The 71,466-nt window shown below is 42.2% G+C and overlaps 5 protein-coding genes and 3 pseudogenes across 7 annotated transcripts in view; 1 reads left to right on the top strand and 7 right to left on the bottom strand.

Annotated features, from left to right (window-relative positions):
• Positions 1-3,330, bottom strand: part of LOC123463551 — an 11,800-nt pseudogene extending 8,470 nt beyond the window's left edge.
• Positions 3,331-7,449: 4,119 nt separating this feature from the next.
• LOC123463550 lies at positions 7,450-7,821 on the bottom strand (annotated as a pseudogene).
• Positions 7,822-15,807: 7,986 nt separating this feature from the next.
• Positions 15,808-16,198, bottom strand: LOC101601311 (annotated as a pseudogene).
• A 3,782-nt stretch (positions 16,199-19,980) lies between these two features.
• Positions 19,981-20,514, bottom strand: LOC123463407 (keratin-associated protein 9-1-like). 2 transcript variants are annotated; one of them, XM_045158540.1, is made up of 2 exons: positions 20,269-20,514; positions 19,981-20,235 (listed from the first exon to the last, which is right to left on the bottom strand). In XM_045158540.1, the coding sequence occupies exons 1-2, from the start codon at positions 20,512-20,514 to the stop codon at positions 19,981-19,983; spliced, it is 501 nt and encodes a 166-aa protein (XP_045014475.1). The 2 variants fall into 2 exon arrangements, with proteins under 2 accessions (XP_045014475.1, XP_045014474.1); XM_045158539.1 differs by having other exon boundaries at positions 19,981-20,514.
• A 7,982-nt stretch (positions 20,515-28,496) lies between these two features.
• On the bottom strand, positions 28,497-29,009 carry LOC101606266 (keratin-associated protein 9-1-like). The gene has a single exon (XM_012948087.2). The coding sequence runs from the start codon at positions 29,007-29,009 to the stop codon at positions 28,497-28,499; it is 513 nt and encodes a 170-aa protein (XP_012803541.2).
• A 5,349-nt stretch (positions 29,010-34,358) lies between these two features.
• Positions 34,359-34,766, bottom strand: LOC123463408 (keratin-associated protein 9-2-like). The gene has a single exon (XM_045158541.1). It carries the CDS (start codon positions 34,764-34,766, stop codon positions 34,359-34,361), a length of 408 nt encoding a protein of 135 aa, XP_045014476.1.
• Positions 34,767-41,485: 6,719 nt separating this feature from the next.
• On the bottom strand, positions 41,486-42,019 carry LOC123463406 (keratin-associated protein 9-3-like). The gene has a single exon (XM_045158538.1). The coding sequence runs from the start codon at positions 42,017-42,019 to the stop codon at positions 41,486-41,488; it is 534 nt and encodes a 177-aa protein (XP_045014473.1).
• Positions 42,020-66,799: 24,780 nt separating this feature from the next.
• Positions 66,800-71,466, top strand: part of LOC101600220 (keratin-associated protein 4-3-like) — a 7,665-nt gene continuing 2,998 nt past the window's right edge. Inside the window, exon 1 of one of the 2 annotated variants that reach the window (XM_045158634.1) lies at positions 66,800-67,020. In XM_045158634.1, coding sequence (XP_045014569.1) covers positions 66,800-67,020 — 221 coding nt within the window. Of the gene's footprint in view, positions 67,376-71,466 lie in introns of those variants that run through there. The other variant, XM_045158635.1, reaches the window with a different exon arrangement.

Below are 71,466 nucleotides of genomic sequence, written 5' to 3'. Positions count from 1 at the left end.
CACATTTAAAGGATGAGTGTCCAGCACAGCTAAGGGACCCAGGCCACTGGAGGCTAAAGTGAGGCTGATCTGTCCAGCATGGCTAAGGGCCCAAGGTGGTTGCAGCAGGCCTGGAGCCCATGAATCTTGCCTTGAGCCTGGAAGGAGTGGGGCCATTCCCTCCCTTTGCCTGGGGCATCTGAACATCATGATAAGACTTAGGTTTGGTTTCCCTGTGGCCATGTGACCTTATATCACTCATATGGAAGGTCCATATATGTGAATGAGGAATCAGCCAGTAGTCTTCACACAGCCAATCGCCCTGTGACCTGTACCCTGTACCTTTTCTCACCACACATAAAACCTTATAAACCCATTCCCCCAACAAATTAATGAGCTGTCCTCTGAAACAGTCTTCTGAGTATTTCTTCCTGTTGCACTCACAGCCACTCAAGACCCTGTTCCACAGTTGCTGGGACACACCATGGGAAACTGATGCTCAGGGGGCCCAAGCTGGCCAGGAACCACAGATGAGCATGGTTTTAGGATTAAGAGGGGAAAGAGGAGGGCTTCCAACAATGAGTAGGAATATTTCCTCTTAAGAATTTCAGAAAGTGGCTCATGTCAACCCTGCATGTGAATATCACTTTCCTTTAATTTTTGTACGTGTTGATTTGTGTCTGGGTGGGAAGCAGTCTAGCCCAATGTGACACTGTTAGGCAGGACTTTTCCTGGGGTGTATATTACAATGGGATGATGATGAATGCTCAGGCGATGAGCAGGTCAGCATTGTGTCCTTTGGGGATTAAGCTTTTCCCCTGGTTCCATTCTGTACTGTTATCTTCTATGTTTTAGAAGCAGTTTAAATTTCAGAATATGTATGGTTACATGAAAAGTAAAATAAGAATTAAATTTTCAGAAAGATGTCCAAGAAATTTTACAGGTTTTATAAATAAATTCCATGATCAATTCATCACAACATGATCATTTCCTTACCATTATTAATCAGTAAAGATTCATAAATTGACTGCCTTTTTAAACAATAATATCATCCAACTCATTTGCCAAGGGAAACTGATCACTTTGACTGGCATGACAGGTAAGATCAAGACTGACTCTGAAATGCTGTGTCACAAAGGAATCAAATTAGAAGGTTGCTACTGTCAGATACCACACTGGGTCCTTTCCTTCTCCAGAAGTCCTGGAACTGATAACAAAACCAAGATTCCATTGTGTTGTGAAGAAATATTTATTCTTGGCCATAGAATAAGGAAAATGGAGATGTGATTGGCAGACCAGCTTTTCATGCAAAGAAATGAAGAAGGTTCTTTGAGAGTAAGAGGACAAAGGGAAACATTTTAGATAACGAATAGGAATGGTTTTGGAATCCTCAGGCAGGGAGTAGGGTCCACCCAGGGTTGGTGCAGGCATGTTCTATGATGACTGTATTAGTCAGGGTTCTCTAGAGGAACAGAATTACTAGAATGAATTATTTTATAAAGGGAATTTATTGGATTAGCTTACAGTAGTCCAACAGCAGTTGCAGGCCTGAGAATCACCGAACCTGGTAGCTGCTCAGTCCACGTGGCCAGATGCCTCAGCAGTCCCGACCCGGCACTGCAGATGGTGCCGGAAAGCCTGGAGGCCTCCTGAGGAGCTGCTGGGTTTCGATCCACGTGGGTCTTCAGTTGATGTTGGTCTTTAGTCCGTACTGGTCTTCAATCCACGCTAGAAGGTAGGGAGCAGCTCCGGCAGCCAAGTGGAAGGAAGGAAGGAAAAGAGGGAACTCTTCTACCCAGAGCTTCCTTATATCAAGTCCCTCTCTGAGTGGGGCCGCCCACTCTGGGGGAAGGGCTCACCCTGGGAGAAAGACCTCCTCCTTTAGTAGATCCTTCCTAGAAGCAGCCTGCGGATTACTAAACAGATCAAGTTGACAACACCTTAACTATCACAATGACGTTCTCGGCAGGAACTTGACTAGGGTAATGCACTGCAGTGACATGGTATCGAGCCCAGGGTGGCGCAGCAGGCCAGCGTGGCGACGTGCAGGGGAGAAGCCTGGTCTGCGAGGTCCTTTTCTGCATCCTTGTCCCCAGAAACAGACAAAGCACTGCTTGTCTGGCTGGGCGTGTCTCATCCTGAAATAAAACTTTATTTACCAAAATGGAGATTTCTCAGGGATTGAGAGTGTGTTTATCTTGTAACACAAAGTAACTTTAATAAGTCAGAGATATATATCACCATTGGTACTGCATGCTCAGGTGCCCTAAGACAAAAAAAAAATTCAGAGTTCAGATTATCAATTAAAAGCAGAAATTTTAGGAAAAAAAAGCTTAAAGTTTAAAAAAACGGCCTTAGTGTTGAGTACTTTTCAATTTAAATATAAATTTTGAGGCTACTGTCTGTTAGTAGTTCCATAGAAGCATAGAAAGATAAAGGAAACGTAAAACAGTCACAATTTCGTATATGATTCCCCCATCTGTTTATAGCAAACTGCAATTTTCCTATCAGCATGCTGCATCCAGGGTCCTGAGATGCCCTGTGCTTGCAGCCCCCCTGGCTCTGCAAGGCAGGGAAGCTAACAAAGAGCCGTTCTGTTTTCTAAGTTCCAGGGAGCGTTTTGGTCCTCCCTCTGGGTTATAAGGCAACTTTGCTTCTTGTCATTTTTCAACTTTTTAAGAGTAGGAGAGGGGATATGATGGAGAGTGGAGTTTCAAAGGGGAAAGTGGGTGGAGGGAGAGAATGACCATGGGGTATTGTTTACAATCATGGAAGTTGCTAATAAAAATTAATTTAAAAAAAAAAGGTAAAAGAGGAGAGGCGAGGATGGATGAAAATCCAGAGAAATGCGGTATGGCTGGATTTGAAGGTATAGTCAGGGGCCCTAATTCAAGTGAGTCAGGGATGTGTGAAGCTAGAAATGGCAAGTCAATACTTCACTGTGGATCTTATTATGAAATGTCAAAGTCTTCATTTTGCTCCTCTGAATCACTGTTGAGAGTGCTGGTTTCCAGCAAAAAAGCATATTTGTGATCATCATGTGGCAAATCAGGTGTGACAGAAGTCTGGCTGCATACATGTCGCTCATTGAAGCGCTGGTCAGCAGCAGCAAGGCTGGTAGCAACTGGGTTCGCGGGTGTGTTGAATGCAGGTGGTCTTACATCAGGTGGTGTCACAGCCAGTTGGCCGGCTGCAAGGCTGGCAGCAGGTGGTCACACAGATGTGTTTGCAGCAGGTGGTCCTACAACAGGGCGTTTTGCAGCAAGATGGCTGGCAGCAGGGCCGACAGCAGCTGGGCTGGCAGCAGGGTGTGCAGCTGTGGCCGGTTGCCCAGATGGGCTTAATGCTCATGGTCTTGCCACAGGTGGTTTCACAGTAAGTCAGTTGGCAGCCAGGATGGCTGTACCAACAAGCACAGCTCATTTGACCACAGCAGCTGGACTCACAGCAGTTGCGCTGGCGGCAGGATGTGCAGCAGCAGCTGGGCACACAGATGTTTTTCCAGAAGGTGGATTTACTGCAGGAAGTCTGACATCAAGGGGAGCAGCACGAATCATTCATGCTGTTGGGTATGAACTGTGGGTTCCTGTTTACAGGTGAATTGTTTTTTTTTTACAGTATGATGAGATCTTACAGACCCCAAGCCTTGCATAAGTTAGTTCTCCAACACTTCCATATTGAATTTTTTTTTATCAAGGAAGAAATTGTTCCCTAGTGTTATGAATTTATAAAAGCTTTTAATTAGTTGATTTAAGAGTAACTCATGAGAACTTTTCAAACACATGTTTTTAAAGGGAGGGGCCTCGCAATCAGCTTGGTCCCGGCGTCCTCTGGTTACGTGCACCTCTGCTGTCCTGGGAGGGATGCAGTAGTTCCTCATGTACTGATCTGATCCTTTGTCTGCACTGGGATTAGGACGCGTCTCTGGACAGCAGCATGAAGCTGCCACGTTCACAGTGTGACCTGACTGCACGCTTCCCTGTCTTTTATCCAATAAAGCCTGACTCCAGACTAACCCAGGCACCCAGCTCTCTATCAGCTCTTTCAGAGGCTTATGGTTAAAAGCCACATGGGATGAAGAGATATACAATGTAGATAACTGGCCTCCTAGTCCATCACAGTATAGACCTGAGAAGACTGGATTATATTTCCTGGTAATATCATGATTGTGAAATTCATCAATGTAACTATCTGTCATTTGTCCACCTTCATTGCCCTATAATCTCCCACTGAATGAATTTGACACAGTTTATTTGTTGATTTTCCTCTAGAAAAATATAGCATATTTGTAGTTTGGGACAATAAAAAGTAATGCTTGTACAAATGTTTTTGCATAGAACCTTTGGCTGGTATTTGTACACATGTCTATTGTTTGTATAATTGTGAAGACTTAATCATAAAATTCCCTTTTGAAACAAACACTTATTCATTTTTTTGTAGAAGCCTTTCCCATCTTTCAATAGATGCTGCACACAAATATTATTTTTATTGTCTTATATTTTCTCAATTAAAAGTTTACCTTTGGGCTGGAGAGATGGCTTAGTTGTTAAGGTGCTTTGCCTAGGAAGCTATGCACCTGGGATCAATTAACCAGTATCCACATAAGCCAAACGCACATGGTGGTGCATTTGTCTGGAGTTTGTTTGCAGTGGCTGGAGGCCCTGGTGCACCTATTCTCTCTCTCTATCTCCCTCTTCCTTTCTCTCTTTCCTGCTTTCTACCTAAAAATATAAGTAAAATATTTTAAAAGTTTACCTTTAGTGATTATGCTATACATAAAAATCATTTTATTATTGCATAATGATTATAAAATAATGTATTTGATTGCTAATTTCTTAACATATATATAATATAATATATATTATAATATATAATATATATATAAATATATATAACATACACACACACACATATATATATTATAATATATATATATTATACATTGATCATATTCTCCTCCCATGACCTGGTATTATGCCCCCTTCACACTTTTGTCTGAAGCCCTCCCTCCAATGAATCCTTTATTTACTTTGATGTCATACGTTTTTTCCCTTCTGATTTCCACATATAAGAGAAAGTAATGGTTTTCTTCCCAAATCTGGCTTATTTCACTTAATGATAATCTTTATTTTCATCCATTTACATAGCTCCAAATGATTTTGTTTACCATCATTGATAAACATTCCCTGTTGTCTGTATATAACACATTGTATTTATTCAGTAAATCCATGACTGTGCCCTGAGGTTGATTTTATACATTAGCTGTGAGCTGTATGGGAATAGGTGTTTTTCTATTGTCTGCTGCCTTTGATTCCTTGGGGTACATTCTTAGAGAAGTATTGCTGGATCATGTGATTATTTTATTTTTTCTTCGAGGAACCCAAATCTGATTACCATAGGTGCTATATTAATTTATTTTGTCATCAGTAGAATCTAAGGGTTGCTTACCCCATACAGCCTCAGTATTTGCTATTTGTTTCTTTGACAAGCAGTGTGACCTGGGTGAAATGGAATTTCATTGCAGTTTTGAATTGCATTTCCTTCATTGCTAAGGATGCAGAACAATTTTTTACATGTGATTGGGTATTTGTAGCTCTGGTTTTGTAATGTATTTATGTGATTGGCTCATTTGTGGATTAGATTACTTTTCCTTTGTTGTTAATTTTTTAAAGTTATTTATAATTCTGTATATGAACCTTCTATTGAATGAGTAGTTGGCCATGATATTCTCCTGTGTTGCAGGGTGTCTGTACCCGGGTCATTGCTTTCTTACTTGATGTTGCAGTCAGGTTCACATTGCTGGCAGAAATCACCTGACCAAGAGCAGCCTCACCTTTGTGAGTCTGGCTTACAGGGGATCTGGAGAGTCAAACATGGGTCCGTAGGCTTCACAGGCAAGCGCCTTCCCTGCTGAGCCATCTCTCCAGCCTGACATCCTCGGTATGATGATGTCTACTTGCATCTACTTTTCAGCATTTGATGTAGTAGAAATTAAAATTTTTGTATAGATATTAGCACTGTCATGGTTATGCTAGCCTTATTAATGGTACATAAGACTTGGGAAAAATTTAACTGTTCAATAAGGAATAAACAAAAAGCAATGGAAAATATGACAGAAGAATCATTTCTATGTTCTGGATCATGCCTGTAAGCATCAGTTTCAGAAAAGTAAAGAGCAAAAGGTTGGTTTACTGAAGCTCAGGTCAGACGAAGTGGGAAGTTGGTAATCACTAGGAAAATATTTAAACATTGTATGTGTGTGTGTCTGTGTGTGTGTGTGTGTGTGTGTGTGTGTGTGTGTGTTTGTGTATGTATTGCATTCCAGGCCCTCATGCTGCTGCAAACACACCAATTGCTTGACTTTTTTTTTTTTTTTTGCATCAGGCTTATGTAGGCTATAGAATTGAACCCAGACTCACAAGCTTTGCAAACAAGAGCCTTTAACCACTGAGACATCTCCTCTGCCCCAACTATTTACTACCTGGCTCTTTAAAAATTGTTTATGTATTTGCCCACGTTCATGTGTGGTGCATTGCATCAAGATCTCTTGCTACTGCTGAGGAATGCCCATCTGGCTTCATGTGGGAGATTGGGGAATTAAACCCCAGACCTGAAAGCAAACGTTTAATGGTGTACCCATGTCCCCAGCTCACTGAGCACTAACTTCTGTTACTCCGTGTTAGAAAGCCTTCCAGAGATCTGTTGGGCAACTTTTCACCTAGTATGTGTGACAGGATGACATCATATTATTCATCTGAAAATCTACTGCGCTTGTAGATTTCATAAAGTGACTTAGCAGAATACAATAATAGACAAACAATATGGATTGAATAATGGTACAGACTTTATTAAGAATTTAACATTGCTGGCATCTAGGGAGACAATTCAAAGATGAACAGGGAGAAGAACATGGCATGCAAGAATCCAGAGCACACTTCAGAAGAAAACATGGTTATAAAGATGACTATGGCCTAAAGATATGGGATTGTTCTTTTTGAAGTAGGGTCGCACTCTAGCCCAGGCTGACCTGGCTTTCACTCTGTAGTCCCCAAGTGGCCTCAAACATAGAGCAATCCTCCTACCTCTGTTTCCTGAATGATGGGATTAAAGGCATGCCCCACAATGCCCAATTACCATGGAATTTGTAATGAAAATATTTTCTTAAGTTACTTGGTAGAAGAAATAGAGATCGTGCCTCCATATCTGAACTGCAGTCAGACCTCCACATCAACATCTGTGAGGATGGGCAGAAATCTACCGTACTTGGAGAAGGGGGTTGGGTGGGGGATGACCTCTGAACTTCCTCAAAACAACTAACATTTCTAATTTGAACTGAACATTATCAGATTTTTTTTTTTTTTTTTGTGATAGCCCAGAGGTTTGCAGCAGAGGTAAGGTGAGAGTTTGTGCTGCAAGCCAGGTGAGACAGAGGTATGCCTATACAGATGTTGTTCATCTGTGGGGATTTGGTCAGCAGGGCATGCTAAGGCAGATGGTCACACAGGTGGGTTTCCAGCTGGTGGTTTGGCAGCAGGTGGTCTCACAGCAAGTTGGTGGGCAGCAGAGCTGGTAGAAGCAGGGTTGGCATCAGGGTGTTCAGCAGCAGCAGGTCCCACACGTTGGTTTACAGCAAGTGGTCTTGCAGCAGGTGGTCTGACAGCAAGTTGGTTGGCAACAGGGCTGGCAGCAGGGTGTGCAGCAGCAACTTGGGGCACAGCAAGGCTGGCAGCAGGGTGGGCAGCAGCAGCTGGTCCCACAGGAGGGCTTCCAGCACGTGGTGTTGCAGCAGGTGGTCCTGCAGCAGGTGGGCTGGCAGCAAGGGGAGCAGCAGCAGTCGCTCATGGTGTCAGATGGGGAGGATGGGTTCCTGCTCACAGGAGAGTTTTCCTGAATGTGATGGATGACTTCTTTGCATCTGGGCCTTTTATACACCAGTCCTCAAGGGTTGGACCAATCAGTAGGACCTGTTCTTTTTGTTTACATCATTTGCTGTGTGTTTGTTTTGTGTTTGCTGTGTGTTTATCAAGGAAGAAGTCATTACTCAATGGTATGCATCTTTGGAAAGTGTTACTGTGTGTCTTATTTGGAGGCAATTTACTTGAACTGTTTCAATTTAAAGCAACGTTTTATGCCATCAGCTTTTTGAAGGTGGGGTAGATCTCCTGCCCTGTGGAGGGCCATGTTGTTTATTTCTTCAAATTTTTTTTTTCCCCTGTGTCAGTGTGGAATTGTCTCTGGAGAGGGGCACCATTGTGTCCTATTTACAGAGATGGAATTAATGCCTATTTTTGTTGTTGTTGTTTGTTTATGTACCAGCAAATCCTGATCCTAGGTTGGTCCAGGCATTGGTCGCTGGCTAAGTTCCTATACCTGTGCATGTCAGGAGAACCAAGACCCTTCAGATGCAGGTGTCTGGCACGATGGATCCAGAGCAGAGCAGAGCAGAGCTGGGGCAGGTGGGCAGAGGCAGAAGCAGGACATTAGAGTCCAAAGCATCAATGGGTGTGTGGATGACCACTGATCCTCGTTTCCCTGTACTGAGGGCCTCCCCGGGAGGAATATGTTGTACTTTCTACCATGAAATTGTGGGACGTTCAGAAAAAGCAGGGTGAGCAGTTGACTCCAGTGTTCACTTGGGTAGCAGCAGAGTCAGTGGTTATACCAATAACATTTCCCTGTATTCCCTTCTGTCTGTCTGTCTTTATTTTTATCCCCATCTCTTTTTTTGCATTTTTGCCTCCACAACTGCACTGTTGCTTGGTACCTTTTTATTCAGTGGAAGTATAAGATTAGTTGAGATATATCTGATTTTCCTCTGAGGATTAAGATATGTGTCTTTTGGGTCTATTATTCAGATTAAAACCTGAAAGTTATTAATTTCACATTTGAGTGAATATCACAAAGTCAGCATTTCCACAACATTAATAGTAAAGAAATGGAAATGAATGTCATTCCCTACAATCATATTCTCTTACTCATTCCCAAAGCGTGCTCACTACTGTCTTCCTGGATTAATCTCTGAACTCTGACATCATTTTAGTGTCCTGGGCATTTTTGCAAATGGAAATTAGAATTGGCTTCTGTGCTCATATGAAGATTGAGAGACTTTTCAATGTAGTTATCTAAATGAGATATTGTCATGACTGTGTAATCCTCTACTGAATTACTCGGACAATATTTATTTGTTGAATTTCTTTTAGGAAAACAGATTGGTTGGAATTTGGGAGTAGTAAAATGATGCTGGTGTGCATAGTTTTTGTTTTCAGTATTTCTGTTGGCTACTCACCAAAGTCTAAAATTTCTCATGAAATTCCTTTGTCATGCTGGGCATGGTGGCTCAAGCCTCTAATCTCAGCCCTTGATAGGAAGAGGCAGGAGGATTGCTGTGAGTTTGAGGCCAGCCTGAGAATACATAATGAATTACAGGTCAACCTGGGATAGAGCAAGACCCTACCTCAAAATAAAAATCCCTTGTCAAATATTTACCTCTTGTTTACAGATGTCTTGTCCATCTTTTGTTAGATTTGTTCTTGGATTTTATTTTTTAGGGAATTAGTTACATTCATATTGTATATTTAATATTTATTATTGTCTCAAATAATATTTATTATATATGGTATATATATTCATTATATTGTATTTATTTTTTAATGTAAAATAGTGGTTTATTATTTATTAATTTTGTTGGTTTTCTGAGATAGGGTCTTGCTCTAGCTCAGGCTGACCTGAAATTCACTATGTAGTTTCAGGGTGGCCTCAAAGTCATGGCAATCCTCTCACCTGTGCCTCCCTTGTGCTGGGATCAAAAGCATGCACCAACACACCTGGCTAAAACTTTATTCATTTTATTTTATTTATTTGAGAGTGACAGACAGAGAAAGAGAGAGAGAGACAGATAATTCATACCAGGGCATCCAGCCCTGCAAATGAACTCCAGATGCATGTGCTACCTTGTGTATGTGGCTTACATGGGTACTGGGGAATTGAACCTTGATCCGAATCCTTAGGTTTCACAGGCAAGCACGTAATTACTAGACTATCTCTAAGCTCCTAAAACTTTATTTTTATTTATCCTGAAATATGCAAAAGGATTAATCTGTCCCAGAACATATTAATTTTTGAGATGATGCATTTTATTAGACATTTTCATACCTGCACATGGCACACGCTCCTTCCACTGTCCTCTCTTATGTCCCTGGTGGCCTTCTCTGGATTCATTTCCTCTTCCTGGAAGTCACACTCCTTCTTTCATGTGGCTCCCCCTAACCTTCTCCAGAATCCACAGATGAAAGAAGACAGACAGTTCTTGTTCATCTTATATAAATCTGACTTATTTCCCTTAACATGATCATCTCTGGTTTCATTCATCTTCCTGTAAATGGTATGATTCCATTCTTCTTTATGGCTGAATAATTCCATCTTGTTAATATACAGTGCAGTTTATTGATATATTCCTTCATTGATTGGGCATGTAGGCTGATTCCATAATTGCCTATTGTGAATAAAGCTGTGATAAACCTGGGTGTGCAGTGTCTCTAGTCCGTGCTCTTTGGATCCTTTGGGGTGTACACTGAGAAGTGGTATGGCTGGATCATGTCGGAGGTTCTCATTTTAAGATTTTGAACCTCTGAACTGATTTCTACAGGGGCTTTGATCATTTTCATTCCCATCAACAGTATCTATGAGGTCCTTTCCCCCATATCCTTATCAACATCGGTTACTATTTGTTTCCTTGATGACAAAAATTCTGACTGGGTTGAGGTAGAATTTCAAGGTAGTTTTGATTGGCAATTCCAGATGACTAAAATTTTTTGTATGTAATTTTTGGCTATCCATGACTGTTTTTAAAGCAGAAACTTTGTATGTACAGATTAGGTGTTTGTACCATTCCCCTCCTCCCTGCCCCCATTCCACTGACCGCCGTCCTCATGGGGTTGCTGGTTTTCACCGTGGAGCTGGGGGATGAGTCATGAGAGCAGCAGTCATTGTGCAGGGGTGGATCAATGCTCTGGATGCGCCCTCACCCCCGGTGGCTCTTACAGTCTTTCTGTCCCATTTCTACAATGTTCTCTAAACCTTGACAGGTGTGGCATAGGTTACTTTAATGTTAAGCTCTCAGAAACTTCTGGAGCTTTGCTTTGAGACATTTTCAGTGTCCTCAGTGTCTGTAGCCATCTGCCTGGCACAGGTTGTCACACTCGCCTTGAGAGCAGCACTCTTGCCTAACTCGCCAGTTCCTCTGTGTATGTCACCTGGACCCTGGCCCGTCATTGAGGGTGGTTCATCTCATGACAGAGAGTCAGCTTTCTTTTCTTGTCATGTTGAGATGAGAAGTTTAAAGGGTATAAACTTAGTTAATTAAGAGAGATTTCTGATGGATGTTACCTCTCTTTTGAACAAAGACTAGTGGAAGCTTCTTACTGGAGTCCATGGCTCGTCTTCAGAGGATTTTGACTTGGTTGCAGTACCACCTATGAGTTCTCCACTGATTGGGTCTCTTAGCTCATTAGATAGCCATTGGTTACCTGCCTGGGCTGGGTGCCAGTATTGCACAGGTGTGTATATCTTGTCCTGCTGGTTGATTTTGGTTTTGGAAAAGCCTTCAAATCATTTGTCTACTTACTGATAGGTTAATTTTTCATTATAACTTTTAACAATTCTTTAAATATTCTTGGATACTGGTCTGCTAAATGAATAACTGGCAAAGATTTTCTTGCATTCTGCAGATTGTCTCTTTACTTTCATCTGTTTCCTTAGCTCCAATGCAGCTATTTAATGTGGTGAAATATAATTTGTCCTTTCTGACTATTTCCTGAGCTGTTGAGATCTGAGATTCTATTTAGAAATTATTGCCTGTGTCTATGTCTTAATTTGCATTTCTATAGAAATTTCAGTTTAATTTTGGGGGGGGGGGCTTTCTGAGGTCGGGTCTCATTCTCAGGTGACCCGGAATGTGCTGTGTAGTCTCACAGTGGCCTTGAACACATGTCAGCAGTCTTCCCACCTCTGCTTCCCAAGTGCTGGAATTGAAGGTGCACGCCACCACACCTGGCTTTAAAGTTTCATTTCTTTATAAAACTACTTTTATTCATTTATTTGAGAGAGAGAGGGGGGAGGGAGAGAGAGAGAAAATGAGGTAGAGACAGCATCAGGGCCTCCTTCCACCGTAAATGAACTCTAGACATATGCGTAACTTTGTGCATCTGCCTTTACATAGGTACTGGGCCATCAACCAAGGTCTTCGGACCTCATAAGTAAGTGTCCTTAGCCATTGAGCAATCTCCCCAGCCCAAGTTTCAGTTTTTATATTAAATTCTTTGATACATTCTAGTTTGATATTTGTACCACTGAGCATTCTCTCCAGCCCCCTTCCTCTGTTTTGACGTCACATTCTTTTCGTCCTCTTCTGTCCTGTATGTCAAAATGTTGAGGGTCTTTGAACAGTGCCGGTCTTGAGGGGTAACAATAGCCACTGTTGGGTCACAAATATACCAGTCAGTTCAGGTTGAGAAAACAGTGCCCCCAATTCCTCCTTCCCATCCCTTGGATCTTATGTTCTTAACACCTTCTTGCCCTCTTCTGCAATATTCCCTGAGCTTTGGAGGGAGTGACAGAGATACTTCATTAGTGTTGAGCTTTAGACAGCCTCTTGTTTTCAGTTTTAAGGAGGTTTGAGTCTCCGCAGAGTGTTCTGCAGTCTCAATAGAGAGCTTCCCAGCGCTCATTCCTTCTGCTGCCTCCTCTGCAATGTTCCCTGATCCCTGATGGGTGGGTTAGAGATGTCTTGTTTAAATTACAGAATATTCATATACTGATGTTATCATAAAAGAGAAGTACCAAATGAAAGTTTATACTCACAATTTGGATCTTATTTTGACTGTTATACTTAAGTACCAAAGAACAGAAAATCAAGACAATCAGAATGTCTGGAAAATGTAACAATAACAAAAAATCAGAAGGAGCATAAACAACTTATGCAAAGGTAAGCTCGGGAGTTTTTTTGTTTTTTTTTTAGCAAATGAATAGAAGAGTATGTATTTGCTATTTCTCAGAGAATGTGCCTACAATCTTGGTCTCTGATCTCTTTCTTCAATAGCTTCCAGAGACAGCAATATCTCTAAAGGGAAGTGGTTATGATACTACATTTCATGTGTGTCATTAAGAGAAAAATGGTTAATATGTGCTTTTATAAAAATCAGGTTGTCAGGTCACCCTCCTATGTCCTTTGTGTGCTAATAATAAGATACAAACTTTATTTCTTCTTTGCCATTCAGATTTTTCTCCCGAAGAACAGATTGTGAGTTAGCTGAACGGGAATCTAGTCGGCCCGCCCGGCTGTCATCGTCCTGGTCCCATTATTTGGCTGTCCCTTCCAGTTCACCAGACGACACTGGAGCAGTGAAAAGGATTTCTGTACCAGGAAGAATAAATGAGCCGCCTTATCACCTTCAGCAGGGAAATGTAAATTAGATTCACACTAATGGTCATTTCTACTCTAGGAAGAGTCTAAATGCTCACCTAACTATTCTGTGTAACTTAGAAATGGGGCAGAATAAAATGATATGATCAACACACTTGTGTGGCATAGGAAAGCCACTTTGGGCAGCATTTCAAATTCTTTCATTCCTTTAAATTTTAATATAAGTTCCCTCTGTTCTTAACCACCAATGTAATTTAATTTGTTTCTTTAATCTATTTGTTTCTTGAGTGCTCTGTGATCTACTCCCCTGCCTTTTCATTATATAGAATATACTTTACTAATTACAGTCTCATGGTAATGGGAGAATATGAAAGAGATTAGTCAAATCTATATTTTATAGATAAAAGTAGAACCAATTACTATCAAGTCCTATCAAGTCCATTTTAGAGAACACAATGTGTTCAAACGTTGGGTTAGTGGATTAAAGCTTTTAAAGTACCTTTAGCCTTATCTTACCTTTCTTTTTTTCTATAATTTTTTTGTTTAATTTTTATTAATTAGTTTTGCATTCAGTAAATACAGTCAGTCATTATTAGGCTCATCTGTGACCTGCCCCCTCGCCTTGGCCCCTCTTTGTTGAGGTATGTGGGTCATGCATTGTGGAGTTAGCCCACAGTTATGGGTAAGATAAATGTCTCTGCATATCATGACCCAACATGTGGCTCTGACATTCTTTCCGCCCCCTTTTCTGTAAAATTTCCCTGAGACATGTTGGGTTCATTTTTGGTTTGCTTCAGTGATGAGGTGTTGGGGGCCTCTGGGGCTCTGGCTCTCTGATTTTGTATCTGGTTCATCAGGAAAACAGCACCCTTGCTTGTTTTGCCAATTTTCCTTAGTTTCAGCCGGGGCCTTTTTGAGGTATGATGGGGTAGCTCTCTCCTTAGGGTCTACATCTATCTAAAAAAGAGAAGCAGATTCTCCAATGGAGAGTAAGTTAGCACCAGGACAAATGAGATAACCCTTCCTTTTTATATAGAGAATTTAATAGGTGTAGGTCCTCTTGTAGCCCATGATTGATGGTCACTTGATAATGGAGAGTGGGCTTATGTTTGGATATGGTTCTGACTTGTTTCCCAGCTCCAGCTATGGGTCCCGTACCACTGGGGGAATCAGTTAGCCAAATCAAGAGCAATTGGTTCCCCGCCATGGCTGTGTGCCACTATTGCACTTGTGTGGTTATTTGCTGCTAAGTAAGTTAGACCATGAGTTGCTTGGACAGATATTGGTCATTTTCCCCTAGTTGCCCATGTAGCACCTTTTGGCACTAGAGGTGCTGACTGTCTGGGGACTGACTCTCTTCCAACTTCCAGCCATGCCATTCCATTTTACGTGTCAACCACACAAGGTGTCTTCCGCAGTAGGGTCTTACCACTAACCTTTGGTGGGTCATCAAGTACTCTGACAAAAATCTGTCTTTTAAGAAACCTTGTAGGTCTCTCAGATCAAAAGCTCATTGTGGGTGATAGCCACATGCTAGTACTGGGAGTTACAGGTCAGTGTCCACTAAGAGAAGGAGGAAAAAGATAACTAATATACAAGAGTTGGGGAGAAGAGGGAGAGAGAGGGAGGGAAGTTGTAGAAGATTAAGGTTAGTCTTCATCATACCTTCTCTGTGTCTTGTCTCAGGCTGGCCTCAACCTCACAGTGATCATTCTACCTCTGCCTTCTGAGTGCTGGGATTAAAGGGGTGCGCCACTACACCCAGCTTTTAAACTTTTTTTTTTTGAATTCCATATGTGTGTATGTATTCCATGGTTTGCTTCTTTATAAAATTCTGCCTAATAAACATAGAATGTATCTGTTTGTAAATCCCATGTCATGAATGCTTTCCATTAAAACAAACACAATATGGAGTGGAAAATGGTTCAGAGTTTAATTCAAAACATGTAGGTAAGAACTTCTGCTACTAAGAAGATAATCCAAAGTCACCACGAAAGGAAAAGAGAAGAATTAAGGAAGCATAAATATACTGAAAAGCAACATAATTGTGAAGATTACTGATCAGTTGCTGAAACCAGTGAAAACATAGGGAAGGTTTGTTTTCTCTGAGATACTTTCAGAGAAGACAATGAAGACACTGACTTAAGAATAGAAGCTGAGACACAACTCTAAGGTTAAGGCAAAGGAAGAGGCTCCTGGGTGCCCAGGACGCAGAAATGAAGACAATGTGAAGGAGGCACTCTGCGTGCCCTCAAGCTGGGTCTGAACAAGAAGTCAGGTAACAGAAATTTCAGTGGAAGCATGCTGGATCAAGGAGCAGATTTGTCCATGCGAAGGTAAATCGCTAGGCAGATGGTTTTTGTGTGATGATGAGGATGATGGTTGTTTCAGTGAGTTGACCAACAGCTTCAGGGCTCACAGCAGCTGGATCCACAGCCCTGAGACAGACAGACAGCCAGGCACACAGACACATGTGGAGTGGTAGCAGGTTCTGGTGCAGTACACGGGTCTGGAGCAAGCTGGCTGGCAGCAGGTGCTGCAGCCACTGGGGCAGCAGCAGGGCTGGCAGCAGCTGGACTCACAGCAGCAGGGTGTGGGGCAGCAGCTGCTCACACAGGTAGGCTGGAAGCAGGTCCCGCAGCAGGTGGTTTGACAGCAAGTTGGTTAGCAGCAGCTGGGTTCATATCAGGTGGGTCGACAGCTGGGCTGACTGCAACAGCTGGTCACACAGGTGGGCTTCCAGCAGGTGGTCCTGCAACAGGTAGGTTGGCAGCAAGGGGAGCAGCAGGATTGGGTCATGGTGTCAGATGTGATGGGCAGAGTCTTGTTCACAGTCAGTTTTCTGGAACATGATGACTTCTTCCAGTGCAGACCTTTTATACACTGGGCTTCCTAAATGTGTGCCAATCAGCAGGCATTTTTCTTGTTTATATTCATAGCATTTTCTACATGCCGTTTGAGGATGCGCAAGGGGAAAGTTGTTCACAAAGTGCAATGGGTCTTTTTTTGAAAGTAAGTATTTAATTTGTTTGTGAACTGAGATAACTCACAAACGAACCATGTTCAGATAAAGGAAGGAGTTATATCATCAGTAAGGTCTCTGCTCGGATCTCCTCTGGTCACGTGCTGGCTCCTGCTGCCTGGGAGAGCCTGGCTAGTTCGTCCAGCACAGCTTCACCCCTTTGCTTGGAGTTAGAAGGGAAGCATTTCTGGGGAGCAGCATGAATACGGGATTGTCAGGGAGGACCTGAATGTCTACTCAGGAAAGCCTGACTCAAGACTAGTACAGGCGCGTGTCTCGCCCAGCTCCCCAGCAGTAGCAAAGGCGCATGAGAGGAGAAGGTTTGGCAAAAACACATCCCCTATGGCAGCTGGCACCAAAGCGGGTGGGTGGGTAGAAGCAGAAAGATCTTATGGAATTCAGGAAACAATCCATTTGGATCCTAGGCGATCCACAGTCCCTGCCCATGCCTGATTAAAAGGAGGAGACTTTTTATATATTGGACATAGCCTAAAACAACTGGGGGAGATTCTAGGAATACAAAATGTCTGGGTGACATTAGTCCTAACTCTGTTAAGTCACAGAATCTGTGATATCAGGTGATAGCTTTCTTCTTTTCTTTCTTTTGTTCCTTGTAGTTAATGAAGGAATTAGATGAGAGGAGATGATGCCTGGCTTATCTGTAAGCTCTAATGTGTTCCAAATGTTTCAGAGACTTAATGTTCATTTAAAGTGTGCTAGAGGGCTGGAGGGATGGCTTAGTAGTTAGGGCATTTGCCTGCAAAGCCAAAAGACCCTGGTTAGATTCACCAGAACACACGTTAGTCAGATGCACAAGGGAGGGCATGCATCTGGAGTTCATTTGCAGTGGCTGGAGGCCCTGGTGCGCCCATTCTCTTTCTCTCTCTCTCTCCCCCTCTTTCTCTCTCAAATAAATAAATAAATAAATAAATATTTAAAAAAATATTAAAACCTATGCAAGACCACTACAGAAAACAATAGAAACATTTGCCCCATCAGATTTATGAGCAATTCTGTTTCTGGGGGTTTTGTTCGAAAGAAATATTTATATTTACCTATAAAATGATTTCCTCAAAAACCTCCATAGCTGTCCTTAATATTTTTTTAATAGTTTTAAATTACTAACAACCTATGTGTGTAAGAACAGTAGAGAGAATGAATCATTCCATAACCATTTACTGCAAGAGTATACTGCAATAATAATGTGTGAACTGCCTTGATGAGCTCATAGTATTAACTTGCATCCAAAGTATCAAATTCTATACTATTTCATTTATGTAAAATTTTAAAACAACTGAAAGTGATCTATAAAATCATCAAGTCAAAAAACAAGTTATCTACTTATGGGATGAGTGAGGAGATATCATTTGAAGAGGATAGATTTCTACATCTCAATGCAGCTATGGTGACGTGAGGGTATTCACATTGGGACTAAGATGGAAACGCAGTGGCATTAATTTTTCCAAGAAGGTCTGGTAAAATTCACCAGTGAATCCATCTGGGCCTGAACTTTTTTTGGTTGGGAGACTTTTTATAACTGCTTGGATCTCTGTACTTGTTGTAGGTCTATTTAAATGATTTATCTCATCTTTATTTAATTTTGGTGGGTCATATAAATCAAGGAAATCATTTCTTTCAGATTTTCAGACTTAGTGGCATATATATTCTTAAAGTACATCCTTACGATTTTCTGAATTTCTTTGGTATCTGTTGTTAGGGTGACTTTTTCATCTCTCATTTATTAATTTTTGTCTCTTCTCTCTTTCTTCTGGTCAGATTTGCTAAGGGTTTATAAAGCTTATTTATCTTTTCAAAGAACCAACTCTTTGTTTCATTGATTCTTTGATTTTTTTTCTATTTCATTAATTTCTGCCCTAATCATTATTATTTGTTCCCATCTACTGATTTTTGGTTTGCCTTGTTCTTCTTTTTCCAAAACCTTAGGTGAAACATTAAATTGTTTACTTGTGAACTGTCTAGTTTCTTAATATAGGCACTTAGAGCTACAAATTTCCCTCAGGGAAATTTCATTGTGTCCCAAAGGTTTTGGTATGTTGTGTTTTCATCATCACTTGAGTCTATGAATTTGTTGATTTCCTTTTGATTTCTTCAATTACCCACCAGTCATCATTCAACAGTGTACTCTTTACTCTCCATGAACTTGTATCACTCACTTTTATGTGCATGATTTTTTAATTTTTACTACAGAGGAATGTCTTCAGTATATTGTAAATAACACAGGCCAGTAGAAACAAGCTGTTTCCAGGTGCCACAACAGCTGTCTGTGGGCTGTGCAAGTTGATGCATGTTGTGATGCTGTCTTCTTGAGTTCAATGCACTCTGCTTTGAAATGGGTTCAGGAAGATTTGTTATGAGGGATATTTGCGAATGAGATGCTGTGTGTAAAGCGTGGGTCTCTACAAGGTGCACGTTCAATAGATAGCAATACGTAATTTTACCCACTTCTCCTCCATGAAGCACCAGAGTAAGAGTGGTTAGCAGGCTGCTACATGGCAGGCTCTGCGAAAATTAGGAAGACCACAGGCCTCCCCACTTGTAGTAGTTTTGCAAAGGGGGATGACCTGGTTCTAGAATCTCACTTTCCTTTGATGATTTGCTCTAAGAAGGTTTTGCTGTTTTAGAGTTTAGAGGTGCATCCTGCATGAGCACCAGCTTGCAAATCCCAAGTGTTCCATGTGCGCTTTTGGGATCAGTGTTCAGAATATCTGCCTGCATCTCCTCTTGGACAGTCACCCTCATGCCTATCATAGCTTCTGACAGCTGACAGCTTTCTGTCTGTCACTTCATTGGTGCACTGATGTGTACCTTGCACATGGAAGTGCCAAGCCTCCCCCGTCACAAAGGCCAGAGACAGGCACAGACTTCTCGGTGCTCAGCTGTTACCTCTTGGAGTAAGATGTGAAATACAGCACCTGTGAGGTGACATGAGACATGCTTGCTGGTCAGATGACATTGAATAAGTAACTTCTCATGTCCACTGCTTGCTGAATATACTCCTGATTCTAAATACCCTGTGAAGCTATTGTGGAACACCCCAGGGTTAACAGAAGTGGAAAGCAGTCAGAAATATATGCTTTTAAGAAGAAAAGTTTGTGAGAAAAAAAAAAAAAAAACAAACAAAAACACAGGATCATCCAGATTTGTCAGGGGACAAATGCAGATTTATTCAAGAGAATCCATGGAACCAGGAGGACAATTTAAAGAGGATGCAATAGTGAAGAGAAGTGTGGAGGAAATATACATCTTTTATCATTAGAGAGTTAAGAAAGAACATCTAAGTTTTTGTTTGATTGCTTTTTTAGGTTTCTTCAAGAAAAAAAGACAAAGATTATTTTTCAGATTCTGAGAACACAACTCAAGGTCAAGAGTAGATGGAGGTCAGGTCATGAGAGGAAAGGCTGACAAAGCACAGTTTCCCCTACCTGAGCACTCAAGATCCTGTAGGACAAGAGGACAGACAGCTGGTGGTTGATGATGGCAAAGCTAGGAGAGTGATTTTGTTGGAGGACTTGAGTTGGTTAGTGGACAGTTGGAATCGTTAACAGCTGCAGGGCTCACAGCAGCTGGATCCATAGCCCTGGGACAGACAGCCAGGCACACAGACACACGTGGGGTGGTAGCAGGTTCTGGTGCAGTACACGGGCCCGGAGCAAGCTGGCTGGCAGCAGAGGGTGAGACAGCAGCTGGGCTGGCAGCAGCTGGACTCACAGCACCGGGGCTGGCAGCAGCTGGACTCACAGCACCGGGGCTGGCAGCAGCTGGACTGACAACAGCTGGGCTGGCAGCAGCTGGACTCACCACAGCTGGGCTGGCAGCAGCTGGACACACAGCAGCAGGGCTGGCAGCAGGGTGTGCGGCAGCAGCTGCTGACACAGGTGGGTTGGAAGGAGGTCCTGCAGCAGGTGGTTTGACAACAGCTGGGCTGGCAGCAGCTGGACCCACCACAGCTGGGCTGGCAAAAAGGTGGGCTGCAGCAGCTGGACACACAGGTGGGCTTCCAGCAGGTGGTCCTGCAGCAGGTGGTCCTGCAGCAGGTGGGCTGGCAGCAAGGGGAGCAGCAGGATTGGGTCATGGTGTCAGATGTGGAGGGTGGGTTCCTGGTCACAGGTGAGTTTCCCAGATTCTGACAACTCCTTCCATCCCGGGGCTTTTATACCCTGGACATCCCATGTAGGGACCAATGGGGAGAATGTTTCCTTGTTGCTGTTTGTTTGCTGTGGTTCACGGGGAAGTTCTCCCAAGAGGAAGTTGTTTCTTAAGTTTTAGAAACCTTTTGAAAATTAAACTTTAATCAGGTAATTGTGGATAATTATTAGGGAATATTTCTAGAAATCATCATCAGCCTTGTTCCTTTTCTGATCGTCACTTCTCATGTGATGTGGCCAATGGAGGGGCAAACAGTTGTCCTTCCTCCATGGCGACTTTTGTATGTTTGCCTGTGTTTAGACTAGGACGTGTTTATTGGGGGGGGGGTCACTGAGATACTGATACGTTCACAGTGATAAGTTGAACCCATGCTTGTGTCCAAGTCTGTTTCCCAGGGAAGTCTGTCTATCCCACACTCCTTCCGGCATGTCTCTGCAGCAAACATGTCTAATGTTACACTGGCAGAGGTGGTTGGCACAGCCTTTTTCTAATATAAATCTGCACTATAGAGGCAGAAGGAAGACATAGGAGTTCAGAAACAATCTATTAATTTAGGTCTTAATTATGTTCACCAGCAGGATTGGTAACCTCAGGTGGGACACCCCAATCAACATTTTATTATCATGAAACACCGTAAGTTGCCACCTTAGGCACTGCCATTTCAAAAGAAATGAAATCGTAATGCTCTTTCAGAGAAGTGCACACTGCATGTGCAGCCTCAACGAAATATGGTAGAGGTAACAATGTTCACCACCCATATCAGGAAGTACTACTGCTAGACACTAATGTTTTCCTCATGCTGTTTATGTATTACTGTCTTTCCCTTCCTCTCCAAGGCTTCTGGTATGTTGACACGTTAACATCGTTTTGCCAATTACTGAATTTTACCCCAAATTAAATTATCTGGCATCTAACTTTTGTTTGGTTTCTTTTCCTTAAAATTATGTTTATGAGATATCTTGTTGTTGTTGCATATGGTAACCATTTCTTCTATGTTAGGACAAAAACCTATTAAACCCTATTGTTTGACAAGACCGTAATTTATTTTGATTTTATGTTTATGTATTTATTTTTATTTGAGAGAGATAGAAACAGAGATAGGGAGAGGGAAGGAGGGAGAGAGAGAGAGAGAGAAAATGGCATCAAGACCTCCAGCCACTGCAAACAAACTCCAGATACATGTGTTACCTTGTGCATCTGGCTTATGTAGGTCCTGGGGAATCGAACCATGGTCCTTTGGCTTTGCAGGCAAATGCCTTAACCACTAATCCATCTCTCAAGCCTAAGACCACAATTTATTAATGTACTGTGTTGCTGCTGGACATTTTCTCTTCATTCATGTGTTTGTGAGCCATGCTCTTCTGAGTACTTTTGTCTGTGTCCTACAGGTGTATGTACTTATGCATCCTGGTGAATATATTATTAGACAACAATTTCTGCATTCTAAATTGAGCATATGATTAAGGTTTAGTGAATAGTTCCATACTGTTTACAAAACATTTCCCATAACATATGTAACTTATCATTCTCATTGCTTCATGTGTCGTTGACAACTGGTATCTTCACTCTGGAAGTTTGTCATGTTCATTATGCATCTGTAATGGTTTGGATCATGAAGATGGAACTTCTTATTTATTTATTCATTTGCGTGTGTGTGCGTGTGTGTGCGCGCGCTGTGGTGTGTGTGTGTGTGTGTGTTCGTGCATGCTCTGGAGTCTCTTGCTGCTGCAAACAAACGCTCTCCTTGCCTTGAATGTATAGTTGGGGACTTGAACCCAGTTTAGCCTTCTTTGCAAGCAAATGCCTTTAACGACTGAGTTATTTCTGCAGCCACAATGTTTGGATCTTAATTGTCCTCTCACTGCTCATGTGCTGGAGGCTTGGTCTCCAGCTGATGGCATTATTGAAAAATGGTGACGCTCAGGGGCAGGATCTAGCGGGAGGGTCATTGAGGGAATGTTCTTGAAAGACGCATTGGGCCTTGACTCTTTCCTCTGGGCCTTTGCTTCTTGAACATCATGAAGACAGCAGCATCGCCTTGCTGTGTTTCCAACGTAAGGAACCATTTCACCAGAAGCCTAACAGTAACAGAGTCACGTAATCATGGAGGACTTAAACCTCTGGACCATGAGACCAAGTAAACCTGTCTTCCTTTTACGCTGTTTATCTCACTGTGTCACGCTGACTGAAAGCTAACGCACTAGCTGTATGCACGGTCTCATTCTAGACAAGGACTTTCCTTGAAGACTGAGAACTTGACCTTCCACATACTCAAAGGAAAAGTGTATTTCGCTCTCTCTCTCTCTCCCTTTTTTTTTTTTTTTGTGGTTTTGATTTTGCTTTCATTTCTTTTACTGAGTTTTCTGTCTCCATTGAAATTCTTAATACACCATGGACACTATCTTTGATTTCATTCTTCCAGGCCTTGTTTTATACAGCTGCCTACCTCTGGCATGTATTCTTGTATATATTCATTGCATGTAGCTGGATTTCATAGTGACAATTTCTTTTAACTATATCATGTACTCTACCCGCATTTACTGCTTCCCATTCTCCGTGAATCCCCTCTCTCTCTAATTTTATTGCTGTACCATCAACCAATCTTTCCCAAGGCATTCATAATATTTTCTGTTTCTTATTTAATAAATGAATGGCTATTTAAGATAGTGTAGCAATTACTCCATAGTACCTTTTAGAAACATGATTTCACCACTATATACATGTACATGTACATCACCCCTGGAATTTGTTACTATTTAATAGAAGATTGGGATCCCTGGGGTATCCCAGGATAGCAAATCCTGATACCATTGAGAAGACTAGCAGCTTCTTTATTAAAAAAAATTGATTTATTTGCCAGCAGAGAGAAAGACAGAGAGAAGAGAGATGAGAGGGGGCAGGGGAGGATTGGGGCACCAAGGCATCTAGCCACTGCCCATGAACTTCGGCTGCATGCGTCACACTGTGCGTCTGGCTTTACATGGGCACTAGGGAACTAAACCCAGGTCATTAGGCTTTGCAGGCAAATGCTCTAACTGCTGAGCCATCTCTCCTGCGCTCATGATCAGCTTTCTTACCTTTGATCTGCTGTACCACCATAAGTGACTCTCTTTCTGACTTGTCCGTTGTGGGTCAGCTCCACCCATGGGAGGGAAGAAGTCCCATATCCATGCACAGCTCCTTGAGTGCCCTTTCTTTCTCAGATCATCGCCATTCCTTGTGGTCTTGGTAGATCTCTAGCGCACTGAGAATGACCTTTTTATTAAAGATTTTATGGTGTAATCAGTCGTATCACTGCAGTAATATGTCTTAGATTCTCTCTTCTAGAATTTAACTATTTCTTTTTAAAAAAAATTTTTTGTTTATTTATTTGAGAGTGACAGACACAGAGAGAAAGACGGGGGGAAGAGAGATAGAGAGAGAGAATTGGCGCGCCAGGGCTTCCAGCCACTGCAAACGAACTCCAGACGCGTGCGCCCCCTTGTGCATCTGGCTAACTTGGGTCCTGGAGAGTCGAGCCTCGAACCAGGGTCCTTAGGCTTCACAGGCAAGCGCTTAACCACTAAGCCATCTCTCCAGCCTGAATTTAACAATTTCTTTACTTGAGCAGACAGCAAATTAGGGAGGCAACAAGGAGGTAGGAGAGGGAACGCAAAAGAAAGGCATCTTAAAAATTTAGACATTTATTAAGAGCACTTTAGATTCAATTCTGAACCCTAACACATTTCACAATTTTTGACCAAAACTGACGTGCACTCTGAAATAGTATAAGGCTGGCTGGGTGTCCTTATATAATTCCCAAAGGCTCACTTTTTCATTTATTTTAATTTATTTATTTACTTATTGCTTGTGTATGTGTGTAAAGTGGTGTGTGTGTGTGTGTGCGCGCGCGTGCGTGCAGCGTATGCACATGGGTGTGTGTCCATGTGGTCCCTCGTTCATTTGCCTATGGCAGGGTGCGATCACCTGTGGTGGCCAGAGCCATCTCCCCAGCCTAGAAATTAATGTATTTCAAGGAACATATACTCATGTATTAAAATAACCAAATATGGCAATCTTTTCAAGACATGATTTTTTTCTTGGTGGTTAAGTCTCTCCCTACCATAAGATCTAAGAGACATTTATCTGTATTAGCTTTTGATGAATTTCGAAGTTTTTTTCTTTCAAGGTAGGGTCTCACTCAGGCCCCGGCTGACCTGGAGTTCACTATGTAGTCTTAGGGTGGCCTCGAGCATGGGGCAATCCTCCTACCTCTGCCTCCCAAGTGCTGGGATTGTAGGCATGTGCCGCCACACCTGGCTTTTGAGTTTTGAAGTTTTTAAGACAATTTTAAGTCTTTAATTCACCTGGAATGTACTTTTCCATATGGTATATATGAACTTACACATTTTGAGCTATATTCACAGAATATTCTTTGAGCAAGTATAAATATATGCTATTTTTCATTTATATTATCACAGACATTTGTCCTTGCTTCCCTGATTTTGTTTTCCTGATAATCTGAAGGGCTATGTGTGTGTGTCCATGGGGCACCCCACATGTTTTCCTGTGGTGAGGTGCACCTGTCTGTGATGCCTGGAGGGGAATGTTGGCTGCTCTGCTCCATTCATCTTTCTCCCATTTTTACTTGAACAAAAGTCTCTTATTGATCCCAGAGCTTCCTACTTTTTAATTTTTTATCTCTTTTGGTGAGTTCTGGCAAGTCACTGATCTCTGCACTGTGCAGGACTGAGGTTCTAGGTATGCGTGACTGACCATGCCCGGCCACTATGTGGGTCCTGGGGATTGAATTCATGGTCTCTCAGGCCTCTTAAGACTCTCATGCTTGCACAGGTAATGCTCTTAACTGCTCAGCCATCTCTTCAGCCATGAAGTTATTTTTAAGAAATATTTTGTAAGCTACCATGTTTTGATTTTGTTGATTTCCTTTACTTTGTATTTTTCTCCTGGTTCAACAATTTATGTTCCTACTTGCTTCTTCTCTTCTAATTTTTATATGTTTGTTTTTGGTTTGGGGGGTAGGGCCTACTTCTAGCTAAGGCTGACCTAGAATTCATTACATACTCTCGGGTGAACTTGAATTCATGATGGTCCTCCTATCTCTGCCTCCTGTGTGCTGGGATTAAAGGTATGAACCATCACGTCTGGCCCTAATTGTTTTTGCTAGTTCATTTTCTTTTAACATTTAAAAGCAGAATATGGTGTTCATTAGTTGTAAAGGTTTATTTTTGTAGGTAGAGACTTGGGAGATAGCTAAGAGGTTAAAGACACTTGTTTGCAATTTCAATTCCCCAGCCATCCACAGAAAGTCAGACTGGCATTCATTTGAAACAGCAAAAGAGGCCCTCGGGTGCTAATATACCCACTCCCTCAAACACATAAATAATAAAAGGTTTAGGTTTCACCTTTGTGGTAAAAATGTTTAAAGGGTACAGATTTTCTTAAAAATACCATTTTTGGGCTGGAGAGATGGCTTAGTGGTTAAGCGCTTGCCTGTGAACCCTCAGGACTCCAGTTCAAGGCTCGATTCCCCAGGACCCACATTAGCCAGATGCACAAGGGGGCACACGTATCTGGGGTTGTTGGCAGTGGCTGGAAGCCCTGGCATGCCCACTCTCTCTCTGTGTCGCTCTTAAATAAATAAATAAAAATAAACAAAAATCTTTAAAAAAATACCATTTTTTTGTTGTTATTTATTTGAGAGCGACAGAGAGAGAAAGAGTGAGAGAGAGAGAGAACGGGCATGCCAGGGCTTCCAGCCTCTGCAAACGCACTCCAGATGCGTGCACCCCCTTGTGCATCTGGCTAACGTGGGTCCTGGGGAATTGAGCCTCGAACTGGGGTTCTTAGGCTTCACAGGCAAGCGCTTAACCGCTAAGCCATATCTCCAGCCCAAAAATACCATTTTTATGGTATCTTGTTTTGACATGTAGTGATGTTTAGTGTCTTCATTATTATTCCCTTGCTCAAATGTTTTAATTTCCATTATAAAACCTTTAATTTTGATATTTCTTTTTTATACTCCATATTATCTGTAAATTTATTCTCTTTACTATTCATACCAAATATTTCATCTGATTCTTTATAGGAATTTCTCTCCTTTTGAGAAAGGAAGAAAGGGTTTTCACTTTTACTGTTTCCATAGGAGAATCAGCCATTCTGTGGTCACTGCTCTTCAATGTTTATTCTTTTTTTTTTTTCCCAGAAGGCCTGGGGCTTCTTCTTTTTGTGCTGTGCTCATACCTTCTGTGGGTCCTGGTCCTATCTTGATCTCTGTCTTCTCACAGTCTTTCCAATCTTAGAACTCAGACTTTCATTTCCCTCAGTGTATTGGCCTTCCATCCCAAAACCCAAGAAGCAAGTTTGATCCCTTAAGTGACTCAGAGATTATGAAAAATCAAAAGCTGAAAATCCTTCTGTCCTATTACCTGGAGTCCCAGGGTTTGCATCCTTTTATTTCCTTAGTCATGTTTTGACATGAAAATAAATTATGTCTCAAAGGTGAGTGCAAATGAAATTTAGTCTGTGTTTCCCAGGGCATGACTTACTCCCATAGGGCTATTTGGAAACCAGTGATCAGAAGAATGAGGACATAAACAATGCTGTGTCTGTGACATCAGCAGAGCATTTGTAGGGCAGCTTCTCACATCAGAGGCCCAGGCAGGGTCACCAGTTGTCTGACAGAAACAGAGAGAATAAAGTTCACATCACTAGGTAAAGCCTTTCTAACTATGGCTGTTCTTCAGGTGTTGCTAGTGGTGACCAAAGTATGTTAATAAAAGATGATATAAAAACAAGGGAGATTATTATTTCTATTGCCAGAGAAGAACGTGGACTATGCATCTCATTGGTTCTCAATTCTGTGTCATATCTAAATAATTTAAGTTGTAGTTGTGGCTACATTAGCAAGCTTGGGCCTTGCCTATGATTCTGTCCATTGTTAGCTACATGACAGGATGCAGGTCAATTAACTCATGTTGGTTTTGCTGAAGTGTCACTCTTTGGATATGAAGGGTCTCTTGTACTGAATGCTTGCTCCCCAGGTAGTTGAGCTATTTTGGGATGTTCTGGAAAAGTTGGAGAGGGGATCTTGTTGGACAAAGTAGGTAAATTTACGTGTGAGGGAAGATTATAGCAGGTCTCTGGAGCTCTTCTTGGCATGTTAGCTCTGTCCATCTCCATCATGGATATCTTCTTTCTTACACTCTTGAAACCATTATGAACTATCCAAGCACATGAGGCCAAGCAGTGAAGCACTAAGCCCTCTGAAGCCATGAGCTAAAATAAAACTTCCTTCCATTCACTTGCTCTTTTCAATGCTCACATCCTGACTAACACACCATACCTGGGACTGTAACCTGACTTTGATAAGATAACGTGGTGTAAAAAGAAAATGAACCATAGACACCAAACAAAACAGGATATAGAATGCAAGATAGAGAAAACTTTATTAGAAAATAAGGAGGCAGTGTCTTTTTAGCAAAGTTGCCATGAGCATGTCACAAGATGAGTCACAAGATCATGTTCACATTGAAATACATCATGGCATTATTTCTTGAAATACATCATGGTATTATTTCAAAGACATGCAAACATATTTTTCTTTCTTTTTTAAAAAGTAACATAGAGATATAATCATTTTGTCAGTGCTTACATGATGAGTCCAGATCAAGAACAGATGATGTTGACAAGCAGTCAGAAGAATGAAGAAAACATCCCAGTGGATAGGATGGTGCTCAGTGAGCAGTTCACAGGTGTGCTAACAGGAAGATGGCTGGCAATTTGATGTCAGTGTGTACATTATTTTCACAGAGAGGGTAGTGGGTTTGGCATTCTTTGGATATCCAGTGTGTCTGCTCATGGAAGATTATTCCATTCCGTGTCAGTTATGGATCTTTGGGAAAGTGATCAACAGCTGCAGGGCTCACAGCAGCTGGATCCACAGCCTTGCGACAGACAGCCAGGCACACAGACACTCGTGGGGTAATAGCAGGTTCTGGTGCAGTACACGGGTCCGGAGCAAGCTGGCTGGCAGCAGGTACTGCTGCAGCTTGGGCGGCAGCAAGGCTGGCAGCAGCTGGACTCACAGCACCGGGGCTGGCAGCAGCTGGATTGACAACAGCTGGGCTGGCAGCAGCTGGACTCACAACAGCTGGGCTGGCAGCAGCTGGACACACAGCAGCAGGGCTGGCAGCAGGGTGTGCGGCAGCAGCTGCTGACACAGGTGGGTTGGAAGGAGGTCCTGCAGCAGGTGGTTTGACAACAGCTGGGCTGGCAGCAGCTGGACCCACCACAGCTGGGCTGGCAAAAAGGTGGGCTGCAGCAGCTGGACACACAGGTGGGCTTCCAGCAGGTGGTCCTGCAGCAGGTGGTCCTGCAGCAGGTGGGCTGGCAGCAAGGGGAGCAGCAGGAGTGGGTCATGGTGTCAGATGTGGAGGGTGGGTTCCTGGTCACAGGTGAGTTTCCCAGATTCTGACAACTCCTTCCATCCCGGGGCTTTTATACCCTGGACATCCCATGATGGACCAATGGGGAGAACGTTTCCTTGTTGCTGTTTGTTTGCTGTTGTATCGTGGGGAAGTTCTCCCAGGAGGAAGTTGTTCCCTAAGGATTACCAATCCTTCAGAAAGTCAGGCCCTAAGCAATTAATTGTAGATACTTCAAAGGGAGTTGTTTTTTTTTTTTTTTTCCTAGAAATCATTATCATCATTCCTGCTCTTAGTCTCACCTCATCATGTGACAATGCCTGTGTCCACATGAGGGGCTGAAAGTGGTCCTTCCTCCCTGTGCACATTTTATTGTATGCACCTGGGAAGTTTTTGTGGGAGCTGTTTTGGTCCACATCTATTCCCAAGGAAGCCTACTTCTTTCAGACTTCCATAAGCATGCCTGTCTGAAGGAAACAGACATGATATGTGAATTAGAAACAAAACCTCAGGACAGAGGCAGAGGGAACACATGAGTTCAGAAAGCATCAGTCAAGTTAGATCCTAATCCTGTTTATCCAGAAGGATCGGTAACATCAGGTGGACCCCCCAGCATGCACAATCTTTTCGTAAAATAAGAAATTTATATGCCACAGAATGACGCCACAGCCTCCTTCATTTTTAAGCAAATGGAGTCATTGCACACACACACACACAAACACACACACACACACACACACACACACTCACAACAAAGGGAACACACTGTGTTCATTACTAACATTATGAAATATTTCTTCTACCCAACAGTAGCTGTCTTCACATTTTTTCTTATTATCTCTTTTTCTTCCTCTCCAAGACAATATGTTGACTATATGTATGTATGCATGTATGTGTACTTGTTTTATTTATATGTGTATGATGGGTGTGCCAGGGTCTCTTGTCACAGTACATGGAACACCAGATTCTTGTGTCAGCTTTTTGCTTCAGACTTTTACATGGGTCCTTGGGAAGTCGATCCTGGGCTGACAAGCAAGTCCCTTTAACCCTTGATCCATCTCCTCAGCCCTGTATGGCAATGTCTAATATTATAATTTTGCCAATTATTGAACTTTATCCAAACTGAAAATCATAGTGTGTATGTTGTTTGGCTTTTCCCCAAAACTATGTTTGTGAAATTTGTTTCCTTTGTTGCATGCATTAGCCATTTGTTCTTTTGCAAATGATCATTTAATGTTATTGTCTGGCATTTTAATTTACAGATTTTTCTATTATTGAACATTTTCTCTCTCTAAGGCTTTTATGAATCATGTACCTGTGGATTTTTTTATTCCAATTTTAGACTACATGTGCATGGATTCCTTTGAATGCATTCCTGCATATCCTCGAGTGAAATTTCTGGATTAAAAATTATGCATATGGTCACCATTAGAAGATAGCTCCAAAGAAAAGATGCTATTGTGTATATAACTTACTGTCCTCATTGGTTTATGTCTCAGTACCTGATATTAACCATTTTTGTTATGTATCAATTTACCATTACCTCATTATAGTTTTAATTTAAATCCCCCTGAATATTAATGAGTTGCACTTCCATATGCTGTTTGGACATTTGTGTTCCTCCTTTATAAAGTGTTGGTCCATGCCTTGAATTTGTTTCTGCTGATGTGGTAGTTATCTATGTCCCCCACTAGACTCAGATGTTATTAAAGTTGAGTTTGCAGCTTCTGCCCCAAACAGGCAGGATGGGGGGGGGTGCGGAGAAGGAGGGGTGGGGAGAGTCACTGAGGGTGGATCTGAATTCCAGCCTAAGGGATGTGGAGGGAGTTCTGCCTGGATACCCTGCTGTTTTGCTCATGGAGGCATGCTTGCTTGTTTTGTGGTGCTGGTGTGTGGTTGTGTCTCTCTGGACCTGTGTAAAGAGTCCAGTTTATTCTGCCATTATGGAACTTCCCTTTAGAGATCCCTTTATGGATCTGTAAGCCTGAAATAAATCCCATTCCTCTCATAAACTGTCTGGTTTAGGGGTTCATTCCAGCAGCATGGAGCTGCCTATGACAGTTAAGTTGTCTTTTTCTTATTTCTTTATTGAATTTTTTTGCATATTCTAGATACTACTCTCTGTTAATTTTTATGCTTTACAAATAGCCTTTCTTAGACAATGACTTGCCTTTTCCTCTCTTAATTTTAAAGCAATTCATCAGTATTTTCCATGATATTTATAATAGATTTTTCTAATTCCTATTAACTAGATTATATGACTTCCCTATGATCAGGTCGTTATTACCCTACATTCTATCCAAAAGGCGTTGTCTTACCACTTAACTTAAAAATCATTTGTTTATATTAATTGCTCATAATGTTTCATTACTACATTTGTGCACATGTATGTGATGTACATTGCTCACAGTCACTTCCTCACACTCTCTTTTTTTTATTAGTTGTGATAATACACAGTATGTAAACAGCACATGTTGGTACCATCTTTACCCTCATCCCTGCCCCCTTCCAAAGGGACCCTCCTCATTGGGGATGCTGGCCATCCCCATAGGAACTGTGGGTTGTCACTCTCTTTTTTTGCTCTCCCTCATCCCATTGGTTCCTCTTCACAGATAGTCCTCCTTCCCCGTTCACGCCTTTAAAATAACTGAACTCTGCACATGAGTGAAAGCCTCTGAGCTTTATCTGTCTTTCTGTGTCTGGCTTATCTTATTTAGCATTAGGATATCTAGATCTATCCATTCTCCTGCAAATGAAATTGGCTATTAACCTGACTAATACTCCAAATATCCCATTGTAGGTATGCATAATATATAATTTTTTTTATCCATTCATCCATTGAAAATACTATGACTTGGCTACTGTGAGTGATGCCACCACAGTAAGCATTACTGAGTTGGCTGGTACGTCATATGAGATCGGAGTCACATTTGATCCCCTAGGTAGATTCTCACTGCACTGGCACCAGTATAAAGGGCAGCCTTTCCCCATTCACCTACTGTGCCAGTCTTGCTGACAGTCACATGATTTTATATGAATGTCTGTCTTTCCAGTCTGTCTGTTGTGGGTTAACTAAACCCCTGGGGAAGAAAAAGACACCAAAATTCAGCCATAGCTCTTTTAATGTCTTAAATATTTTCCAATTTCCAGTAACAATATTAACCCTCCTATCACCAAGTGATCAGGTTCTCCATTGTTTATTCTCTTACTCAGAAGGCCTGACATTTCTCCTTTCAGCTCCACACTCATCCCTACCATGGCTCCTAGGGCCACCCGCTCCTTTCTTTAAACCTCTGTCCTCATAGTTTTGCTAAACCAGAAACTCCAGTTTTCATTTCCCTCAGTTGACTGGTCTTTCTTCCTCAAATCTCTGGGACCTCGCTTGATCTCTTAAGTGATTCCAGTGTTATGATCATAGGCTGACAGTTCCACTGTCCTGTCCCAGGATTTGTCATTTCTTCATTTGCTTAATTGTGTTTTGACCTGGAAACAAAAATCATCTCTCAAAGTCTGAGTGCAAATGAAATTCGGTCTATATTTCACAGGGCATGACTTAGGCTCATATGGGTATTTGTAAAGCAGTGACCAGAAAAACGAGGATGTAAATAATGCCATTTCCACAATACCAACAAATTACTTGTAGGGCAGCTTCTCACATCAAAGTCCCAGTAAAGTATATGCAGGAACTCTTGGATGATGAGAAATATTTGAAGTTTAGTCAGTTGCCTGGCAGAGACCGAGATAGTAAAACGTTCACATCATTTCATAGGGCTCTTACAAGCACCAGTTTTTAAGGTGTGTCTGTCTAGTGGTGATCAAAGCATGTATGATGAATTAGGGAGAGCTTTGTTAATAAAAGGTGATCACTAAATGAGAGGACTTGCTGTTTCCAACGGCCTGAGGTGTACACCTTTCTAATGCTTGGTGTGAATTGCTATGTCTACTGAAACTATGCTGTACCTGTGACTATATAAAAGCTAAAATCAAAAAGCCTGGGTGTATACCTCTAGCCCTCTGGTGTAATACAGATCACTTAATCCATGTTGATTGTGCCAAAGTGTTATGGTTTAAATAGAAAATGCCCTCCACAAGCTCTTACATTCAATGCTTGTATTGATGATGGTGTTATTTTAGGAGATTTTGTAAATGTATTGAGGTAGAGCCTAGCTGGGGAAAGTGGGTCACTGAGGACATGCCTTTGAAGGATAGATGGAGTCCTTGGTTCTTTCCTTGCTGTCAGATTACTTTCCACCATGGGGTAAGTATCTGAGCACACTATGCTTGTGTGTGTGTGTGTGTGTGTGTGTGTGTGTGTGGTATATGCACATGTATGTGCCCATATAGCACCCTGTGCATTCACCTATGATAGTTGGAGGGAAATATTGAGTGGCTATCTCTCTCCCTGCTAGTCTTAATTGAGCTGAAGAATTACTGAGCCAGGAGCCTGCCCTTTTCCTTTCTCTTTTGGAACCTCTGAGATTTTCTATTCTCTGCTCCCCACAGAATGGATGCATGTGGCCATGGCCCACTATTTATGTAGTTCCTGAGGACTGGACTTGAGTGGACTCTCTGGCTTCCTCAGGCCTTCACACTTGTACAAGAAATACTTTTAACCATGGAGCCATTCTTCAGCTTTCAATACACTCTCGCTGCCATGATCTTCTACCAGGAACACGTTTTAGCCAAGCAAGCATGTGCTCAATCCTCGGAAACTGGGACAGAAAATCAATCTTTCTTCCACTAGTTTGTTCTTTTAGGTATTCTGATCGCCATGATGAAATTCTGACTTAAAGACCAAATTTGGGACTGTGACATGACTTGGATGAGATAACGTCATATGACTAGCAAAGCCACCGTAGACACAAAACAAGAAATGACATTGGAGGCGATGCAATGAAGACTTTATCAGTAAACCAATAGGCAATGCTCTTTCAGCCAGGGAGACCACACAAAGGAATCGTGAAAAAGTCACGAATGAGTGACTTGGGCATGTATTGAATTAAAACGATGGCTCTTTTATCATTGCAAAGTACTAATTAGGCAGTTATATTATTTTCTTAGTTTTGTGTTAAACTTAAGTTAAAAAGGATATGACCTGTTTGCCAAGGCTGAGACCATGAATCCAGGTCAGGAGCAAATGATTTTAACACACAGTCAGAAGACTACACAGAATATCAAAGTGGATAAGACGGTACTCCTTGGGCAAGTTCAAAAATCTCTTAGCAAGGTGATGAATGGAAGCTTTAGGACAGTGTGCAGATTATTAGTTTGTTATGCTGTGGTCATCTCGCAGGTCTGATAACACAGCCCATCCTATGCCTGTAGTGGGTCTGTGGAAAGGTGATCAACAGCTGCAGGGCTCACAGCAGCTGGATCCACAGCCCTGGGACAGACAGCCAGGCACACAGACACACATGGGGTGGTAACAAATTCTGGTGCAGTACACGGGTCCAGAGCAAGCTGGCTGGCAGCAGGTGCTGCAGCAGCTGGGGTGGCAGCAGGGCTGGCAGCAGCTGGACTCACAGCATCTGGGCTGGCAGCAAGGCTGGCAACAACTGGATTCACAGCATCTGGGCTGGCAGCAGCTGGACACACAGCAACAAGGCTGGCAGCAGGGGGTAGTGCAGCAGCTGGTCACACAGGTGGGTTGGAAGCAGGTCCTGCAGCAGGTGGTCCTGCAGCAGGTGGCCCTGCAGCAGGTGGTCCTGCAGCAGGTGGGCTGGCAGCAAGGGGAGCAGCAAGAGTGGGTCATGGTGTCAGATGGGGAGGGTGGGCTCCGGTTAACAGTCACTTCGCAGATTCGGAGAACTTCTTCTATTCTGGGTTTTTTATACAGTGGACATCCCGGGCAAGAACCAATAAGTAAGACTGTTCCTTGTTGTTGTTTTCTAATGTTCATGGGGAAATGCTCTAAGGGGGAAGTTGTCCAGTAGGTATTACAAATCTTTATGCTTTAAACACTAATTGTGGATAATGCATGGAGAGTTCTCAAAACTCATCAACAGCATTTCTGCTCTGATCATCATCTGGTCATGGTTATGTGATAGTTACCATGGCCAGAGGGGGAGGATTAAAAGCTGTCATTCTTCAAATTGTAGCTTTGTCTGTGTGTAGACTGTGGCGTGTTTGTGGGGATGGCTATGATACTCATATGTTCACAGTGAAAAATCAAACTGATGCCTGGGTCCAAATCTGTTCCCCAGAATTGTTTGCTTATGTCGGATTCCAACAGGCATTCCTATCTGCAGCAAACACATCCGTGTTGCACCAGTTTTACCAAAGAACATGTGGGCAGAAGATGGTTGGCATAATCTTTTTTTTTTTTTTTTTTTAATATAAGCCCATACCAAGCCTGAGGCTACAGGCAGAAGAAAGACACTGGAGTTCAGAAACCTTTGATCAGTGTACGTCTTAACCCTTTTTCCAGTAGAATCAGCGACACCAGGCGGAACACCCAAAGCAGCACATGGTTTAGTCTTAACTGAGGAAGTGACACACCATGCGATGACAGCTGAGGCAGTATTAATGTAAAAGACACTGAAGCATACTGCACATTAGGAGAGGTGTGAAATCCTATGCACTGGTTCATCATATATGCCAGGGTGTAGTGTTCACCATTCACATCAGGAAATAGTTCCTCGCTAGCCTAATAGCTTCATGTGTTTTACATGTCACTACTGTTCCTTCCCCCCTAAGGCAACTACCATATTGTCTTATAGTTGTTTGTGTGACTTATAAACAGATTTTTTAAATGTTTAATTAATTAATTTATTTATTTATGAGAGAGAGAGAGAGGGAGAGAGGCAGATACGCAGAGAGAAAACAAGTACGTCAGGACACCCGGCCACTGGAAATGAACTCCAAATGCATATACCACCTTATGCATTTGGCTTGTGTAGGTACTGAGGAATTGGACCTGGGTCCTTAGGATTCACAGACAAATGTATTAACTGCTAAGCTATCTCTCCAGCCTCCTTTTTATAAAGAGGTTTTTTTTTTTTTGGTTTTTGAGGTAGGGTCTCACTCTGGCCCAGGCTGACCTGGAATTCACTATGTAGTCTCAGGGTGGCCTTGAACTCATGGTGATCCTCCTACCTCTGCCTCCAGAGTGCTGGGATTAAAGGTGTGCACCACCACGCCCGGCTTATAAAGAGATTTTAAAAAATATTTTAATTTATTTTTCTTGTGTGAGTTATTTTATTGCCATAGTGACATTTTTTCATCTCCATTGATTGTTTTTTTCATACCATTATATGGTGAGACCAGAATTTATTGAATGCATTATATTGGTGGAAAGGGTGATATAGATGTTTCATTTAGTGCTGAGCACTCAACAGTCACTTTGACGGGTAGTCACTGCAAGTAATGACCATCACCGTGAGGCTATAAATGCAATGATCACTTCACGTATAGAAGACAGCATTTCTCATTCTCTGGCTTTTAGGTTCTTTCTGTCTCCTCTTCTGCAATGTAACCTGAACCTTGAAGGGCATTACGTAGATGTCTCGTTGAACAATGAGCATTCCGCAGTCACTTATCCTTGGCACTTTGATGAGTTTTGAGTCTCCCCTTGAGTCACTTCCATCTACAAAAAGAAGCTTCCCTGACAAAAGGTGAGGGCAGCAGTAATCTATGGGCTCAAACATTAACATTTAGATGGCATTCTAATGAGCACAACATATCAACAAACAACAGTAGCAGCTTCCCTCTTAGGGTCTACTACCTCCTCAGTTCCCTTGACTAGGTTCCTCCCATGCAGCCAGCCTCAAAGCCAGTCAGAGAGCAGTTAGTTAACCCAGTAACAGCCATGCCACTCTTGCACCTGTGGGCAGATCTTAAAGCATGGCTGGTCAGTTGTGTACCACATAGTGTCTCCTGTGGGGTTAAACTTCTGATGACTTTTCTCCCCCACAGTCTGGCTGGTACCTTCTGGCACTATGAAAGCTTGCCTGCAGGGAGGCAGCTTCCAACTCAGTTTCAGATTGAGTTCTCTGTCCTGCATCTGAAGCATGTGGCGTTTATAGCAATAGGGACTCACCATCTACTTCTGGTGGGTAACCAGGAGCAATGGAAATGTCCTGTTTTGTTTTGAGAGCCTCATGGGAACTCCTGACCCACAGCTTGCTGGATTCATGTACCTATCTAGTCTGATTTTTGCTTGTTTTTGTGATGCTACAGATCAAACTCAAGGTCTTCCACAAGTTAGGCAAATGGCATCCAACTGAGCTAATCTCAGTAACCCTGATATCTTATGGAATATAAATGCCATGTTATAATTAATTTACCATATCATCTAAGGAATAAGAAGTCTATGTGGGCCAGAGAGCTGGCTCAGAGGTTAAAGCACTTGTCTGCAAAGTCTAATGACCTGGGTTCAACTCTCCAGTGCCCACATAAAGTCAGATGCACAAAGTGACACATACATCTGGAGTTCATCTGTAGTGGCTAGAGGCCCTGGTGTGCCAATTCTCTCTTTCCTTGAAAGTAAATAAATAAAATAAAAAGTCTATGTATGAATGTATATACATATATACATATATATATACATATATATATACAATACATATATATATACATATATATACACACACACATACATATGCATATATATGCATATATACATCAGACTAGCTGGCCCTCAAACTTCTCATTTCCCTGGTTCCAGCTCCCAATTTTGTAGGTGCTGGGATCATAGATTCATGCACCGCTTTGTATGCTGGTTTATGTGTGTGGTCGGGAATTGAGAGCATCTCTCCGCCCCTATAATTTTGTATATCATATATGGTAAGGATCAAGTTGCTTATTTTATAGCTGAACTAATTGAAAATTCTCTTGAACACCCTAGGTACCCATTTTCATTCAGAATATTACGTTTTTACTTTTTGCTTATCAATCTCATCAGAAATTATTGCTTTTAATAAACATTTTCTGAGGCATCAAGAAGATTGGGTTCATTTTCCTCACACTTATCCCTTTCCATACATAGTTTGTTATCTAACCTCCTTTTCTCAAATCTTTCAAAGGGCATATTATTATATTCATTCATTTTACAATTTACTTTTTAAAAAATATTTTATTTTTAATTTATGTAAGATAGAGAGAGAGGGAATGGATATGCTAGGACCTCTAGCCACTGCAAACTTCAGACAAATGCACCACCATGTGCATCTGTCTTTACATGGGCACTGGGGAATCAAACCTAGGTCCTTAGGCTTCATAGGCAAGCACATTAACTGCTAAGCCATCCCTCCAGCCCAGTTTATTTTGTGTAGTGTAAACATTTAAAGGCTATGGGCTTCTCTGCAGTGCCATGTTTGGTATCCTATGTGTTTTGACAAGAGTGGTTTCATTCTCATTTATTTTCTCAGATATTTTGACTTCCACTATAAATCCTTAATTTTGTTATTCCAAGTCAGTATATCTTCCCTGTTCTTTATGGAGTCTATGATTCATCAGCCAAAGTGTGTGTACAAATGACAACATTATAGATGATCCTTTGTTTCATATGGAGACCTTAGAGGCTCAGGTAAATCTGTAGTTACCACATAATTACCACACAAATTGAAGGCATCGTGGATTTCTTGGGTATGTTTCGTTTTAAATATTTTTATTGAGAAATTAAATACATGTATGTACTGTCATTTGTTTGCATTCCTGTTCTGCTATTCTCTTTCTCCCACCACCCAATTCTCCTTCCTTCTTCCTTCCTTCCTTCCTTCCTTCCTTCCTTCCTTCCTTCCTTCCTTCCTTCCTTCCTTCCTTTCTTTCTTTTCTTTTTTTTTTTTTTGAGGCCCCTCCTCTGTCCAAAGTAGTCCTTCTTTTGTTGTATGGCTTCATTCTTTTTGTCCTCCTCTGACCTCTATGTCAAAGTGTCGATGGCTCGGTGTTGCGTGGGGCTTGTGGGATAAGGACCTCTATTGTGACACTGTCGTGCATGTACCGGTTAGTTTGTCTCATCAGTTTCCCAGGTTGCACTTTGGCGGAAGCATCCTGCAGTCTGTTGTTGGCACCTTGCCTGGAGGAATAGGTGTTTGTCAGTATCTCCCAAGTGAAAGAAGATTCAGGCCACACTAGGGTATGTGTCATAGAAGACCACACTTGTGTTATGCCTCTGCACTGCAAGGCGTGTGGAAGAGCTGCAGATCTCAAGGAAGTGGCTCTGGTCATTTGTTTGTTCATTGTTTTTGCATTCCCCCTCTCCCATGGCAGGATCAGCCCTCACAATACCAAATGTGGAGTTCTTTGTTGTCATTCATTCTCTTTCTCAGAGGGTCTGCATTTCTCCTTTCAGCCCCATAACCATACCTACCGTGCCTCCCAGTGGCACGGGCCCCTTTCTTTCTCTCTCCTCACAGTCTCACTGACTCCAGAACTCAATCTTTTCATTTCCTTTAATTGACTTGTTTCCTTATCCTTCAAAAAGCCAGGGAGCCATTTTGATCCCTTAGGTGGCTCAGAGATTATAGAGGTTCAAAGGCTGATGGTCCCAATGTCCCCTTACTTTGAGTCCAAGGGCTTGGTCATTTGTTGATTTCCTTAATGATATTTTGGTTTGGGGATAAATTTTCTCTCAAAGTCTGAGTGCAGATAATATTTGGTCTGTGTTTCACAGGGTATGACTGACTCCCATATGTCTCTCTGAATGAGGACAAAAACTTATATTTCTGCACTGGAGGGATGGCTTAGTGGTTCAGGCATTTTCCTGAAAAGCCTCAGGATCCAGTAACCACATAAGCCAGATGCAGAAGGTGGCACCTACATCTGGAGTTCATTTGCCATGGCTGGAGGCCCTGATTTGCCCATTCTCTCTCTCTCTCCCCTTGCAAATAAATAAAGAATGCTATTTCCATGAGTCCAGCAAATGATTTCTAGATGAACTTCTCACATTAAAATCCTGAAACAGTAGCAGTAAAACCATGGGTAAAAAATATATATATATTTACAAGAACTCACCAGTGGCTTCTTTAGGCAAGGTAATAAAAGGTTTACATTCTTTTCCTGGGCTATGAAAAGCAGTTGGTGCTCTGTGGTGTTTGGTTACCAAGATGTGAGGAATGAACTAGGAAGAGCTTTGCTACTAACAGACGATCTGTGACTATCAGTGAAAGCAGCACTAATTTTCTTCCTGCCACAACCTCGGTGCAGACCCATGTCATGGTGGGTGTAATACCCATAGAAACGTTGCTGCAGAGATGGTGGTATATATTGAGGAGAATTAAAAAGTCATCAGAGTGCTGTTGAGTGTACATCATTAAATGGGGCACCCCTTTCGCTCCCTCCAAGGCTCAGGGAACATTGTGGAAGAAGGGGCAGAAGGAATATAGAAGCCATAGAGTGGGAAGGAGCACTTTGGGGCACGGTTTTCCGGACATGGACATGGACTGACTGGTACATTCATGATCTCACCTTGTAGGTCATTATCCCCATAAAACCAGCACAATATCAAACCACTGTGAAAGAATGCCAGACACATCTGCCACTTTATATATCTGGCTTTATGTGGTATTGCAGCCAACTTCATGTTGCTGGCAGAAAACACCCAACTAAGAGCAGCTTAAAGACTCAAGGGGAACTCCATGATGGTAGGGGAAAATGATGGCATGAGCAGAGGGTGGACATCACCTCCTGCTCAACATCAGCAGCAGGACAGTAGTCAAACACTGACAAGGGGAAGCTGGCTGTAACAGCCATAAGCCCACTCCCATCAGGCTTTGCAAGGAAATGCCTTTAACCTGTGAGCAATTTTTCTAGCCCTGTACCTACTTTTATTAATATGTTCCCATGATTTCAACAGAGCTGGTACCCAAATGACCACCTATACACCAGATTCTGTCTATCTCAACTACAAAACACAACAGTTCATTTTACATCGGTTAGTTCCACCCAAGTTAGGAACAATGATGTGACTTAGATAAAATAACATAATGTGAAATGTAAAGCCATCATAGAAACAAAACAAAGCACAATATAGGAGGAAATATAGTGAAGACTTTATTTGGAAACCAATAGGCAATGCCCTTTGAGCTAAGATGACAATGTAAAGTTGTTGTTATGAATGAGTTACCAAATGAGTCATGCTACTAATTAACATATTAAAATAAAATGATGAATATCGACCACTGGTTAAAGCCCAAGATAGTCATTAACCTTTCTTTTCTTTAAAAAAATGTTTTCTGTAGGTCAAAAATGCAGTGATTTTTGAAAGCTTGAGACCATGAGTCAAGGTCAAGAGCAGATGATGCTGACTCTCTAGTCTCAGAGGGAGGAAAAGAAGAAACCATCCTAGTGGATAGGCTGACACTCAGTGAGCAGTACCGAGATGTACTAACATGAAGCTGACTGGCAGTTGGATGATAATAATGTGTGCATTATTTGCAGAGAGAAGGCAGTGAGTTTGGCATGGTGCAGATATCCAGTAGATCCGATCCTGGAAGATGATTCTAGGCCAGTAGTGGGTCTGTGGGAAGGTGATCAACAGCTGCAGGGCTCACAGCAGCTGGATCCACAGCCCTGGGACAGACAGCCAGGCACACAGACACACGTGGGGTGGTAGCAGGTTCTGGTGCAGTACACGGGCCCGGAGCAAGCTGGCTGGCAGCAGAGGGTGAGACAGCAGCTGGGCTGGCAGCAGCTGGACTCACAGCACCGGGGCTGGCAGCAGCTGGACTCACAGCACCGGGGCTGGCAGCAGCTGGATTGACAACAGCTGGGCTGGCAGCAGCTGGACTCACAACAGCTGGGCTGGCAGCAGCTGGACACACAGCAGCAGGGCTGGCAGCAGGGTGTGCGGCAGCAGCTGCTGACACAGGTGGGTTGGAAGGAGGTCCTGCAGCAGGTGGTTTGACAACAGCTGGGCTGGCAGCAGCTGGACCCACCACAGCTGGGCTGGCAAAAAGGTGGGCTGCAGCAGCTGGACACACAGGTGGGCTTCCAGCAGGTGGTCCTGCAGCAGGTGGTCCTGCAGCAGGTGGGCTGGCAGCAAGGGGAGCAGCAGGAGTGGGTCATGGTGTCAGATGTGGAGGGTGGGTTCCTGGTCACAGGTGAGTTTCTTAGAAATCTGGTTTTTCCTTTTCTCTTGTACCTTTTTATACACAATGTCCCCAAGCTTGGGCCAATGAGAAGAACTTGGCTTCGTTATTGTTTATACTAATTTCCCTAGTCTTCTGTGATGTCCCTCAATGAGGAAGTTGTTTCTTAGGTGTTTTGAGTTGTCCTTTGGTAATTGATATGTTTGCTTTCCTAATTGACAAATAGCCATTAGAACATGTTTTCCTGAAATGAGAAGCTAGCCATCAGTCCTTGAATCCCTTTAATGCTAACACAAGTTTTCTAATGGAAGTGTTGCATTTGGTTATCTACCTGGTCCTAATGAGCTGGGCAAGAGGTCAGAGCCCTTGTTCATTTTGGTGTGCTTTCCCGAAGTGCTACGTACTTTAAGAAGCATTTGTGCAGGGTGGGTGATACTAATGAGTCGTGGTGATGAGTTAAAACCATGGTTAGGGCCAGGGAGATGGCTCCATGGATGAAGGGCTTGGTGAGCGACTCTGAGTAGCTGACTTCTGAACCCCAGAACCCATGTAAAAGCCAGACACTGTGGCAGGCTTCTGAAAACCTGGTGCAGCCAAGTTCAGAAGGGAGGCAGAGAGCAGAATTTCCCTGAAGCTCTCAAATGAACCAGGGATGAACATCCAGGAGAAACCTTATCTCAAAATAGTGGGAGGCGAGGATTGACCTGAAAGTTGTTCTATGAAACTCCATATGCATGCCATGGTATTCACATGCCCCCCCACACCATATATATATATATATATATATATATATATAATCACAAGTTTAGAAAGGCTTCAGATCCTACCTACTACACAGAAACTGCTAAAAAAATAATGAAAAATGGGTAACATAGAGCATGTTTGCAAGTTCGGAACAGCAAAGAACTTTCATGAGGTAAAACCCAACTTACCACAGATTTTCACCTTCACACATTCTGCCAACCTGTAATGCAAGGAATAGAGTGTGAGTGGAGTGGGAAAGGCTGAGACATATGGACCTATATCACAAATCATTCTTCCCATGTGAAATGTAATTTTTGATAATTTTTTTTTAAAGTTTGATCTGGTTGCATGATTATTTATTTAAAAAACAAAAACAAGCCAGGCGTGGTGGCACACGCCTTTAATCCCAGCACTCAGGAGGCAGAGGTTGGAGGATTGCCATGAGTTTGAGGCCACCCTGAGACTACATAGTTAATTCCAGGTCAGCTTGGACCAGAATGAGACCCTACCTTGAAAAAAAAACAAAAAACAAATAAACAAACAAAAAACCAAAAACCAAAAACAATTTTACCCACTGCAGAGGAACTCCAATTGCCACAACCAGCAACCTCACACAGCTCAAGGAAACCAGTTACATTGTTGCCCCCAATTCACTAATGGCAGTTAGGGTTACTACTTCAGAGGAGGGATTTAGGCACTTTTGGGGTGATAGGTCCCCAAAAGTAAAAGCAAGGAATGTCCCTGAGCCTGTCCTTGCAGTCTTTACTTTGCGAGAGGTCAGAGGAGGATCTGGCTCCTCCTAATGCCCTTCTGCCTAAAGGAGTTCCCTCCCTAGAGAGGCGGTCTCCTTTCCTCGATTTGTTAGATCTGAACCTGGCCTTGTGGCTGGTTAGCTCAGCCATTGTTCAGATGTAGAATCCCGGAGATGGGGGTGGTTACAGCTCAGCTCCCATTCCGAACCTACAACAGACCCCAATTTGGGTCTCTAGGTGGGCTTTACCCCACTCCTGCCATCTCCTGGGCAGGAGCTCTTTTGATTCTCCCCCTCTTTCCTTCTCTTAAGCTCCATAGTTTCTAAAAGACCCCAATCTGGGCCTCTAGGGGGACTTTTCCATTTCTGGAAAACCCCTCATGCTTCATTCAACAAGTGCTCTGCATTTCTTTCTTCACTTAAGTTCTATTTGAAATCTAGTAAAATCTCTCTAAAGTTAAAAACAAACACTATTTTAGTCTTCTTCAGGAAACATTTGCCACCTCTGTACCCAAGTGTTATTCTCACATATTATCTCAGAAGGGTTTTAAGATTTTTCAAAGGATTTTATTTATTTATTTTCAAGGAGAGAGAGAGAGAGAGAGAGAGAGAGAGAGAGAGAGAAAGACAGAGAGAGGAGACAGAATGGGCACACCAGGGCCTCTGGCCACTGCAAATAAATTCCAGATGCATGCACCACTTTGTGCTTCTGGCTTTACATTGATACTGTGGAATCAAAGTTGGGTCATTAGGATTTGCGAGCAAGTGCCTTAATCATTAAGACATCTCTCCAACCCAAGATTTTTTTTTTTTTTTTGATCTTCCATCTACTAATATTTTTGAGACTAAGGTCTTCACTTGGGTGGTCACTAGAGATTATTTTAGGGGAAAGGGGCTGAAATTTTTTAAAAAAAAAAAAGATGTGGTACTTTTAGGAGTGAAGAGCCAATTCAATGAAAATCATGCAAACAACCCACCCCTTTAAAAAGCCAAGTCCAACTAAATAAGATTCATCCTACACTCCCAATTTCTGGTGAAGTCATAGCAAGGAGATGACTCTGAATATAGTGGAGGTAGCTTAGCAGCAGGGTGCAAAAGGAGACTTTACGCCAAGAAGATTTTCACACTAGGCAGTTTATGCATTTGTGAGCCTTCTGAATACCCCTAGATACCTATGTTCATGTTTATGCCCATAGCTTAGTGCTGCTCCCTCCTTTGGTCAGGGGAGCTTCCTTTTGCAGGTGGCAGGAACTCCTGAGGAGACTCAAGACTCATCAAAGTGCCGAGCATAAAATGATTATCACGTGCTCAGCACTACATGAAACATCTCTATCACACCCCCAAGGCTAAGGGAGAGTTGTGGAAGAAGGAGTCGAAAGAATGTACGAGCCCAAGGATGAGGAGGGGTGTTTTGGAGTGCTGTCTTATGGACATGAAGTTGCTGTTGCATTTATGACCTCACAGCAACTGTCATTACTTGTATGAGGCCTGCATAATATTGGGCACATTAACATTGTGCCATGAATGATGGAGGAGGTTAAAAAAAAATAAATTAAGAGATGGACTAATTGGAAAGAAGAAGGGATTTGGTAGGTGGAGGATAAGGGAAGGGGGATAAAAGAATGATATAGGAAGGGATTATGATCAAAATACATTATATACATGCATGAAAATTGTCAATAATTTTTTTTTTAAAAAGAGAACCTTGGGGTTAGAGATATGGCTTAGTTGTTAACGTGCTTCCTGAGAATACTAAGGAACCAGATTCGATTCCCTAATACCCCACATAAGCCAGATGTACAAGGTGGCACGTGTCTGGAGTTTGTTTGCAGTGGCTGGAGTCCCTGGTGCACCCATCCTCTCTATCTGCCTCTTTCTCTCTCTCAAAATAAAATACACTTAAAAAAGTAAAAATAAAAAGTGTCTTATGCGCCGGGCGTGGTGGCTCACACCTTTAATCCCAGCACTCAGGAGGCAGAGGTAGGAGGATTGCTATGAGTTCAAGGCCACCCTGAGATGACAGAGTTAATTCTAGGTCAGCCTGGACCAGAGTGAGACCTTACCTCGAAAAACCAAAAAAAAAAGTGTCTTATGCTACTGGAGTCCCACCAAGCACCTCCTCCCAGGATACCATAATCACATCTTGTGTCTACACCTGCTTTGACCAGGGTTATGGCCAAAGCCTCTGTCAGGATGTCTGATGTCAACCATACCACTGCCGGGTCATCTGTTGGTAGATAGACTGTCTGCTGCCACTTGACTTCATATTGTTCAACTTAATTTCTGACCACCGTCCATGGCAACCACCACGTTGTCATGGTAATCAGCCTTCCTCATTCGCTTTGACCACCACACCTGATCTCATACATATCACTGGATGTATTCATTCCTTTGGCCATGTTGTTATGAATTTATGCTTTTTATTTTATTTATTTATTTATTTTTAAAGTAGAATCTCACTCTATCCCAAGCTAACCTGTAACTCACTCTGTAGTCCCAGGTTGTCCTCAAGCTCACAGTAGTCTTGCTACCTCTGTCTCCCAAGTGCTGGGATTAAAGACATATCACTATGGTCAGCTTTATTTTTATTTTTTAAGACAGGGTCTCATGTAGCTCAGGCTAACCTCAAATTCACTATGTATCTAAGGCTGTCCTTGAACTCTTCCTAAGTGGCAAGATTACAGGAATATGCCACTATGTGTAGCCTACAAAGACATTTTCAAAAGCGACTATTTAAACTAGTAAAGCACAGACCCGCTGGATTTTATGTCTATTACTGTGGTATTTTGTCAGATGGCTGGATGTTTCACAGTACTTCATTGAACAAACAGCTAATCTTACCTTGCTGAGCGTGGCTTGGACTTTGCTAGGAATTACATACAATAGAGTCACCATGTCCTAGTAAATACTTAACTCTCTTGCTACCATAAATATTTGCCCTGCATCAATTATATCTTAGAAGTTTATGTGACTAATCAAATGCTTGGGATTCTGTCAAGTGAACAAAAGAACCAAATTGTATGTAACGATCAAAGCCTATGATATCTAAAATGTCAAATTATTAATTTTCTCCCAAACCAGATGGTCCACTTTATCTGCCATTAAGTTTATTGAGTAAAAAACAAGAACTTTCTTTTTATTATATTTAATTGTAGACTAACTAATCAGCAAGTTATTGAGTTCTGGGACATGCATATGTTAAATGGGATCCATTTCCCATTCCTTTGGTAACTTACCAGATAATCTTAGATTTGACTACAAGATATATGTCAAGTGCTTTTTTGGGAACATTAGTGAGAAAAACACATTTGTTGAGAGAAAAGAAATATATGAGGATTGATTCATAGAAATAAAATATCTTGGGCTGGAGAGATGGCTTAGCAGTTAAAGTGCTTGCCTGCAAAGCCTAAGGACTCAGGTTTGATTCCCCAGAACCCACATAAACCAGATGCAGAAGGTGGCCCATGTGTCTGGGGTTTGTCTGCAGTGGCTGGAGGTCCTGGCATTTTCACTCTCAAATAAATAAGTAAATAAATAAAATATTTTTTTAAATGTCTTAACATGTCAGGAGGATCTGTACAGCTCACAAATGCATGACTCAAGGCAAAGTGAGGGAGAATCAGATGACAATTGAATGTTTACATTACTGTGAAGGGAATTATTGACAAAAAGGTGGATTAGGCCTACCTCTGAGATGTCTCTTCCTCCTTTACATGGAAATGTTACCATCTGTAAAGAAATTAATGCCATGGTACTTGGCTAAATGAGATCAGCATTGTAAGGCTATCACACGTGCACTTGCTTTAACCTTGACAGTGACTTCCTTATAATATATTAATTATGTATCCAAAAATTCAACTGCTCCATGGCTAAGGAAGGCACTTGTTTGCAAAGTCTCATGGCCCAGGTTAGATTCCCCAGTACCCACATAAAGCCAGATGCACAAAGTGGTGCACATGCCTGGAGTTCAATTGCAGTGGCTGGAGGCCCTGGCCAGCCCATACTCTCTGTGTCTGCTTCTTTCTCTCTGTCTCTCTCATAAATAAATAATAAATAAATACTTTTTAAAAAAGCTGTTGTGGGCTGGAGTGATAGCTTAGCAGTTAAGGCCCTTGTTTGCAAAGTCTAAGGACTCATGTTTGACTCTCCAGGTCCCGTGTTAGCCAGACACACAGTGATGCAAGCACAAAATCGCACATTCATGCAAGGAGGTACACATGTCTAGAGTGCGATTGCAGTGGCTGGAGGTCTTAGTGCACCAATTCTTTCTCTTTCTCTCTCTCAGATAAAAAAGGCCAATCTGTTGGGCTTGCCTCAAAAAAAAAAAGGTGTTGTAAATACATGGGAAAATGATAAAGTTACAACTGTAACACAGATCTTAGTATAGTATTTTAAAAATGGCTATTTCAGGAAAAAAATTATATGCATATATAGAAGATTTGAATAGAACCACTCTCGACTTAACTTAGATGGAATCTATTATATATATATATATATATATATATATATATATATATATATATATATAAAATTTCATGCCTAATAAGCTACATTTTGATAATTTTCATATATATCAGACTACAGTAAAGATCTCAACATCAGGAATGACATATGCATTTTTCTTTGACAAAAGCATAATGAAATCAGTCATCAACAACAGAACAGCAATCAAACATGCTCACACGTCCATTCATTACCTCTGTTCTTCCTTCCTTTCTGAGTAATTCAACCTAGAGAGAAAGTTGGTGTCTGCATGTAATACAGCTGATCTAGGAAATGTTTTATTTCATTTCAATTCTAATTCTTAATTAAAATAATTTTAAACTTATAGAAACATTGAAATCATAGTCCAATTTTCTTTTCTTTATGACAAAATGAGGCTTTATCACCATGAACACTGGTGAGTGTTTCCTGCGTCAAGGACAATCTCATATCCAGCCACAACCGACTGGAATCAAACTCTGACTCTTATAAATAATGCTGAAAAGACTGTCCTTAAACTAATGTACTGGGACACACAGACATATCTGTTCAATACATTTCTAGAAGTGAAACTATCCAACCCAAAGCTATTCATATTTGAAGATTGGATAAACTAGGATACTATTAAATGCAATAAGATGTTATTAAGATGGTATTCAATGTATGATACTGTTTAATTACCACCTAAAGTCTAGACCCCTGCCATTTGTACTTGAAAATATTTGTTTTTTATATTTTCACTAATTTGTTAATTTTTTGTCTTTTTAGTTATGTACATACTCAGTGTGTAAACAACCATGTTGGTACCATCGTTAACCTCCTCCCTATTCTCCCCACTCCAAAGGGACCCTCCTTGTTGGGGATTGTGGTTGTGCATTATTTTAATATATGTACTGCTAAAGCAAGTACTAATTTGTTAACTTTTTAAAACTTGAAGGTTTCACATTTATTATTGCAAGTAGAAACTATTTCCTGCCATGTTCCCAGAACACAAGGTAGGGTCTGTGTCCCTGTGCAGACAGTGGGTGGTTTGCTGAATGAATAAGTTACACAATTAAGCATTTCAAAGATTGTTAAAGAGACTGAAAAACTTTTAAAAGCTTAAGAAGCATCTAAGTTTCTTTTCTAATGAAATGGCTGTTAATGGTCTTTACTCAATTTTCTATTTTTTGTTCTTTTTTTCTTACTGGGTTATAGCAGATGTTCATGAATTCAAGAAATTAACATTTTTGTTAGGTTGGTGATTTATTCCAGCTTATATTTTATGTTTTTTAGTTTTGTTTACTTTTTCTGTTTTGGTTTTTTGAGGTAGGGTCTCACTGTAGCTCAGGCTGACCTGGAATTCACTATGTAGTCTCAGGGTAGCCTCGAACTCATGGCGATCCTCCTATCTCTGCCTCCCAAGTGCTGGGATTAAAGGCATGCGCCACCATGCCTGGCAAGTTTTCTTTACTTTTTATGAGGAAGGACTTAATGTAGCCCAGGCTGGCTTCAAACTCACTGTGTAGCTGAGATGGAATCTTTGATTCTCCTGCCTCTGCCTCTCTAATGTATGGAGCTACCATGCAAAGCTTATTTGCATTTTTTTTTTTTTTTTGAATCAGGGTATCACTTGTAATGTAGGCTGGTTTTGAACTCACAATCCTCTGGCCTCAGCCTCCCCAGTTCTGGGATTACAGGGTATTATTACCACCTCAGGCTTGTTTACTTTTTAGAAAACATTCATATATTTAAACTTTCTGCTCAACTATATTTGTTTGTTAGTGTTGATGTTTCTGCCTTAGAAAAGCCATTCTACTTCAAATATTTCAAGAAAAAAAAAAACATGTTCTAATACTTTTACAGCTTACATTTTTTTTCCTTTAGAAATAAAAGTCTTTAGGATACAAGTAACCCTGACTCATGATAGAACCGATGTGTGTTCAGAAGGACATGTGGAATGTTGCATTTCATATGCTCTGTCTCATGACAGCAAATCAGATGCATAAGATTAGGGGACTTTGAAATTTAGATGACACACACAAGGAAATAGACAAGAGATGACTCAAACCAAAGGCTGGGACTTGATAAACCTTAAACCTGGGAGAGAAAATAGTGCATTCCACCAACTTTTATATAGCATCTTCCACAATTAACTAATTTGATAATTGTTTGTCTATTAAGAGAAACAATAACAAGGAAATAGCCCCTAGCTTGGTAACAGCAGCCAAGTATATAAGGGGATAGGGACTAAGAAGACTCCCACATGAGAGATACCTGCTCCTTGGGAAAAACCTCACCCAGAACCTCCATCCTCTGACACCATGTGCAACTCCTGTTGTGGCTCCGTCTGCTCTGAGCAGGGCTGTGGCCAGGAGGCCTGCTGCCAGCCCAGCTGCATGCAGACCACCTGCTGCAGGACCACCTGCTGCCGCCCCAGCTGTGGAGTGTCCAGCTGCTGCCGCCCAGTCTGCTGCCAGACCACCTGCCGCCCCAGCTGTGGGGTGTCCAGCTGCTGCCGCCCAGTCTGCTGCCAGACCACCTGCCGTCCCAGCTGTGGGGTGTCCAGCTGCTGCCGCCCAGTCTGCTGCCAGACCACCTGCCGCCCCAGCTGTGGGGTGTCCAGCTGCTGCCGCCCAGTCTGCTGCCAGACCACCTGCCGTCCCAGCTGTGGGGTGTCCAGCTGCTGCCGCCCAGTCTGCTGCCAGACCACCTGCCGCCCCAGCTGTGGGGTGTCCAGCTGCTGCCGCCCAGTCTGCTGCCAGACCACCTGCCGCCCCAGCTGTGGGGTGTCCAGCTGCTGCCGCCCAGTCTGCTGCCAGACCACCTGCCGCCCCAGCTGCTGAGAATCCTTTTGTTGAAGGTCTTGTCTGACTGCCCACCATGAGCCATCCCTTACCATATAGATCTGAAAATTTCATCCGCATTAACATTTGCATGTGTTAAGTACCAGCTTTATTATCCTGTCTCACCAGAAAAAACCTGCGAAGAGGGAACTTCTACATAAAGAAAGCTCACATCCCTCATGGTTCTCCACTGGAATCCAGGCCTCAGATTCATGTAGTTAAACTACGCCTCTGACGCTCCAACTGTCATTCTTTTCTTGACTTTAACAACTGCAGCCAATTTCTCTTCAATAAATGTTAGCTTGATATCAGAAAATCATGTCTTCCTTCAATTATGTTGAGTTGATTGTCAGTTACTTCTTAATATTATGGCTTTCAAGGTGAAGAGAAGTTTGGGTTACTGTGGCCAAGAAGAAAACCAATCTTGCCAATATTCCTGCATTTATTACAGCACCATTTATATTGGCCGAGAAATAGAATCAAGCCACGACCATCAACTGATGAATGTATAATTAAAATGTGGCATATATAATTAAGTACTATCCATGCATAAAATAAAGCTTGTCATTTGTGATAACATGGGTAGAACTGAAGGACATTTTTTTAAGTGAAATCAGGCAGGAACAAAAAGAAAAACACACATGATGACTCAAATATGGAATCTATATAAGTTGATTAAATTGAAGCTGAGAGTAAGTATGAAAGTGGGTCCTGGGGCTGGAGAGATGGCTTAGCACTTAAGGCACTTGCCTGCAAAGCCAAAGGACCCAGGTTCGATTCCATGGGACCCACGTAAGCAAGATGCACAAGGTGGCACATGTGTCTAGAGTTCATTTGCAGTGGCTGAAGGGCCTGGAGTGCCCATTCTCTCTATGTTTGCCTCTTTCTCTGTCTCAAATAAATAAATAAAAATTTTTTTAAAAAGAAAAGCGGCTATTAGATGATGAGAAGAATGAAAGAGAGAGTGGTTTTTCTTAAAAAGGTTAGTTAGCAAATAGCAAGTTACAACTGAATAAAAGAAGTTCTAGTGTCCAGTTGAATAGTAAGGCAACTACAAATAATAATAAATCTACAAATAATAATAAATATGGACTTCAATGAAAGCTACAGGAAAGGATACTGAGGGAAGCTATGGCAGGGAGAAGGAGGTATAGAAGGAAAATGAGAGAAGGGAAAAATAGTTTGTTTTAAAAATGACATAAAGAAACCTAATTCTTTGTATGCAAATAAATTTTTAAAAATATTTTTATTTATTTATTTGCAAACAGAAAGAGATAGAGAGAAGACACACACATGCGCGCACACACACTGTGTGCCAGGGCCACTAGCCACTGCAAATAAACTCCAGATGCATGTTCCACTTTTTGCATCTGGCTTGACATGGGTACTGAGGAATTGAACCCAGGTCATTAGGCTTTAAAAGCAAACACCTTAACGACTGACCCATCTCCCCAATATGCAAATAAAACTTTTTAATAAAAATAAGGGATGTTAAATGTTTGCACCACAAATGATAAACGTTCAAGAAGATAAATATGCTTCCTATGATGTAAACATTGGGCAATGCACACTTTATGAAAACGTCACATGGCACACATCAATATCAACACCAGGCTCTTACTAAGTGAGCTAAATGGCTACATGGTAGTACATAAATATTTACATTTTTATGTGTCAGTTAAGATTACTCTTTTTCAGAAGCTAGTGAGACCAGAGGAGATAAACTACCCCTCGCACTTCAGCCAAGCCACAGCTGAAACCACAGAGGAATCGGGGAGACAAGAAAGAGTGCTGCTTCCATGCTGATCCTGATAATCAGTGCCAGGGTGGAGACAGACCCTGTGGATACTCAACACCTACCAAAGCAGAGATCCAGAGTCTCTGAAGAGCCCATCACTGAAGTAGACTTAAAACTCACCCACCATGGCTCAGGGAATTTTGCAGAAGAGGGGACAGGATGATTGTAAGAGCCACAGGTTGAGACATCATGACCAGAGGGATTCCCTCACCCCCCAAATAACTGACTGCTTCTCCTACAATGTATAAGCCACAAGCCCATAGGGAATACCTGCAACCCCACTGAGGAGTGTCCCCAGTGGAATGGGGGCAGGGTAAAGAGGGTACCAACACGTGATGTATCCATATGAAACATCTTGTTAATAATAATTAAGTATTTTAAAAACTGATTATACATATAATCTAGCATCTATTATAGAAAGGACTTTATAGATTTTTTAAAAATAAGATGACTAGGGAGAAGAGATGGCCTAGTAGTTGAGGCGCTTGCCTGCGAAGCCTAAGGACCCATGTTTGACTCTCCATATCCCACATAAGCCAGATGCACAAAGGTGAGGCAAGTGCAAGGTTGCACATGCCCACTAGGCGGTGCAAGCATCTGGGGTTCAATTGCAGTGGCTGAGGCCACGGCACACCAATTATCTTTCTCTACGTCTCTCAAAAAATAATACTATGACCTGCCTTATTTTAGCATTAATTTTTCCAGTAATAATCTCATTGCTATGTTCATTGCAATGTTTAGCTCTGGGATCATATTAAGACATGGGAGGGTCAGTATCTTTCTACAAGGAATTCACAATTCAAAATATGAGGAAGATATCATATGGATAAGAAATGTTGGGGAACATTCTTAGAAAAGGGTAACATGGAATGACTTTTTCCCCCCTGTTTTATAAATCGAGTGAGTTGAGTCAGTAAGCTTAGGGAAAACAGGAAGGTCGCAAGTTCATGAGAAGGAGGAGGGAATTGTTGGTCTTCTTATATGAGGACAGGAGTAAGGTGGACCAGGTAACATTTGCTATGGAGCAAATGGATCAGAAACTAAATGCTGCATTCCACACCCCAAGCCCCTTACTACTGATGACACTGTGTGAACATGAATCATGAGCAAGCTGTTAGTCAGAGGTGGAATACATGTGGACCAGGGACCATACCTTTTGGGGAAGGTGCATGGTAGAGTTGGAGGGAAGAATTTAAATACCAGGTGTAGCATAACTCCCTTCCATTTACCTTTTCTCATCTCCCCTTTCTTTCCACTGAACCCTTTTTTGTTCCAACTACTTTCTCTTCTATTTTGATGTCTTTTTTTCTACTTCCTCCACTGTCTATAATGGAATGTTGAGGAGCCCAGTGTTGACCAGGTCTTGTGCATGTAGATGCCATGAGGTCAGGACATGACGTCTGAGGTGTGACACTCAGATGACAGCGTTCTACAGCTCTCCTTCTGTCCTGTGCCTCCTACATTCTTTCTGCTAGCTTCGTAATCTTGTCTGTGGGGGGTGTTATAAATGTCTTGTTTAGCACTGAGCGTTTCATAAGGAATCTTAATGTTGATAAGCTTGCCACAATAACATACTTATAATTAAATTCTAATAACTGTCAACACTTGTCTGTGATGGATTAAGCAAATTATCAAGCAATGTTCATTTGGCCATTTGGGTTTCACTCAACTCATGTGGAAATATTCAGAGCTGCTTCTTTTTTGTTGTTGTTGTTTTTGGTTTTTCAAGGTAGGGTCTCTCTCTGGTCCAGGCCGACATGAAATTAATTATGCAGTCTCAGGGTGGCCTTTTGAATTCATGCAGATCCACCTACCTCTGCCTCCTGAGTGCTGGGATTAAAGGTGTGTGCCACCACGCCTGGCTTTTTAGATCTGCTTCTTAACAGGTCAAGTGAATTTAGAGCGCATGGTCTCACTGGACAAAGCTTGGCATCAAGGCAGACATCTGGATGTTTCACTTCTTTAAGAGACTACATTTCCTTGGGCTGGAGGGATGGCTCCGTGGGTAAGGTGTTTGCTTGAAAAGCCTGATGGCCCAGGTTCAAATCCATAGCACTCACATGAAACCCAAAGTGGTGCATGTAGCTTAAGTTTGGTTGCAGTGGCAAGAAGCCCTAATGTGCTCGCTCTCTCTCCTCACAAATAAATAAAAATCAAAAAATAAATATAGAGCTGGGGATATGGCTTAGTGGTTAAGCACTTGCCTGTGAAGTCTAAGGAGCCTGGTTCGAGGCTTGATTCCCCAGGATCCACATAAGCCAGATGCACAAGGTGGTGCATGCATCTGGAGTTTGTTCGCAGTGGCTGGAGGCCCTGGTGCACCCATTCTCTCTCTCTCTCTTCCGAAATTATATTTCCTTCTGGAAGTATAAGTTAATCACAACTTCTCATGTGTTAGAGAGACTTTCTACTCCATAATGAAAAGACAAGTACTTCTTGCACTTTCTCACATGTGGAGGCAAAAAGAAGTTGACCCAAATATAGAATAATACTCAGTGAGTCTCCATATCATTTAGAGAAGTAGCCACTGCCATCTGGCAATAAGATGTGGGGCCTTTGAGTTGTGCAAGCTCCGTCAGACATAACGACTTTCTTGTAAGCCTCTAACTCCTCAGCATTGCCCATTCTTTGTATCCTATTCCAGCTCCTTGAGGAGACGAAGCCTCACTTTACTTGACTTGATTGGCTTTGGCCATATTCTTACTAGAGTAATTGAATGAGCAAGGAACTGGAAGAGAAGGCCTTAAGCTTTCCTAGGCATTTCCCCAGAACTTCTGGGGCACTTAAAAATATATATATATATATATGTAGGTTTCCAGATGTCACTACTGTGTGTTTTGTGTCAGGAAACTTTGATTCATGTGCATCTTCAATCCTGGGGAGATCATGCCTATAAGAACAAGGTAATTATGGGAAGAAATATGACAAAATGCATGCATAGAATTCCTTTCTCCGGCTCACTAATCGCCAGCCAGTACCCAGCGCCATATTCTTCCTCCTTGTTCGAGTGACTTACGGTAGCTGGACCTCTCCTCACACCTGTTTAAAAACACTTCCTCCATTGTTCTGAAATAGGACTTCTTTCATGCCCATAAACTTTTCCTAGTTCCCTCCCCTTCTGCCTTGTGTCCTATACTCAGAAGAGTTGCAGGGTGGGCCTAGGTTGAGTCATGACCCAAGCAACCAGCCAACCAGTTTTGCCCAGGCTCTACAGTTTCAAGATCCATCTAATGGCTTAGCAGCTGCAGGTACACACTGCCGGCGACGTCAAGAGTCCAGTCAAGACGATTGGCTGATTCCCTGCCCACCCCCCCACCCCCCCCCCACCCCCTCCCTCCGCCTTTGACACCTCCATTCCTTTGCTGCTGCTCATTCAGGAACCCTTTATGGTTTTTAGGTTAAATTAAAGGAAACATTATTGTAGTGGGAATATGAAATAAAATGGACAAAAAGGCCAAGAAATAAAGAAAGAAAGATGAACGTTTGGACAACTGCTAATAAACTGTCATTCTCATGGGAGCCAATTGGGAGAGAAAACTGCAGGCTTGAAAAGTTGTGTGATATGCACATGGAAGTAACATAAATTGATTCGGAAATATCAGATTTGTAAGAAAGATGACCACAATTATTTAATAACTTCTTTTTTAAATTTAGATCACAAATAACAATACAGAAGCTCTCTGGACAGACATTTACAAGTTCAGAAAACTCACTCACCTGGAAACTCCATCCAGATCCTCCTCAGGCACTATGGTCAACTCCTGCTGCGGCTCCCTCTGCTCTGAGTAGGGCTGTGGCCAGGAGACCTGCTGCCAGCCCGGCTGCATGCAGACCACCTATTGCTGCATGCAGACCACCTGCTGTGCCTCTAGCCACTGTCGCCCACGCTGCCATCTCCCCAGATATTGTGCTTCCAGCTGCTGTCATCCTGCTTGCTTCCAGGCCCCCTGCTGTCTCTCCATCTTCTGTGTAACCTCTTGATGAACTTCAGTCGTGACCACCAGCCACTGGCCCAACCACCACGTGACCGGAGTCCTCCTTATTTCCTTTGCTCGCTGTCCTTGTTCTGACCTGCTCTGTGCCTCTTCCTCCCACTGGTCATGACGTCAAGCGGCTGCTTTAAGTGAACAGCTTAGATGAATGCGGCATGGCTGATCTGACGTGTGGCACGACTTCATTGGAACAGGCTCCTAAACCTATGATTGTAGTATGTGACTCGGTCTTTGTAAGGAGTTGTGTGTGGTAAAGTGACTACGCCCCAATAAATACTTTCTTGGTACCATAAAAGTGGCGGTCCTTATTTTTTTTTTAAATCATTGATTTATTTAGGGAACATTTTCCATTTCCATGATCTTAATAAAGAAAATTAAAATTTTCTGTGTCAATCAAAACATACAGTGGGGGCTGGAGAGATGGGCATAGGGAGAGAGCTTGTTTCAAAAGCAAACAAAAACATCCTTCACCCAATAATTCCACTTTAAGAATCTAAAGTTTCCTTTGGTTTTCTTTGTCACAGGGTCTTACTGTGGAGCCTAGGCTCAAGAGCCTCCAACTTCTGCTTACCAACTCCTGGGATCCCAGATGTGCGTCACCATGCCCAGCCTTAAAACTCCACCCCTCCTCCACTTCTCTTTATCTTTGCTTTGGCTTTTGAGACAAGGCCTCTCTCTGTATAGTGAAGGCTGGTTTCAAACCCACAGTCCTCCCATCTCAGCCTTCTAAGCACTGGGATTACAGGTGTGCATCACTATACTTAGTGTCCTTTCTTTTCACTATTTTATTAACTGTTTTGCTTGGTCCTTTGTTCAGCTCTTTCTTCCTTGCTGTCTTCTTTTGTGTTTTGTTTTTCTTTTTGCTGTTGTTGTTTTGTTGTGTTTTGGATATTGAAGGTTTCAGTCCCTTTCTTTTGTGTAGTCTCTGTAAATCTTTGTATAATAGTAGAAAATAACTCATAATTTTAACAATCTTTTCTAAGCTGATAACAATTTCACTTACATACATGAGCCCTCTCCTTTTGCCTCTTCTCCTTTCTTTTTAAGATGGAATTAGTTCTTTTTATTAGCTCACAACATTATTCCTTTCAGTTTCAGATGTTTGCAGGCTTTTATGGGTCTGGCTAGCAACATGACTACACATATGAAAAATATACTGATAAAAAATAAGGGGAGAGCTACAGAGATGGCTTAATTGTTAAAGCATTTGCCCACAAAGCCAGAGGATCCATGTTTGATTCTCCCCAGGACCCACGTAAGCCAGGTGCTCAAAGTGGCATATGCATCTAAAGTTTGTTTGCAGTGGCTAGAGGCCATTGCATGCTCTCTCTCTCTCTCTCTCTCTCTCTCTCTCTCTCTCAAATAAATAAGTGAAATAAAATAAAGTATTTTTTAAAAAGCAGGAGAGGGCTGGAGAGATGATTTAGCAGTTAAGGTGCTTGCCTGCAAAACCAAAGGACCCAGATTCAATTCCCCTCTTCTCCTTTTACAATTCATGCTTTTGATGCACCAGTTTATATATATTTGTATTATATATCCTGAATGCACCAGTTTATATACATATACATTTGTATTATATATCTTGAATGTAACTTAGTTATGGCTGTTTTAACTATAGTTTTCAAATGGAGAGATGGCTCAGTGGTTAGGGTGCTTGCCTACAAAACCCAACAACCTGAGTTTTACTTCCCAGTACTCATATAAAGCCAGTTGCACAAAGTGGTGCATGCATCTGGAGTTTGTTTACAGCAGCTAGAGTCCTTGGCATGCCCATTCTCTCTCTCCTTCTCCCTCTCTGTCTCTCTCTGCTTACAGATAAATAGATAAAATATTTAATTATAGTGATTTTTGTGATTTTTATGGTTTTCTAGAGATTTACCTTGTTCTTTTATTTGGAACATATTTTTTTGTTGTTTATTCATCTTTGTTGACTTTCTGTGTTGGTTTCTGTGCATAAAGAAAAGCAGCCTCCTCTACCAGTTTTTTTGCACTGGCCTCATATGGGAATTGAACTTCACCAGCAGCTAGAAAGTGGCTACTGGTGTCTTTCATTCAACCTTGACATTTGTCCAAATCATTGTCTCTATTTTTAATAGCACTCAGAAGATTCAAATGTGCCATATATGTTAGTGTCCCAATGTGTGAGACAGAACCTAGCCACTTACGGAGCAATTGAAGGGGCTGGAAAGGTAGCTCAGCAGTTAAAGGTGCTTGCTTAAAAAGACGGATGGCCTGAGTCCCATTCCCAAGCCACTTGTGTAAGCCAAATGCAAAAAGTGGTACAAGCATCTCGGGTTAGTTTGCAGAGGCCAGCAGCCCTAGTGCCACACCCTCACACACACATGCAAGTACATGAAAGAATTATTGAGAAATAAGCAACTGGAACACTAGGGTGTTGTGTATTTATCTCACTTTCCTGTCTCCCCCAAGATAAGCTAGAAGCTGGTTTTTATCCTGAACTCACTCAACACTAAGCTGAGTAGAGGACTGAAGACAAGCTCCTTCCCACTTTCTCAGACCTCACTCTTGTGATAGGGTGTTTTCTCTCTCATACCCCTACTGAATGCCAAATGCTTGAATATTGGATCCCATCATCTTTCACAGACAAGCAACTTGGCTGGATTGGTCTCTGGAGTAGAGCTAGGGGAAGGGATGATGGGAAATATGTCAATTCACTTGCTGTTATTCGGGCTCTCAAAATACATGAGTTTATAGCCCCATCAGCTCCAAGGTGAAATCTAACTGAAAGCCTAACACATGGGGAACAGTTGGATGATTTGTGATTTTAGATATTAAATCAGTTTCCTCCCAGTGAAAAACTTGGAACTGTGTTTTTTTCTACTAAGTCTGTATTGAAACAGAGTAATAAACCCTGACAGTACTCTTGAGCCTCCTTGAAATTACCTCTGATTCCTGTGGTCCCTGGGAAATTCACTTCAGGAGCCAGTCCCTTTGATGGGAGCTATAAAAGTTGGCAGTGCTTGATGTGTGGTGTGTGGTCAAAGCCCTTTCTGGGAGAAGCTGGAGGCTTAGTTTTATGGGTGTGGAGGCACCATGCAGATGTATGGCTAATTATCTGTGCTGTTGGTTCCCAGATGCAAGGGAGTTAGAGGTCTGACTCTGGGATATCAGCCTAGAAAGTAAACAGCCAGACTCCTCCAGGGACAAGCTGGGACCTGGTATTATCACCTGCTTTGTCTGAGAAGAGTTGGGGTGGAGGGTGGTGACAGCAGGGAGTGCTTCTCTGCATGTTTAAAGCCACCTCATTGTCACCAATGGCTGATGAGTACTCAATCCTTACCCTTCTCAGAGCTAGGTGACTTAGAAAGCGGTCCCTCTTGTGGGAGCTGTAAACTGAGGAATTCACTGTGTAAACCAACTTCTTCCAGGGCAGTGGTCAGGCACTTGGTTTTGATAACTGATGTGGGGCAGGAGAAAGGCTGAGGAAGTGTCCACATATGCATTCAACTTCCCTGAGTTCTTACAAATTCTCTGCCCTACTGACTCCCTGATCAATCCATTCCACTTTTGCTAGTTTATTTGTGATTTTATTTTTAAGTATGACAAAGGGGATTTATTGTTAAAAAAAACAAAAAGGTGAAAAACTCCCAAATGTGTCAGGGCAAGAATCCTTAGGATTTGGGGTCAGCATCCAATGTAAAGAAAACTAGGAAATAAAGGAAAAGTTAGTTAACTTTTGAGTTAAAACTACAAAAAAAAATCTGGCAGGCTCTAACAGTGAGGGTCTGTGAGGGACCATCAGTTTCCATCTTTAAGTAGTCCATTTTCTACATCACCATATTGAACCTCAGCATTTCATTCTAGGGTCTCAAAAATCTAGATGTGCTTTGCAGTTATCACAGAAGCAATAAAAAAAATACAGAGATGGGCTGGAGAGATGGCTTAGTGGTTAAGTGCTTGCCTGTGAAGCCTAAGGACCCCAGTTTGAGACTCAATTCCCCAGGACCCATGTTAGCCAGATGCACAAGGGGGCGCACACGTCTGGAGTTCATTTGCAGTGGCTGGAGGCCCTGATGCTCTCATTCTCTCTCTCTCTCTATCTGCCTCTTTCTCTCTCTGTCACTCTCAACTAAATAAAAATTAAAATAAACAAAAATAATAATAATAAAAAAGAATATAGAGAGAAGGCCCAGAGCCTTCCCCAGACCTTTGCTTCAGCCCTCCTGCCTAAGTCTCTGGTGTCTTCTCTTTCACATCAAGCTCCTCCCACCCATTCACAAGGTGTTGCTCACTTGTGTAACAGTCACAAGGCATATGTCTTTGAAAAATGTTCTCTTATGAAACATATCCATGTTCAGCTTTGGGTTTGTAGAACATTTGATGGTAGGAGTAAGATTCAAAATACTTAAGTCACCAGCTCAGGAGAATAGGCATCAGGCTAAGCAGAACTCTTTAGGGGTTCCTGGCCTCACCTCTGTTGCTGGAGCACTGGGATGTGTGTGGCATTGAGAAAGACACTCCAGGAACCCAGGCAAAAGGCTACTCATCAGCCAGTACAGCTGGGCTGGGCTCCTGGCTGGCATCAGGCTGGCTTGTGATGCCTCTCTTCCCCATCCCTAGCAGGTCATGAGGAAGATTTTAAGACATGACAGTCTTATTATTTTTTTAATTTTTTTGTTTATTTTTATTTATTTATTTGACAGCGACAGACAGAGAGAAGAAGAGGCAGAGAAAGAGAGAGAGAGAGAGAAAGAGAGAGAGAATGGGCACGCCGGGGCATCTAACCTCTGCAAACGAACTCCAGATGCGTACGCCCCCTTGTGCATCTGGCTAATATGGGTCCTGGGGAATCAAGCCTCGAACCGGGGTCCTTAGGCTTCACAGGCAAGCGCATAGCCATTAAGCCATCTCTCCAGCCCAAGTCTTACTATTTTTGTTTCCTTTTTACAAAAGAAAAACTAGGGATCCTATAAAAAAATTTCAAAACAATGTTAAGCTTTTAGAAGGAAATTTAAAGCCGGGCTGGAGAGATGGCTTAGCAGTTAATCACTTGGCTGTGAAACCTAAGGACCCGGGTTAGAGGCTGGACTCCCCAGACCCACGTTAGCCAGATGCACAAGGGGGCACACACATCTGAAGTTTGTTTGCAGTGGCTGGGGGCCCTGTGGAGCCCATTCTCTATCTCTCTCTGTCTCTCTCTCTCTCTCTCTCTCTGTCTGTCTGTCACTCTCAAATAATAAATAAATAAATAAATAAATAAAAAATTAAAGCTTTCATAATAGTTTTAACAAGAGCTCTTCAGGGAGGAGGGGAAGCCAAAGACTTAACCACAAGGCAAGCCAGTCATCTCCGGCAGAGGCAGACTGGCAGTCTAGCCACAGGCCAAGCCAACAGTTCTAGAAACCTTTAACTGGAGTGGGGAGTTTGGTGTAGCAATAGCTCCTCCCTCCTGGCCCCTGAGCATCGGAGAAGAGATCCATTATGTTGCCCTCTCCCTGTTTTAGAGTACTGGATGTAGGTGACAATATAGGTGGGGGCCTACTGTTTAAAGTTGAAGTACCCGAACCCAGAGAGCCTGAGATCTCCCCACCAGAGCGTCGGAGTGGGAAATGACCCACATAAGGCAGCCATTGGAGGGAGGTGGGTCAAGTGTAGGTGTGCTGAGAAGTTTGGGCAACAGAGGGCTCTGACTGTGAAAGGTATGGTGTTCAGCCACAATGAAGTCCATTAATCTGCCCAGTTACAATTACTGTATGCTTCAAAACATGCAAAAATTTAGTTATAAGATCAATACGTTCTAGGGATGTAATGTAACTACAGTTTCTAACCGCAAGGATTAAAGACCTGCAATTTGGGCTGCAGGGATGGCTTAGCGGTTAACACATTTGCCTGCTAAGCCAAATGACCCTAGTTCGATTCCACAGGACCCACATTAGCCAGATGCACAAAGGGGTGCATGAGTCTGAAGTTTGTTTGCAGTGGCTGGAGGCCTTGGCACGCCCATTCCCTTTCTCTCTCTCCCTCTTTCTCTGTCAAATAAATAAATAAATAACAATAAAATATTAAATAAATTAAATTTGCTGAAGTAAATCTGAAATATTCTCTCACATACAACACACACACACACACACATGCACACACACACACACATGATCAAGTTAGTAAATAATTTGATTGTGGTAATATTTCATAATATATACCTAGATTCAAAATCATAGTGTATACCTTAAATACATGCAATTAATTGTATTTGTAAGTTATGTCCCAATGAAGCTGAAAAATAAAAATGCTAAAGCACTGGAATAAATCATGAGAAATGTCTAGACCTAGTATAGGTTTATCCAAGGTAGAAGATGGGGCACCCACAAAAACTTCAGCACACACATACTACATATATATCATGAAGGAGAAATACGGGTGGTTAATACAAATAATTGTGATCTCTACTGAGTCATATGTGGGCACTATCTGTCAGGACTCTCATTGACCATTCTTTTCCTAAGAAGGAAAGGTTTTCTGGAAGTCTTAGGGTTAACATATTTTATAGTGGGGCTCACCAAGGTCTTTGCTCTCATTAACTTGGAAAATTCTTGTTTATCAATAATTTTGAAAATTGAACATAATAGAATTTGATCATGACTGCCTCCCATTATTTCCTCTTTTTAGTCCCCACCCTCTATCTCTATTCCACTGAAGCCCTCTTCTTTCCATGTAGTTCCTCTTGTGTTTTTATGTCTCATTATTGGTTTTTTGCCTTCCTCTATCATCCATGTCAAAATTATGATGGGCTCAATATTGTTCTATTATCCCTCATCTTTTTCTGAAGGGGAAAAGGTGCAGGGTTTTAATAAAGGTAATACACACACACACACACACACACACACACACACACACACACACACTCTTGAGAGCCAGCACACAATGCAGGCTCAGGATACTAGGCAGTGCTCCAGGTAGGGTCAGATCATGAGCCCAAGTTATTATCTATCCTGGCTGTGTAAATCTGGAACTAATGGCCCAGGCAGAAGTAGAAATGGGCTAAGAGCTAAAGAGCATCGTAATTCACTTTATCGGGACTACAAGAGGCTGAGAACTGAAAAGGACTCTCAGAGTCATTGCATCCATTCCCCTCCATGTGGTTCTTGCACCTTCCCTCAGTAACTTCTTCTCCTACATAAGTGCACCCACTGATGACGACAGCACAACCCATTCCACAAACCAGTGTCCCATGGTGGGTTACGTACTGTGTTCTACAGGACACCTGCTTGGCCTCTTTCAACCCCTCCCAGCTGCCTGGAGCAAGCCTGGCACACAGCATACTCCACGCTGCGCTGTCATTGCCTTACTCCAGCTTTCTTTCCTTGAGGCTGAATTTCCACATTTTTCCATGAGTTGCTCATTGGTCATGATACCATTATTATAGTTTTCATAAACCCCAATGTATTTCCATTCTTCTTCAATTCTCTGAAATTAAGTGAACTTTTAAGATGTGTTCTGACTGTTTAGGGGAAAGAGTGGCTTCCTCTTCCTAGTAAATATCACACTTCCATGGATGTGTCAATGTTTGCACACAAGAGTTTTCTCAGGGTTTAATATCAGGAAATGGTTGGCAATGTGAACTGACTCTGACGTCACTGTAGTCTAGCCTAGTCTAGAAAAAACTAACAATTTGGTTTGTCGTTATGATTGCTTCAGTCTTTTATAGTTGTACAATAGAGCAACTATTTCTTTACCAATAGCTAGTAACTCATTTTTTCTTTTTCTTTTTTTTTCATTTTTTTGTTTGTGAGGGAGAGAGTCTTGCTATGGAATCCAAGCTGGCCTCAAATTCACTATCTAGCCCAGATTAGCCTTGAACTTGGAACAATCCCCATACTTCAGCCTTGTGAGTGCTATGGGATTGTAGACATGTGCAACCACACCCAGATCAGCCCATATCTCTTTCAAATTCAAGATATAACATGCTCATTTTGATAATAATATTATGCCTGGTTAAAAGGTGGTGAGGGTGGATACAACCTACCTTAGGTACATATTTGAAAGAACGCTTATTAACCATTATTTGGTTTTCTGAGGTAGGGTCTGACTTTAGCCCAGGCTGACCTGGAATTCACTATGTAGTCTCAGGGTGGCCTCAAACTCACAGCAGTCCTCCTACATCTGCCTCCCAAGTTCTAGGATTAAAGGCATGTGCCACCATGCCTGGCTACATTTTCTGTATACTTATTCTTGCAAATCAAGTGCACCATCTTGCATTACTAATCTTTTTAAAGTGCCTCTGATATCGTCCCTGTTAGAGTTGGTCTCTAAAGCAGGCATGTCTAAAACATCTGGACCTGACTTCTTAATCCCCAGGTATTATGAAGAACATAGCTTATGGAAAGACTGGGAACACTGTGGAGATATGTGTCCTCGCTGTTCTCAGAGAAACCAGTCCAACACAAAAGTTGTCCATGGCTTAGCTGTTAAGGTGCTTGCCTGCAAAGTATAAGAACCCATGTTCAAATCTCCAGATCCCACATAAGCCAGATAAACAAAGGTGAGGCAAGCATAAGGCCACGCATGCCCACTAAGTGGTGCAAGTGTCTGGAGTTTGGTTTCAGTGACTTAGGCCCTGGCATGCCAATTCTCTCTCTCTCTCTGTCTCACTCTCTCTAAAATAAAATTAAAGTTGTACAAAGACCACCCCAAAGTGAACTATGACACATAACTTGAGGAACATAGTGTAAAGAAGTATTTTTCATTTGATGTGTGCACATGTGTGTGTTTTTGCAGAAGGTAAGTGGTGTGGTATGTGCAGTGTATGCACATGTATGCAAATGTGCATGCTTTGGGGTCATGTGTGCAGAGGTCAGAGAATATCTGAGATCTCTTCACTCGTCTGTCTGTTTTTTTGAGATAAAGTCTCTTACTCAACCCAGAGCTGCTGCTTTTTTTTTTTTTAAGGTCAGCAAACCACAGTGATTCTCTGTTCTCTGTCCCCCATAGGGCTGGCTGAAGTGAGGACATCTCATCCCTTCATGCTTACACAGGAAGCACTCTTAACTTCTGAGCCATCTCCTCAGTCCCAACGCCATGATTTTATTCCTCTGTTTCCCAGAGGAAGGGAATATACATTCCAGCTAAGGGACTATCAGCACACACCTCATTTCCTGAAAAGTTGTCAGCATTGAATGACATATCTTTTTCATCCTTTAAGAATTTATTATGTTTTCACAAAGGCAAAAGATAGGTAGATGCCCTTTTATCTAGAAATCTGTTTTCTACCCCTTTTCTATCTGTCTCTTGTTTGGGGGAAATAAAGAACTGGGGAGTAAACTCTGGCCAACAACTCAAATAATGAAGCCAAAAGGACAGGGTAGTGTAACATGGATAAGGTAGTGAATTCTGGGAACAGGAGAAATGTCTCAGTATGACCTGCTGAAGCCAGAAAGACAGGAAGTCAAAGAGAGAAAAATCATCTCCCCAGAGAAGAAAGCTGAAGGACTTGAATCTCATGGTGTAGCTGAACTTGGCAACCAACTTCCCTCAAGAAGCTGTCAAAGTGAATTTTGGGATGTTTGTATCTGGGTTAAAAAAAATGACATCAAAATTTCAGGACTTGATAGTCTATCTGAAAATAATCAATGTTTCCCAATAAAGAGGTCTGAAAACAAAATGGGTGCTAAATCTGTCCCAGTGACCTTCTTGTTTTCATGTCAAAAGCCCCGTGTTTCACATTCAAGCTTTCCCTGTCAGCCTGACCTATAACAAATGGACAGTCACTGAAGCCTGGCTTTAGCCTCCTGGGTGAGCAGAAACGATTATGGCTATACACATCGCAATCACCCCGAGACAGGCACGGCTGCATGGTGCACACTGAGACTGAAGCAGATAGCACCAAAAGGCAGAGGGTCATGTGACTGGTTCTTGGAAGATGTTAAAGTAAGAAGGATGAGTCAGGAAGAGCAGACAGATGAGTCCTACTGTAACAGGAAAAGAAATCATGTTCCTATTCACCCTGAAAATATAACCAGGAAAAAAGTCTTGCTTAATTTGATAATCACTGATTTATCAACACAAACAATAGCAAGGAAAGAATGCAGCATGTGAGGACGGCAGCCCCTTAGCAGGGTATAAAAGGGGATGCGGGGTAGGGAGACTTCCAAACCTTCCAACCCACCTGATTGGAAACCTACCCAGAACCTCACCAACCTCAGACACCATGTGCAACTCCTGTTGTGGCTCCGTCTGCTCTGAGCAGGGCTGTGGCCAGGAGGCCTGCTGCCAGCCCAGCTGCATGCAGACCACCTGCTGCAGGACCACCTGCTGCCGCCCCAGCTGCTGCGTATCCAGCTGCTGCCGCCCCAGCTGCTGCAGGCCCCAGTGCTGCATCTCCAGCTGCTGCAGGCCCCAGTGCTGCATCTCCAGCTGCTGCAGACCCCAGTGCTGCATCTCCAGCTGCTGCCGCCCCACCTGCTGCATCTCCAGCTGCTGCCGCCCCACCTGCTGCAGGCCCCAGTGCTGCATCTCCAGCTGCTGCCGCCCCACCTGCTGCAGACCCCAGTGCTGCATCTCCAGCTGCTGCAGGCCCCAGTGCTGCATCTCCAGCTGCTGCAGACCCCAGTGCTGCATCTCCAGCTGCTGCCGCCCCACCTGCTGCAGGCCCCAGTGCTGCATCTCCAGCTGCTGCCGCCCCACCTGCTGCAGACCCCAGTGCTGCATCTCCAGCTGCTGCCGCCCCACCTGCTGTGTGTCCGCCTGCTGCCGCCCAGCGTGCTCCAGCTGCTCTTGCTGCTGAGCGCTCCCTGGCTCCTGCCCATTGTCAACTAGCAATCCCGATGAAGAACATCTGTGAGAGGAATCCTGAGGGCTCGTGTGTAAAACTTTAATTCCATTTGATTGACACGTTGGTTGGCCTACAATATATCTATTTCCCCTCTCTTACTAGCGTCCTGTCTCTTTCCAAAACAAACTTTGAATTTCCTCTAGGTTCCTTCGATCATATCACCCCTGTGGAAATATTTGTTCTCTGTCATGTTTCCTACATTTCAGATGCCTTGATGACTTAAATAAATCTAAATTTCATGGACATTCACACATAAAGACATTCTGTGTTGTCATTGTTCCTTCCTGTTCTTATCTGTACTTTATTTCTAACAAACACGAAGGCCCCTAAGCAGTGACTGCATGTGTGCTAGGTCTTTTCCTTGCTACTCCTCACTCCAGAACAGGAGTAGAGCTCCTTAGAATGAGGACTTGGTGGCTGTTCTCTGACCAAGATTAGGAGGGAGTGTTAAAGCCCCTGCCTGCCCACCTCAGCCATTGAAAGAGAGCTGGGCTCTTGAAGGACATTCTCCTGGGAAAAAACCTGGAAGAAACTTAAAGAATGTTATAGTAGTAGGAAAAACACGGGGTCTCAGCGAATTTCACCTCATTTGACCACCAGGAAGTTCTAGAGTATGAGAAGGACCTTAGCCCTTCCTCTCCTACAGGCAAGGCGGCTGCACCTTGCCAGCGTTACTCAGTTAGCTCTCGACGTGGCCTCTGGGAGAGGGAGGCGAGAATGCACATAGGGCTGACGTGTCTAGAGGAAGGGGACCGAGAGCTGGGGAACAGAGCACGTGAACAGTGTGAGCCACCTGCACTGTGCACTCACTCACATGAGTTTAAGGATGGGGGGCCACTGGAACCAAAGAAATGTAGGAAAAGCAACATATCTTCTACCCACCACCCCATTTTTCTTCTCTGGTCACCCCAACTCATTAGTGAAAATTACTAGAGGGCCTGGGGAGTTGGTCCAGTGGTTAAAGGTGCTTGCTTGCAAGCCAGCCAGCCTGGATTTGATTTTCCAGCATTCAGCAGATGCCTTGAAGTGGTGCATATGTTTGGAATTCATTTGCAGTGTCAAGAGGCCCTGGCATGTTCATTCTCTCTATCTCTCTTTACTCTCTCAAGAAAATAATATTTTTAATATATTTATTTATTTATTTGCATACATAGGGAGGAGATAGAGAACACACACACACACACACAGAGAGAGAGAGAGAGAGAGAGAGCAAAAGAGAAAGAGATTGGGCATGTCAGGGCCTCTAGCCAGTGCAAACGTACTCCAGGTTCTTGTGCCACTGTGCATCTGGCTTTACACAGGTACTGAGGAACTGAGCCAGGGTTGTTAGGATTTGCAAGCAAGTGTCTTCACCATGGAGCTATCTCTCAAACTCAATAATTTACATTTTATAAAAAAGAATTACTAGATAAATATCAGAGGCAAAATGTGTGATCATTTCTGTGATTTGCCTTGTGGAGCCATTAAAGTCACACCCTAAGAATCCCAAGCCCTTGCTTTTTATGCCCTTATTGGACCATTGGAACTGGAACTAACAATGCCGGAATGACCCATGTCATGCTGAATATACTCCTTCTTACCTGCACTGCAGCAGAGCCCTGCTTCACCACGCCACTGAGCTCAGCTGCCTTGGGCATAACTCCTCTCTTTGCTGGCTTGTCTCATGAAATGAGAAGCAAAGAGAGATAAGGTGACAGTGACAACTTTGATTCCAGTGGTCCCTTACATTGTCTCCTGGAGTCTCCTCACCACAAAATCAAGTACTTCTATTTGCAAGGTGCATGATTTATAAGGAGAAAGTACAGAATCCCTCAAATGGGATGGAGGGAGAGGTGAGTGAGGCTACAATCATGTGATGTCTTGATTTAAGCATTAAAATCATTGAGCCCTACATAATTGTCACTTTTAAAGTGTATACTGGAGCCTGAAAACAGCCTGGTACACATATTCTCTCTCTCTCCCCTTGCAAATAAATAAATTTAAAATATCAGAGAGATTTTAGATAACCAGATGATATGCCTCAAGGTCCAAAACAACAACAACAAAAGAAAAAAGTCAAATGCAATATTAGCGTAAAGAAGGGAATAAGAACTATCATGGTATAAGTTAATGAAATAAAGATTAAAAACAAAGCAACACAAGTAATCAATGAAATGATGAGTTGGCTCTTCAAAAAATTAGCCAAACTAATCAAAACAAAGAATTATTAAGCTAACAAAATTACATATGCAAAGTGATATTATAACAGATATCCCTGAAATGTAGAGGATCATTAGGGAATATTTTGAAAACTTGTATTCCAATAACTTGGAAAATCTAGAATAAAAGAAGATATTGCTACACTTTTATGAGTTAGTAAAATTGAACCATGAAAAAATCAACAACTTAAGTAGATCTATAATAAGCAAGGAAAGTGAACAGTAATAAAGAATCTCCAAACAGGGGCCGGAGGAATGGCTTAGAGGTTAAAGTGTATGCCTGCAAAGCCACAGGACCCAGGTTCAATTCCCCAGGACCCACATAAGCCATCTGCACAAGGTGGCACATGCATCTGGAGTTTGCAGTGGCTGGACGCCCTGGCGGCATGCTCATTCTTTCTGTCTATCTGTCTGTCTGTCTGTCTGTCTGTCTCTCTCTCTCTCTCTCTCTGACTCCCTCTCAAATAAATAAAGAAAACTTAAAAAAAAGAATCTACAAACAGGAAACCTCAGAAGCAGATGTATTCACTGCTGGGTTCAAATGGGTCTTTATAAAAAACTAAAACCACTAGCCGGGTGTGGTGGCGCACGCCTTTAATCCCAGCACTTGGGAGGCAGAGGTAGGAGGATCACCATGAGTTCGAGGCCACCCTGAGATTACCTAGTGAATTCCAGGTCAGCCTGGGCTAGAGTGAGACCCTACCTTGAAAAACCAAAAAAAGAAAAGAAAAGAAAAACTAAAACCAGCTGGGCGTGGTGGCATATACCTTTAATCCCAGCATCTAGGAGGCACAGGTAGGAGGATTGCTGTGAGTTCGAGACTAGCCTGGGACTACAGAGTACATTTCAGGTCAGTCTGGGCTAGAGACAGACCATACCTCAAAAGAGAGAGAGAGAGAGAGAGAGAGAGAGAGAGAGAGAGAGAGAGAGAGACAGAGAGAGAGAGACAGAGAGAGAGGGAATGAAAACCAATGATTCCATAAAACAGAAAGAGAAGGAGTGCTATAAAACTCATTCTATGAATCTAATATTATTCTGATACCAAACTTGGAGGACACAACAAAAAAAAACTAATGGCCACTTTGCTTGATAACACAGATATATTCAATATACACTCCAGTATACAAGTGTTTTTATCAAAATGTCAAAGAACAGTTAAGCATTCAAACTAACTGAAAAGTTTTTGCAAAGATTAAAAAGGCAGAGTGAATAAGAATCATATGAAGATATTTTTGAAAGCTAAACAAAATTCCATCAACGGAAGGTGGACATGGCTATTGTTTTACAAATTTACCTGATTACATATGTCACTTCATACTGTTCAACATTTTCTGAAATGTTTAAATTGAGTGTATTTCTATAAAGTAACATCATTGAATTCAAAATAGGGTTCATTTTCCTTTCATTAAGCATAGTGATTTTTGTCTCTATTTACATTATATTATCACTAAGAAATTAAGAAAACCTAATGGTAGTACAAGTCAGCTACATACAAAAAATTTACCAGGTGTTTATTTAAGAAAATGAACTATGTGCTATCATAAAATAAGTGATACCTGACAAGTCAAGCCTGTTTTGCTCGCCATGCTTTCAAAGACATACTAACACCATGTGCCCAGGCACAAACATACCCACGTCCGCGGATGATATTTTCAAATGTCAACTGTGTCAAGCCCATTTCCAATTTCCTTAGTATTTACCTAACCATTCTTTCATCATAGTATTTTTAATTTTTTTTGTTTATTTTTCTTTATTTATTTGAGAGAGATAGACAGAGAGAGAAAGATGCAGAGAGAGTGAGGATGGGCACACCAGGGCCTCCAGCCACTGCGAACTCCAGATGCA

Source organism: Jaculus jaculus, chromosome 9 (genome assembly GCF_020740685.1).
Source record: "Jaculus jaculus isolate mJacJac1 chromosome 9, mJacJac1.mat.Y.cur, whole genome shotgun sequence".
NCBI lineage: Eukaryota > Metazoa > Chordata > Mammalia > Rodentia > Dipodidae > Jaculus > Jaculus jaculus.
This window is presented reverse-complemented; position numbering and strand designations above follow the sequence as displayed.

What these genes read in the sequence shown, in the direction of transcription:
- LOC123463407 (XM_045158539.1), bottom strand. Translation starts at nt 20,514, where the DNA reads ATGACCCAATCCTGCTGCTCCCCTTGCTGCCAGCCCACCTGCTGCAGG.
- LOC101606266 (XM_012948087.2), bottom strand. Translation starts at nt 29,009, where the DNA reads ATGACCCACTCCTGCTGCTCCCCTTGCTGCCAGCCCACCTGCTGCAGG.
- LOC123463408 (XM_045158541.1), bottom strand. Translation starts at nt 34,766, where the DNA reads ATGACCCACTCTTGCTGCTCCCCTTGCTGCCAGCCCACCTGCTGCAGG.
- LOC123463406 (XM_045158538.1), bottom strand. Translation starts at nt 42,019, where the DNA reads ATGACCCACTCCTGCTGCTCCCCTTGCTGCCAGCCCACCTGCTGCAGG.